Here is a 71,651-nt window from a genome sequence, read left to right on the forward strand (position 1 = left end):
TCATATCTGCTAATGACGGCTTCTTACCCAACAATCCCAGTGCCTTAGTTGTGGATGCCCACCTGGTTTCCATGCTGGCAATTGTCAGTCCCCTCTCAAATGAATCCTCTCGGGCCTCCTCCTCCTCCCTGCAGTAGTCCATCCAGGACATTCCCCGTTGGCCACTCTTCTTTTGGCAATCCCTGCTCCCAGACTCCCTAGAATTCTACCCCCATTCGAAATTCCTCCTACTGCCCACTGCTCTGATGCCCACTGGCTTTCTCAGTCACACGCTCCCCCCAGGAGATCTGCCTCTCCCAGCTTTGGCCTGGCCCATTGCCAAGCCATCGTTGGCACTGATAAGATCTCTAAGTGACCCACTGGCCTGGGGAGGGAAGTGCAGGGGGGATTGAAGCGTTGGGTTTTTCCCATACTGGCGTCAATCCTCTACTTCCTTCTGCATCCTCAGGTCTGCGCGGACCATAAGAAGAGATTCTATCAGAAGACGAAGGAATCATCCTATAAATCAGAATCATGGTGAGTTTTGAGATTGGGAAGGAAAGGTCTGTCGGGGCTGCCCCTTCCTCAACTAAGAGTAAGCAGTGTGGCTTAGTGGGAGGAACACTCTCATTAGAGTCAGGACTCTAATACGGAGTCCCAGCTCTAATGTTCACTGTGAGGCTCTGGACAAGTCACAAAGCTCTCTGAGCCTTGGTTTCATTGGCCATAAGATGGAGATGCTCATACACGTCCTGTCTTCCTTGAACTCACCTGGGGGCGAATTCATGGGCCATTGGAGAATACTCCCCCAGTGAAGGTATTTACGGCTGGCTTAATGCAGCTATTCCAAGTCCTCATGGATGGGGGTGTTTCCTACAGCTTCCTGTGGATTCTCTTCCATGTACCCCCAGGACAAGTTCACTGCAAGAGGGGTTCATCCAACACGTAATGGAGTTGAGTCTTCCTGGCTTCCCTCTTTATCCAAGATGCATCAGTGAAAATGTGACTTATCACTGAATAATCGAGGCAGAAAGGGCCTCAGTGGTCATTTAGTCTGGCCCATACGGGAAAGGAACTCTAGCATGCCCTGACAAATGGTCCTCCAGCCTTGACGAGAAGACCTCCAAGCCAGGGGTACCTCGCATGGCCCCCGGTCGCCCATTCCACTGTGGATGACTCTCAGCAGTAGGAAGTTGTTGCTTGACCTCTTGCCTCAATCTGCTGCTGGGCATCTTCCTTGGGGATCAAAGCCGTCAGGTCTAATCCCTTTCCCGTATGACAGCCCTGGAGCTACCCTCATGCATCCACCCCTAATCTTCGCTTTTAGTTTAAGCATCTCCATTTCCTTCAACCAATCCTCACATGCCATGGACTCTCGACTCTTTGTCATCCACTGGAACGTCTCATGTCCTTCCTAAACTAGAGTAGCTAGAATGGAACAGAGTCAGGGAGTCAGCCAATAAACACACATTAAGCCCCTACTATGGGCCAGGCACTGTGCTAAGGGCTGGACATAAAAATATGGAAAAGGAAGTCCCTGACCTCAAGGAGCTTCCAGTCTAATAGTGAAGAGGAACACACAGAAGCGCATGATGTGACTGGATCAGAGTACATAGAATGGAGTTCTTTCCCCCCTTATTCCTGGAAGATCTGCCTCTCCTAACGAAACCCAAGATACCATTCATATTTGTTGACGACCATAATACCTTGATGACTTGAAGCCTCTCTATCTTTTTTAGACAACCCACTATCCTTCTATAGTTTTTCAACTCTTAGGTTCTGTTTTTGAATTGATGCTAAGTATAGGTTCTAAGGCAGAAGAGAGGTAAGGGCTAGGCAATGGGAGTTAAGTGACTTGCCCAGGGTCACACAGAGAGGAAGCGTTTAAGGCCACATTTGAACTCAGGACCTCCCACATTCAGGCCTGGCTCTCTACCCACTGAGCCACCTAGCTGTCCCTCTCCATTTTTCTCTTGAAAAATAGATTGTACCTAAGTGCAAGACTTCTCATTTATCCCTGTGACTTTTTGCTTTACTTGCTTCAGCACCATGCTTGAGCCCGACAAAATCTTTTGCGGATGTTGATTCTGATATCTAGGGTGTTCCTCCTCCCAGTTCTGGGACTCTGTGATCTTGTCCTTGAGTTATCAGTCCTCCTTCTTGCTACTTCAGAGAAGCAAAAACTATGTCTATGAGATATTCTGTAACCTTAAAATGGTACGGGAATTGAATTATTATCATCCTTTTTTAAATGTGGATTTATGATTTCATCAATGGCCTAAGCAAGGGAAAGTCCCTCTGCCAACACAGGCTGCTCGACAATTGAGGAGCTTAGAGAGTTGTTGGATTTCTCAGATGTTAGATGATGTATGAATTAGACTCTGGAACCTTGGACTACATATTCCACAATCGGGATATGTGCAAGGGTTCAAGAGGCTAAATCATACAATGACTTGCACAAGGTCACACAGCCAGGATGCCTCTAAAGCAAGACTCAAACCTAGTATTCCTGACCCTGAGACCAGTTCTGTACCACCATATCAGCCTTCCTCTCAGACTCATTGCCATTGTTGATAAAGAGACACAGTTGCTAGTCTCTGTGACTACTGTCATATCTCAGATATGTTTCCTCCCTTCTCTACTAGCCTAGAACCGAGGACATGTGCCCAGTGGTCTTGCTCCCTGGGGTCTTCTCCCCCTTTAGCAATTTACATTTCACCTTGGAGAGAGAGAGACAGAGATAGTTCTGGTCCTTGAGGTTCAGAGAGGACTTCCTGTCTGGATTTCTCTCCCTCCAGGTGGAGAAGATATCGTGTATGAAAATCATCAGTGGCATCGAGGCATGACCCTAACAGCCCAGGTGAGAATACCCCTTCCCCATTCATAGCCCCAGGTCCCTGGCTGGGCTCAATTCTTCCTCTCCCTTCCTCTCTGGCATAGCTTCTCCAACTTAGGCCTCTTAGAGCAAAATGTCCTTATTGAAAAAAGATCCAAAGACTCTAAATCATGTTGGCAAACCTATGGCACGTGTGCCAGAGGGACTGATCCCTTCCCTCTCTCCACGTTTGTCTGAGGGCATTTCTCACATGACCTGTCCCTCTGCCCTGCGGTCCAATGGGAGTGCTTCCTCCCTCCCCTGTACATGCAGTGTGAGGTTTGTAGTTAGGGTATCTGGGTTCTAAAAGGTTCACCATTGCTGCTAGAATGTTGAGCTGGGAGGGTGCTCAGAGCATAACATTGTTGGAGCTGGATTTAAAATAGGAAAGAGCAGAGCTAGGAGGGATCTTAAAGAGAGAATAAAGGAGATAGGAAGGACCCTGGAACAGAGGTTTTCAGAGCTGAGACAGACCTTAGAATAGGGAATGTCAGGTGTGGGAGGGAGCTGGAAGTCATCTTATACAATCACCTTATTTTACCATTGAGAAAACTGAGGTCCAAAAATGTTTAAGTGACTTGCCCAAGGTCTCATGGGCAACAAGTAGGAAAGTCAGAGGTATTTTCCAACTGCCCCTCCTTACTTTTCCCTCAGATAAATTGGTGATGATTTATCCAAACAGAATAGCTCTACCCCTCTCTCCTGTCCCCCACTAGGAAATCACCCTCCTCACCCATGGAGCATCTGTATGTCACAGAGTCCCAAGCACATGAAAACTCTTTTGTACAAGCAACCAGACAGACCTACGAACTGTATACAGTATCTTCACTCATAGCCATAGCTTGGGGTGGGGTTCAATAATGCCCACTGCTTCTTCCAGAGCCAGGCAACCAATCAATAAACATTTAAGTGACTCCTCTCTTTCAGACACTGTGCTAGGGGCTGGGAATACAAGGACAAAATCAAAACAGTTCCCTCCTTCGAAGAACTTACATTCTAATGGCCTAAACATAAATCTATGCATATGCAATTATTTGTTACTGTTGTTGAGTAGTTTCAGTCGTGTCCAACTCTTTGTGGGTTTTCTTGGCAGAGATACTGGAGGCTCTTTTGACAGATGAAGAAACTGAGGCAAACTAGGTTAAGTGACTTGCCCAGAGTCACACAACTAGCAAGTGTTTGGGGCTAGATGATGATCTTCCTGACTCTATGCCCAGCACCCTATCCGATATGCTAATTTAGGGAGAATGACTATATGAACCCATTTAGAGGGGGTAAATATATTGTGTCAGAGCAGTTAGAAGGACCGGAGTCAGGAAAACCTGACTTCATATCTAGCCTCAGATACTTATGAGCTGTATGACCTGGGGTAAGTCACCTCACCTGGTTTGCCTCAGTTTCCCCATCTGTAAAATGAGCTGGAGACTGAAATGGCAAACCACTCCAGCGTTTCTGCCAAGAAAACCCCAAATGAAGTCCTGAAGAGTCAGACCCAACTGAAATGACTGAATGACAACAAATATATGCATATACAACATGTATACATTTAAAAGCCCACAACACGTACATATATCTCTACGTATATTTTATATATGCTTCTATGAGGGTGAATCACTGTACATGTATAAAATATTATATGTATGTGTTTGGGCGTGTATTTATGCATATATTAATGTTGTCTCTCCACTAACATGAAGGCATATTCTGATAGAAAGTCATTTCAGGAGGCCAGGGGAAAGGGAATAGGCTTTTATATAGCACCTACTAAGCGCCAGGCACTGTACTAAGTGAAAAGTTGAGCTTAAGCGGAGTCCTTTGAACAGCGCCCAGAGTTATAGGAAAGTCGAATCCCACCAGCCTCCTCCGCCACCCTTCTACAAGGAGGGAGCCGCCATCTTGCTTTCGCTAGCCCTTACATTGAATCCAGAGTTCAGAATTCATCCCAAGGGTTCTTAACCTGGGATCCATAAACTTCTTCTTGGAGAACTGTATTTTGATATCATTGATTTCCTTTGCAAGCTCATATATCTTCTTTTATAAATTTAAAAGTACAATTCTGGAAAGAGGGCTGCAGATTTCAATAGATTCAAAGGCATCCATGACACCAAAAGAGTCAAGCAATCCCCAAATTCTAGTTTGTCTCTGGCATTTTACATCTCAGGAAACTAAGGCCCAGAGAGATTGAGTGACTTGCCTAATACTACACAGGCAACAACAGAGGTGAGATTTGAACTCAGATTCTCTGACTAAAGAGCCAGTGCTCCTTCCACCATGCCACACTGTCTGTCCACTGTCACATTGGTGCTCCTTGGTGCTAACTTTTCCTTCTCCATTCCTGAAGCCTTGGTGAGATAAAGGGATGGAGGGAGGGCAGAACTACCCACATCTCTTCTTTTTTTTCACAGGGAGAAGGCTTGTCATCCATCTCCTCTCGAGGGATATTGGAGATCCCCGACCAGGTACCATGGGTGTGAGAAAGTCAAGGATCTTATAGTTCAACCCTAGCTTTTTACTTTGTCAGTCAACAAACATTTTTTAAAAAATCCAAACATCCTTACTTTCTGTTTTAGAATCAACACTAAACATCAGTTCCAAGGGAAAAGAATGGTAAGGGCTAAGCAATTGGAGTTAAGTTAAGTGACTTGATCAGGGTCATCCAGCTAGGAAGTATCTAAGGGCAGATTTGAACCCAGGACCTTCACATCCCCAGGCACGACTGTCTAGTGAGCCATCCAGATGCCCTTTTTCAAAGATTTCTGCTCAGATTTTAAGGCATCTACTCTATGCCTGGCACTGTGCCAGCTGGGATACACATATGAAAAATAAAAAGTCTGACCTCAGGGAGCTTAAAATCTAATGAGGGAAGACAACGCACTGGATTGGGGGAGAGAGTCATGATGAAGGGGAGTGGATTCAAGGAGTACAGTTGAATGGGAAATGAACAGATGGCTGGCCTGGGCTGCCTCCTTCTATGGAAGTTTGGGGAGGAGCTCACTGTTCTACCCTCTAACCAGAGAGGCAGAAGGTACTAGAGGAAACTGAGCTGGAGAGAGTTTACTGATTTGTCCATAGTTACAAAAGGAGTAATCAACACAACAGAGGCTCCAGCCTGGATCTTTCCGCTACCAGCCTCAGGTACCTCTCCTTCCTTCATAGGCATTGGACATCAACAAAATGGATGTTTATGATGAAGTCATGATCTGGCCAACAGTCCAGGCCTCTGAGAGAGAAGGGAACCCCCGGAGATGATGAGTCTGTCCTGTTTTTCCAGGGACGTTCCAAGGAGACAGCAAGCCCTCACCCTGTGGCAGACCAGAGCAATCACTCAGAAAACCTTGGGAGAGCCTCAACCTGATCCCCAAGGGGCACCTGCTCCCACTGTGGCAGGGGGATCCTGCCACAGCCTTGGGCTTCAGATTTAGAGGTCATTGTCCAGGGGCAACAGGGACTTTGTAGAATTAGGGCATCAGAGAAGGGGAGATATGGCATGGCAGGACTAGGAGGAGCCCCAGAAAAGAGAATGTGAAAGCTCCATGGGAACTATGATGTTCTAGGTTCTATAATGTTCTAGATTCAAAGGGCTGCCTACTCCCTCCCCAGCCCTGATAGTCTGGATTCTGAGGTCCCTGCCAGCTCTGGCATTCTAGAATCTAGGTTCCAAATATGATGTGATCTGTGTAGATGCTTATCTCTCTTTTTCTAGGCACCTTATTTTTTATTCATTCAGCCAAGGATGACATTAATTTTATTTCATTCAATAATCATTAAAGTACCTACTATGTGACAGATGCATGATAGGTACTTGGGTATTGGAGCTAAAGAGAAAAAAAAAAGAAGAGTCCCTGCCCTTAGGAAACTTACCTTTTCTTGAGTGAGTGGGAGGCACATAAAATGTACATATATAAGCAAAAATAAAATACAGTAAATACAAGGTAATGGGGGTGGGGGAGGGAGAAAATCCAGGCTAACTGAGGTTGGGGGAGGGGGGAAAGGAAGGGGGAAGTGAATCAGGAAATACCCCCTGAGCAGAGCCTGAAAAGGAACTTGGGATTCCGAGAGGAAGAGATGAGGAGGGGTGAGGTCAGGATCCAATGGGGGCAAAGATTGTTATGTCAGATCTTCTTCTTGTGCCTGAAAAAACTCACTCTGGTGGTTTCATATTGGCTGCCTGAACCCTTTTAAGTCTTTTTTCATATGACTTGCTGTTAATATAATGCTCTCCTACCTGTTATTTGTCTTGTTTATTTTCTTTTTAAGCCCAAGGACAGGACTTTACATTTCTACCTATTAAATTTCATCTTGTTAATTTCCGAATCCTTTGCAAAGATCTTTTTTTTACTTGCCTTACTTTAATGATGCCTATGATTTTTTTTAAACCCTGACCTTCTGTCTTAGAATCAATACTGTGGATTGGTTCCAGATGCTTACAATTTGTACACTGCATTTTTAGAAAGAAATCAAACATTTTTTGCATACCACTGGTAAACCCAGGGGGAATGATTCAGGTAAAATGGAGACATTTTAACAAGTGCAACAAGTAGTTTATAATTGTGGAACTGAATGTTCCTGTTAGCTAGTAGGGCTGAAGAATGGACTTTCTCAGTTCTTTAGTGGAATGTGGTGAAGTTAACATTGACAAGTAAGCTTTGCATGAGAAGAGGCATCCTGGTTGGTCTCCTGGAGTTTTAGAACTATGACCCTTGAGCCATTTCTCTAATCTAGTACCCAACTCATCAACTTATTTCTGTCATCTCATTTCTTATCTTCTGCCCTTGCCAATCCCAGAATTCCTTTCCCAATCCTACTTTGTTGTAATGTCATGACCAGATTTAAATGGAAAACTTCTTCGTACAAATACGAAAATTATTTTCACTAGGAACAAACTTTTTATTCTAATATTACTTTAGGATCATTTAAATTCATTTGAAAATACATCTACAACTTTTTTACTACATATCTCCATCTATAAAAATATCCCTACGGGGGGGCAGCTGGGTAGCACAGTGGATTGAGAACCAGTTCTAGAGACGGGAGGTCCTAGGTTCAAATCTGGTTTCAGCCACTTCCCAGCTGTGTGACCCTGGGCAAGTCACTTGACCCCCATTGCCTAGCCCTTACCACTCTTCTGCCTTGGAGCCAATACACAGTATTGACTCCAAGACGGAAGGTAAGGGTTTAAAAAAAAATATCCCTACCTTCCATATTAGAATCAACACTAAGTATCAGTTCTAAGGCAAAAAAACAATACGGGTTAGGCAACTGGTGGTAAGTGACTTGCCCAAGATCACACATCTGAAGTCATATTTGAACCCAGAACCTTCCATCTCTAGGCCTCCATCTTTATCCACTGTCACTGAGCTGTCCCTATCTTCAACTCTTTTTTAAGCACTTCTCTTTTGTCTTAGAATCAATATTATGTATTAGTTCTAAGGCAGAAGACCAGTAAGGACTAGGCAATGGGGGTTAAGTGACTTGCCCAGGGTCACACAGCTGAGAAGTGTCTGAGGTCAGATTTGAATCCAGGACCTGGGCCTTGCTCTCAATCCACTGAGTCACCCAGCTGCCCCACTATCTCCAAGTTTAAAAAAAAAATCCATTTAGTTGTTTTCCCCCTCTGGGGCTGAAAATACTGGGTATAAATGAGATAACTTTTTCTTCTTTTTGAGTTTTGTTCCCCTTTTTAATACCAAATAAATATTATCATTAGTTAATGAAACAGAAGTACAAAGAAATGTTTTCTTGCTTGTTGGGTCTATTTAATATTTTTAAAATACAGATGCATTTATTCTACAGTTTAATGTTTCAGTAAAGCATCCTTTGATACTCTCCCATTCCATCAGGTATTTCTCTCGATATATAATAGTAATCTCATTTGATAACACATATTACATCATATAATAAATTAACATGCGGTTTGCAAGAATCAACTTACTGGAAAAACTTATGACAATGCCGGTAAGTCCAAAGTTCCCACTTGAAAATCTTTATACATGAATTCTGTACATTGTAGAAGCATTTGAGTATATGCTGCAACTTCTGTATCATCATTTGACATTTTTGTTGTTATTAAGTCTAAGTTTTCAGTCTTGTCCGACTCTTCGTGACCCCATTTGGGGTTTTCTTGGCCAAGATCCTGGAGTGGTTGATCATCTCCTTCCTCCAGCTCATTTGACAGATGAGGAAACTGAGACAAATAGGGTGAAGTGATTTGAACCTAGGACCTCCCATCTCTAGACCTGGCTCTCAATCCCATGAGCCACCCAGCTGCCCCCAATATATTTTAAACCCTTCCGTTCTATCTTAGAGTCAATACTGTGAGGCAGAAGAGCAGTAAGGGCTAGGCAATGGGGGTTAAGTGACTTGCCCAGGATCACACAGCTGGGAAGTATCTGAGGTCATATTTGAACCCAAGACCTCCCATCTCTAGACCTGGCTCTCAATCCCATGAGCCACCCAGCTGCCCCCAATATATTTTAAACCCCTCCCTTCCATCTTAGAGTCAATCCTGTGAGGTAGAAGATTGGTAAAGGCCAGGCAATAGGGGTTAAGTGACTTGCCCAGGGTCACATAGCTGGGAAGTATCTGAGGCCACATTTGAATCCAGGACTCTAGGCTTGGTTCTCAATTCCCTGAGCCACCCAGCTGTCCCCAATATATTTCTAATAGCCCTTTTTGTGGTAGCAAAGAATTGGGAACAAATTAGATACCCCTTGACTGGGAAACAGCTGACCCAATTTAGGCACATGAATGGGCTGGAAAGTTAAGGGGCATCTTGTGGGTTTGAGCCTGGATGACTGGGAGGACCGTGGTACCTTCAGGAGCAGATGGGAGACAAAGATTCAGTGTGAAAGAGGGCATCCTGGTGGAGGTGCTGCTAATGAGGCCCCGGATGCTGAAACGAGGAGTCTCTGGCCTGATGAGAGTCAATGTGGAGGATGCTGGTGAGTTCAGCAAAGGCTATAAAAGAGAGAGAAGAGGAGGGGTCGGAGGAGAGCCCTGGAGGACAGACACACTCACTCAGGAGCCTCCAGGAAGACTGTGATGCATGATGGAGACCAGGGAAGAGCATTCATAAAGGTTGGAGAAGCAGGAGAGAACAGGACAGAGGCAAAGTGGGAATAGGGAGTGATGGATGGGCTTCAGGAAAGCTAGGGAAGACAAGGGCAGAGAAATATGCTGTCAGATTTAAGAGAGCATCAGTGTTAGGGACACTCAACTATCAGTGGATTGAGAGCCAGGCCTAGAGACCAGGAGTTCTGGGTTCAAATCTGACCTCAGATACTTCCTGGCTGTGTGACCCTGGGCAAGTCACTTAACCCCATTGCCCAGCCCTTTTCATGCTTCTGCCTTAGAACCAACACACAGTATTGATTCTAAGATGGAAGATAAGGAGTGAAAATATATCATGGGTGTTCTTGTAGAATGATGTCTTCAGAAGGGGCCAAGACTGGAGGGGGGATGTAGAAGTCGAGGGTGTAGAGTGAAAGTGACTTTCTAGGAAGTTAGCCAGGAAAGGGAGGAGAAAGGGGAGAAGTAGGGGGAGGGGAGGGGAGAAGAAGGGGAAGGCGAATGGGAAGGGAGGGGGACCCAAGGTCTTAAAGGATCAGGAAAACAGGTGTGGGAGGGACTGACGCTGTTCAGGGTGCAATCTCTGAATGAGCCACGAGGTGGCGCCCTCCGCCCGGAGCGACAAGCCTTCTCAGTGCCGGGTGGAGGTTTTCAGTGGACGGAATGTAAATTCCCAGCTTTATCCGAGCGATTCACGTCCCGGTTACCCAGGAGCTTCTCATCGCCTTCCCCCCGCCCTTTCCCTTCCCACAGCGCAGAGCGGAGCGTGGTTAGCGGATGGAATACAAGGGCCGAGTTGTTCGACGTTTGGGCTGTTGGGTTGCTCTTGGGAGAGCCCGAAATCCAGAGCTTCCAGCAGCTGAAGCCCCTCCTGGAACAGCCCCGGAACACCAGCTTTTACCGAAAGGGCAGGTGCCGCCCAGGGCTGCCTGTGGAGGGGGCTGTCAAGCGCTGACCTCTCCTTACATCAGCGGTAGAAGGCAGGAACGTCCTCGTCCCTGGGGGGCCAGAGAAGCCCTTCGCCCCTTCGCCTGCAGGGGGAGCAGTTGCCTTGAGGATCATCATCAGCCTTGCGATCCTTCCTGTCTCGGCTTTGGTGGAGCAGGCTTTTGAGCAGCTTGAAAAAACTTAGTCACATGGTTCTGTTTTGTCCGGTAATAAACTTTATACAAACAATACTTGAAGTTTTGAATATTAATTTAACTCCTACAGTGAGGAACACTGGATTTGGAGTCAGGAGACCTGGATTTGAATCCTTGTTCTATTCTGGCCCTGGGTAGCATATCTCCTCTCCGAACCTTTTTTAATAAGACAGAGTTGACATATAGAAGGCATAGAATTTCTATAATAACCTTTTATTATAAGATATAGTTGCTCCAGTCCTGTTCTCCCAGAAATAGGCAAGTTGCATCTCCATCTCTGGGTTTCCAGGTATCTTGAGGAGGTTGAGGAGTTCTTCCATCTGATACAGACTCAAGCTCTTACTAACTTCATTCTCCTAACTATTATTGGGTCAATAGCTAGCTTGGCATCATACCCACAATTGAACTCATGATCTTTCCCCCCAAATTGCTCCCTTTTCCTAACTGCTCCCTATTACTGTTGAGAGCACCAGCATCCTCCCAGTCACTCAGACTCACAACTAGGTGCCATCTTTGTCTCCTAGATTTCCTTGTTTATTTCAAGTTTCAGGGAAAGACTGACCCATATTCTCTAAGAAGCCTTTCCCAACAAAAAAACAACTGTAAGATTAAAAAGTAATATCCAACTACTTCAAGTATTATAATTTTATAAGATTTATTAATAATAACTGGAAGTAAAGTATAGTGATAGCCTTAGTAAGAAGGAGGATCCCAGCACCAAGGGAGAGAGAGTGAGAGGGCAGGGTTCACACATGGGGACCAAAAGAAGAAGGAATTTTTGGAAGAGAAAAAGAATTCTGGGGAACATAGTCTTGGGGCACAAAACTCCATTTACACATAACTCTTACCTTCTGTCTTAGAATTACTGCTAAGTATTGGTTCCGAGTCAGAAGAGCAGCAAGGGCTAGCCAATGGGGGCTAAGTGACTTGCCCAGGGTCTGAGGTTAGATTTGAACCCAGGACCTCTCATCTCTGGGCCTGGCTCTCAATCCACTGAGCCACCTAGCTGTCCCCAACAATGATCTCTTAATGACAAATTTTGTAATTAGAATTTTGTATACCAGAACTTCGTTTCCCAGAATCCCATTTTTGTCCTTATATTAGGTCTTTGTGTTTTGGAGATAAGGATTCTGTAACCCTGCCCTCTCTGTCTCTCTTCTCCTGCTATCTCCATCTGGTAAATGTTTTTATTCAGGCTTTATCTATTTCCTCTACTTCAAGTGATTATTAATAAATCTTATAAAATATAATGCTTGGAGTTATTGGATATTAATTTTAATCTTACAAAATCTAATAACTTTTATTCAACCCTCAACCTTTAAGACTTCTCTGTAGATTTTAACATTGTTAAATAGTCTCTCCTTCTGTCTCTTTTCTCTCTAGGTTTCTATATCATGTTCTCCTGGTTTTCCCCCTACCTATCACACCACTATTATCTCAGTCTCCTTTACTGTGTCATCATCCAAGTCATGGCAGTGCCCAATAAATGTAGGTATCCTGGGCTCTCTTCTTTTCTCCCTCTATACTATTTCACTTGGAAATCTCATCTGTTCTCATGAATCTATTATCCCTGTACAAATGATGTTCACATTTATGTACCTGGTCCTAATTTCTCTCCTAACCTCTAGACTCATCACCAGTTGTGTATTTGACATGTACAATAATGAACTTATTGTTACCCCCAGCCCCAGCAGCTCCAGTTCCTACCACTTCATCTCACATCTCTCTCTCTCTCTCTCTCTCTCTCTCTCTCTCTCTCTCTCTCTCTCTCTCTCTCTCTCTCTCTCTCTCTCTCTCTCTCTCTCTCTCCCTCTCTCCCTCCTCAACACTTCCCTTCCAGGGGTAGCTAGGTTGCTCAGTGGATTGAGAGAGTCAGGTCTAGAGACAGGAGGTCCTGGATTCAAATCTAGCCTCAGATACTTCCTAGCTGAGTAACCCTGGTCAAGTCACTTAAATCCCCATTTACTAGCTTTTCTGCCATGGAACCAATACATAGTATTGATTTTTAAGATAGAAGGCAAGTTTTTAAAAAAAAGAATGACTCATATCCAGAGTTGCCTAACAAGTGGACCGCTGAGTCCCTCCACAAAGGTCCTCAGTGTACAATACAGGTGTCAGATATGGGTCAGCTTTTTAGTTCATTCATGACCTTTATAGCCCAGAATGAGCAAGTTCCTAGTGCATATTATAGGTTTAATAAGCTCTTGTCGATTGATTGATTTCCTTCCTTCCCCATTGACCTTACATGAGATGCCAAGGATACACTGGTGAGCATGCACAAATACTCTAAACATAAAACATTCAGATTGCATTGGGTGAGAGCAGTTATCAGAGGAGCTGGGCAGGTGGTTGGCTACAGGGAACCAGAAAAAGGGAGGAGACTGTCATGTGGGAGCCTGGGAAGATGGTGGCCTCCTTGACAGAAAGAAGCAACTGGGGAAGAGGTCTAGGTTTAGTGGGGGAAGAGTTTCCTTGGCACTGAGTGCCCTGTTTCATTATGCAGCTAAATTATCATTCCTATCCAAAGTTCTCTATCCAGCTCTAGCCTTTCTCCTGAGCTGCAGCACAAACTAATTATTGAGGTCAGGCTAGGTATCACAGTGGATAGAGCACCAGACCCGGAGTCAAGAGGACCTGGGTTCAAATTTGAACTCAAATACTTCCTAACTCTGTGACCTTGGACAAGTCACTTAGTTCTGATTGCCTAGCCTTTGCAGCTCTTCTTAGAACTCATACTAAGACAGATGGTAAGGATTTAAAACAAAAACAACTTGTTTATTGAATATTCCAAAGCAGATATTCTGTAGACATCTCAGACTCAACACATCCTAAACATAACCCATTCTCTTTTCCCTAAACCCACCCCTGCTCCTACCTTCTCTCTTTCTGTTGGGGCCAGAGCATAAGGAAGGCTCCCCCAACCCCTCTTAATTCTAATGCCTTTCCTCTGTGGACTGTCTCCTATTTATCCAGTATATGGCTTCCTCTTAATATATCTATGTGTATATATATTTACATGTTCTCTCCCCAATTAGATTGTGACCCCCTTGAGTGCAGGGACTGTCTTTTGCCTCTATTTGGATCCCCAACACTTCACACAATGCCTGGCCCATAGTAGCTTAATAAATGTTTACTGATTGATTGGAAGCTATCATTTATTGAGTACATCAATAGTTATTATCACATTGGATCCTCCCCCAAACCTGGGAGGTAGATGTTATTACAACTCCCATTTTACAGAAGGGAAAATTGAGGCTGAGAGGGGTTAAGTGACTTGCCCAGGGTCACACGGTTAGGAAGGGTCCAAGGCTGAATTTGAAGTCAGGCTTTCTTCCCTCAAATTTAGTTCTCTACACTCTATACCACTTCAAACCTTTGAATCACCCAGATTTGTAGACTGAAAGTGATCTTCCCTTACCCTTACACATCCATCCATATCCAATATAGAATCAAAGTCTTGTCTATTTTATTTCCACAATAAATATCATATATATCTGCTTCTCTCTCCAGTGATACAACCATCTAGTCTAGGCTATTGTCATCTCTCTCTCTCTCTCTCTCTCTCTCTCTCTCTCTCTCTCTCTCTCTCTCTCTCTCTCTCTCTCTCTCTCTCTCTCTCTCTTTTTTAACACTTACCTTCCATCTCAGAATCAATACTGTGTCTTAGTTCCAATGCAGAAGAGTGGTAAGGGCTAGGCAGTGGGGGTTAAGTGACTTGCCCAGGGTCACACAGCTAACAAGTGTCTGAGGTCAAATTTGAATCCAGGACCTCTAGACCTGGCTCTATCATGATCTCTCACAAGAGCATCCCCCTTCTGCTCTAGGCTTTCCATTCTCAAACCTATCCTTCCCAAAAGTGGGATGAACAGGCTCTGCCTCCTCAGAGTGATATGGGGGTACAGGCTTCCTCTATCAACACCCCAGATTGTGGGCCAGGTCAGAAAGTACATAAAATACTCATTTTTCCTTGCATTCCTGCAGCGTTAAGGGAAGGTACCTCCTAGCTTGCTCCTGAAAAATATCCCAGATATCATATCATCCTCTAAACTGGACAGTTCACCCCCTTCTGACTTGGAGGCATAGGTCATAAACACATGACCTGTCTCGGGTTCCAGAGATCCAGTAACATGCCATCATCATCCTTTCTCTAGTCATGTAGGCCCTGTTGTCAAAAGGGTATCAAAGCCCCAAACCCCATCTCTTCAGGAAGGCAGTGGTCCACCTGCACCCCATCTCCTGGCCTTTCAACATGGCTTCCAAATGAACACATTTCTCTTTTTATTTTGAAGCTCAACTTTGGAGTCTTGCATTCTTGCAACGGGTAACCTGTCCCAAACTGGGGGGTTCACTCAAAGCCCTCCCACAACAAGAGATCTCGTAGCAGAGACAACTGGACAGACACAGGTGTCTGCTTGGTGTGGTTGTAAGGGACTTACTTTTTTGAGCATGGTTGAGACTAGATGGCTGCATGGTCCCTTGCAGGAGGTCAAAGGTCTGGCTCACTTTGGTCTCATCCCCAAGTACATCTCTACCTGGCTTCCATCAGCAGTTGCCGTGCTACTCAGAATGCTGTGGTCCTAGCCTGTGCCACTGGCGTGTGCTAGGCAAAAGGAGAGAATTACAGAAAAACAGCCACAACCATTTGGTAAAGCCGATCCTGGAACACTAGACCATCCCTGACCAGTTCATTTCTTCTCCAAGCTGGGATCTTCCAACAGTTCCCTACAGCAGATATAAGCACATCGTTTACCCACAGACAAGGTTCTCCTTTCTGAACTGACAGTGTGGGAGCAGAACTAAAGACTGGACCTGTCTGACTGGGCTATGGCTCCTGCCAGGCCCCCTCTCTCCTCCTCCCTTGAGCTCCCATGATCTGGGAGGACTGAATCAGTAGAGCTGGTTTATAAGCTCAAGCACCAGCCTATCTCTTTTCTTACCTCTTAAATATATAAGGAATATAGGTTGTCTAGTGGTTAGAGCACTGGACCAAATCAGAAAGACCCAAGTTTGAATGGTGCCTCTAACACCTACTAGCTGTGGGACCCTGTGTGTATTGGTATTATACTCTGAGAGTTAGACACAAATCTGACCAAAACAATTTTATTTCATCTAAGATCAGTCCCAAACTCCCAGGCCATTTCTGGTGGAGAGAGACAGAGACAGAGAGACAGAGAGACAGAGAGAGACAGAGAGACAGAGAGAAAGGGAGATGGGGAGAGCGAGAGGGAGAGGCGGAGAGACAGAGACAGACAGAGACAGAGAGACAGAGAGGCAGAGAGAGGCAGAGAGAGACAGAGACAGAGAGAGAAAGGGAGAGGGGGAGAGCGAGAGGGAGAGGCGGAGAGACAGAGACAGACAGAGACAGAGAGACAGAGAGGCAGGGAGAGGCAGAGAGAGACAGAGACAGAGAGACAGAGAGAGACAGAAAGAGAGAGAGAAAGGGAGAGAGAGAGAGAGAGAGAGAGAGAGAGAGAGAGAGAGAGAGAGAGAGAGAGAGAGAGAGAGAGAGAGATGTCCAAAGTGGCAACATTTCCCCATGCCTCCAAGATTCTCTGCCTCACGATAATTTAAGGAAACATTTATAGGAATATCAACCAAGGAAAAGATCTTATAAGGCAAAATATAGTTTGGGGGATTAACATTCCAGAGTAGTTGAGTAACAAAATTACCATCCAGTTCCTTCCTGCATCACTCCCCTCAAAGAATGAGGCTCTCAGAGGTCCCCACATCAAGGATTGCTTCTGAATAGGAGAGGCTAAATCTCTTCTGAATAAAAGAAAAAGCTTCTTCCCGGTGAAAGGAATGGAGGGACTTCCCCTGCATACGTCTTGGGCTAATCCCCCCCAGGGGGAGAAAAGAGAAGACTGCCCCTTACAGGAATCAATAGGCCAATCTCTTTGAGTGAGGAAGGCTCCATTCTAGCTCCTCTTTATTCATTCCCCAGGAAAAACCTTTTGTCCTAACCCATGTCCCAAAGGAAGAGCTTCCCCCCACGGAATATTTCCCACTTTTCCTGAATACGTCTTATTTGTACCCAGTTCACATGTTGTCTCCCCCTGGAATGCTCTCCCTCCACTCTCTGGCTTCCTTTTAGTCCCAGCTAAATTTCCATCTCCTACAGGGAGCCTTCCTTAATGCCAGTGCCTTCCCTTTTTAATTATTTCCTCCTCATGATGTATATAGTTTGCCTTGTAGGTATCTGTTGGCATGTTGTCTCTCCCATTAGACTGGAACTAGCCTGTACCATTTTTTTGAAACCCCAATTTTCCATCTTAGATTCAAAACCAAGTATCAGTTCCAAGGAAGAAGAGTGTTAAGGGTTAGGCAAGGGAGGTTAAGTGACCTGCCCAGGGTCACACGGCTAGGACGTGTCTGAAGTCAGAGTTGACAGCTGTCTCTGGGCTTGACTCTCAATTTACTGAGCTGCCCCCTTGATTGATTACTTATTAACTAAATGCTTATATAGTGGAAGGGTTTTAGATCAGAGAAAATATTGTTTTCTGATGCATAGTCTTTTTTAAAATCCTTAACATTCATTTTTAATTGGAAAATTTTAATTAATTAATTAATTTAGAAGATTTTCCCATGGTTCCATGATTCATGTTCTTTCCTGCCCCTCTCTCCATCCCCCTCCCCTAGCTGACACGAAATTCCACTGGGTTTTACATGTGTCGTTGATCAAGACCTATTTCCTTATTATTGATAATTACACCAGGATGATCATTTAGAGTCTACATCTCCAATCATATCCCCATCCACCCATAGGATCAAGCAGCTTAACATTCATTTTAAAAGTTCAGTTCCAAATTCTCTCCCTCCTTCTAGCATCCTCCCACTTTCCAGCAATGGGGCAGCTAGGCGACTCAGTGTATAGACAGCCAGGCTTAGAGATGGAAGGTCCTGGGTTCAAATTTGATCTCAGACACTGCAGAGCTGTTTGACCCTGGGCAAGTCACTTAACCCCAGTTACTTAGCCCTTACTACTCATCTGCTTTGGAAGGGATTATAAGATGGAAGGGAAAGCATTTTCTAAAAGAGCGTTTCAAGTGTACTCTCCCCCCCCCCCCAACCTGTCAATAAGCACTGACCAGCACACCGCTAACTCTAGTGTAAAGTTTATACTAGTCCACAGTCACACATTTAAAGTGTCCAAGGAATCCAGCTAATGGGAAAGGCAGGCAGGTGTAGACATAAGGGATGAAGCCCTGGCTAGGACACAGAAGAGAACAGCACAATGGGAGAAGGGTACACCCATTTCCTAAAGAAGTCTTGGGGAGGAGGAGGAGGATCCAAGTCTGTTCTCTGTTCTAGATTTCTCTTTGAAAGGAGTTTCAGTTAATAAAACCCCCTCAGGCACTGTCCTTTGTAGCCAGAGCAAATGCCATGAGTGTGGCCATGCTAGAGGGAAAGTGGAGAGAGGAAGATGACAAAGTCCATGGAGATAACGAGGGAAAATCTCTCTTCTTCTCATCGGTCCTGGATTCAAGTCCCCGTAATGAAGCTCTCTTTAAGACTTCTTTCTTCTCTTCTCTTCCTCTTTGAGAATGACGATGGCTGCTTGAGAAATGGAGAAGGAAGAAGAGAATAATTTCTGTTCCTTGTTTTTCCTGCCCGAGGCTGGTCTCACTGTTATGGAATCTTCGTCCCTAAATCATTAAGCCTTGCCTTCTCTTCCCTCCCATGGCTCTTGCATCCCTTGCTCATCAGCTGGATCACTAGCTGTGAGAGCTGATAGCTAAGTGATGGGAGAGAGCTGAGTGAAGGTGGTGATGTATTGGATTGTATTGGAGTCAAGCTCTCTTGGTAAAGGTGGGATGTGACCCATCTCCCCACTCTCTGATAGGTGGAATGCGACATCTTCCCCCCCCACTTCTGCCTGGTTGGTTGCATACTTCCATGGGTCACCCCATGGCTCCTTGGGGTTGAGCAGTGCCCGGTTCAGGAGACTACCAAACAACATTGTGTCCTGACGTAGGGTCTCCCAGGTCATCCCCGTTAATCCCAGGAGATGAGCCTGATCTTGTCCTCCTTCTCACCCTGGCTTTTGGCAAGTCTTGGCCCTTGATGTCTGTCCTTCCTGCTCATGTTTCAGGTCACTTCTCCTCTTGCCTGAAGCTCAGTGGAGACAGTTTATCTCCATTCTGAGAAAATTTCTTAATCCTTTACGTACAACAAGAAGGCAGGGAGGGTTAGGGCGAGGGAGGCAACGTGATGACCCGATGGCTTCCCCTTGTCCTTCCCTTCTCTAATTCTCTTCCTTGGTCTCTCCAATGTTCCAGAGACTGGAGCCTGCAGCTCCCACTCTGACTATGCCATGGTTGCTCTGCTTGGTGACTCTGAGATGGTTCCTGGCCCATTATGGGACTCAATTTCCTCCTTCTACAGAATGAAAGCAACAATCCCAATCTTCTTCTGATGTCAGAGTCAATCAACTAACCAAGCAGCCCTAGAAATGATGAAATCTCTTATCATTTCTCCCTCTATTTTAATCTGAGTGTTTTTACTTTGCCTGCTGAGGGGAATATGCTTCAGATTTATGGGCAAATATTTTGTTGTTTTTGTGGGTTTTTAAATTAATATACAATAGCTAAGTATTATACTTTATATAATATAATTATATATATAATATAATAAAATAACAATATAAGTATTATATATATACTTTATAAAGTTTTATTAACAATAACTAAAGTAAAAGAACTAACTGAACCCAGCCCAGTTGTGAGAGAGGAGCGTGGGAGGAGTCACAGCAAACTTAAATACAATCACATACACATGAGGGTACAGGAAGAGGGAAAAGGATTCTAGGTCATGCAGAAAGGAATTTTGGGTAATGTAGTGTTTAGGGGTTCAAGAATTTCCAACTATACACTTTGCTCTTTCATGAAATGCATTTGCTTCCCACTAAATGCGTCCTCTGACTGACTTTTCAAGATAAAGACATCAATGGGGGCTCATAAGCTATGATTTTAGAGGATCTGGACCCTTACGATACCCTTAATCTGGAGCAGCCTTCTCAGGGGTATTCCCCTTGAGTTAGGGAAAACCCAAGCACTTTATTTATGTAACCTGGGTGCTCAGATTAAGAAGCTTCAAGTCCATAAGGCCAATATATATCTCCTACTTCTCAGTTTTGTTGGGGACAAGGGGAGGAAGGAAGAAAGGAGTCTGAAATGCACCTTGGATGAGTATAGACTTTAAGCCCACCTGACTTGGGCATCTCTCTCTCTCACTGAAAAGCCCAGTCCTTCTGACACCCTTTGACCTATGACTCTAGGACTAAGACAGGACATTTCAGAAGGGGCCCTTTGCTGTCCTCTGAAAGGCAGCTAGTGGATAAAGTTCTGGAATTGGAGTCAGAAAGAACTGAGTTCAAATCTAGCTTCCATCACTTACTAGTTGTATGAGCTTGGATATGCCACTAAATCTCTACCAGCCTTAGTTTCCCCATCTGTAAAATAGGGACAAATGATAGCACTTAGCTATGGTGAGACGTAAATGAAGTGATATGTGTAAAGCTCTTTGCAAACCTTAAAGTGTTAAACAATTAAATATGAGTCATTATTATAATCTGAGGACGAAGGCTTCTTAGACCTCTGGGGGGATGTCAGTTCTCACTCCCACTTGTAAATGTTAAATTTAATGATTGGACTTAAATGATATGAAATAATCTGGTCAACAAAATTATTATATCTTAAGCCAGAAGGTTATTTAACAAAATAGAGGGGAAACAATAAAGTAGAGAAATGTAAAAGAAGTTAGAAAAAATACCTATACTAGTCCTCAGCCAGGACGGCCTGTAGTGAGTAACCACTTGCCTTCCTACAAGATGGAAGCTAGTCTCTTAGGAAACTAGGAAGAGAGTTAGCCTTTCACTTAAGGAAGTATTCCAGGAGTCAGAGTCTAAGTTAAAGCAGAGCTCCAACTCCATAATCCAAGCCACAGTCTCTAGTGAAGCTCCCTTGAAGACTCTCCCCAGTTAGAATACTATCTCCAGAAGATAATCTCTTCAGACTATCTCCTCCAAGACCATCTGCCAGATTGAGATTGAGGCTTGCTTTTATGGTGGCTTCTTGTCTCCTGCCCTTCTTCACAGGGGCTAATCACAGTTTCCAAAATTGTTACACCTCTCATCCTCTGAGGGTGACAACTCTTATCAAAGGCCTCTGAAGGTCAATTTCTCATCAAAAGGTTTACAGTTTCTGAGGGTGTGAACTCTTATGACTAAGTGAGTTTCTGAGGGTGTGACCTCTTAAAGGAATTCACAAGCTTCTGACTGAGTTAGAAAAAGGGGTGGAGTTCTTCCAAGTATCTTGCTGGCTTCTCACCTCTAAAGGTGTTAACTCTCCTCCTAGGAGTAAGAGTTTGTGGACTTCCCTTGCTGGGTTAAGTATGGATGTATTGCTTTTGTTTATTAATTCAAAAGTAGACAAAAGAGAGTTAATCCTGTCTTCAGTCTATTGAAGTACTAAATAAGAGTACTTAAGTTATTGTTATTCCAAAGTGTTAACTCCAACTAAGCAAAGAGAACAAAGGATTCCCTTTTCACAAGTGTAAACTCAGAATAGACAAATAGAACCAAGAATTTCCTTTCACACTCAGAGCCCTCCTTAATCACTTGATTCCCAGTAAGAATGGGATCCCTCAAGGTGCTATGGTGCAAGGGTACAGAGGCAACCAGGTGGCACAGTGGAGTCAAGAAGACCTGAGTTCAAATGTAGCCTCAGACTGGATCTGTGTAACCCCAGGCAAGTGGTTTAACCTTTGTTTCAGTTTCCTTTTCCGGAAAATGGGGATGATAAAAGCCTTGACCCTGAAAGGGTTGTAATAAGAATCAGGTAATATTTGTAAAACACCAAGTATTTCATAAATGCTTATTTCTTCCTTCCCTCCCTGTGGGACTGAGTTGTAAGGATGGACTGACGATTTGGCTTGTTTTTGCTTTTTGAAGAACATGACCAAAATACATGCATTCAAGGTTCATTAAGAGAAAATCTGGTATATTGATTAATTTTGTTGTTTTCTCCCTCTTCTTAAACAAATTATTTTTATAGGGGTAACTTGGTATCACAGTAGGTAGAGCAACCAAGGGGACCTGAGTTCAAATATGGTCTCAGATGCTTCCTAGCTGTGTGACCCTGGGCAAGTCACTCAATCCCCATTGCCTAACCTCTTTTCTGTCTTGGATCAATACACAGTATTGATTCTAAGACAGAAGGTAAGAGTTAAAAAAAAAAGGAAATGAGGGACTGAAGATCAGAAATACCTGAACTGCATCCTCCCCAAGTCTGGCAGGGAGCCAGAGCTCTGAGGCTCCAGGCTGCCTCATTGATACTGGGGCTCAGAGCCACGAACCACCAGACTGCATTGGCCTTAGTTTTCTCACCTGTAAAATGAGCTGAAGCAGGAAATAGCAAACCACTCCACTATCTTTGCCAAGAGAACTTCATGTAGGGTCATGAAGAGTCCAACACAAACAGCAATGTGGGGATTGATTTTGCTTGGCCATCCCTATTTTTTACAAGAGTTTCATTTGTCTTTTTCCAGAAGAGGTAGGGATGTGAGCTCAATAGATTGTGAGCTCCTTGAGGACAGGAACTATCTTTCTTTTCATTAATTGTACCTCCAGTACTTAGAATAATGCCTGGTATGTAGTAGGTATTTAATAAATGTTTATTAGATTGGATTGAATATAGGAGAGAAATAACTTTTTTTTGCTTATTGAAAAAATTAAATTAATTTTAAAAATAAATTCTTATTAGTAAAGGAAACAAATTAAATTGTGGGGAAAGAATTCAGCTGGGTAATCATAACTTTGCTGTAGCATCCCAAGCATATTCACATCTATGAAATATAGAGGACTGTATTACTACTGTGTCTCCAAGCATGAGGCTTTACCGATAAGGCTTGTGAAGGTAACCTTGACCTGATCACGAGACCTATTGCCCAACACAAGTCCATTAACATGTTCGGAGACTTGCCCGGGAAAACGCGGGAAAACGCAGTTACGTCCTACACGCCCAAAAAGGTGTTCCATCCATTGTACCACCCAATCATGATTGTCTAAGATATGTGATGTAATTGACTACGTGATTAGAGGCATCCCTCCGCCTCCTCATCAATAAAAGCAAGGCAACCCCTGGAATTTTCTCTTTTTAGGTAGGTTCTTTCACTAGATAGGATTACCCTTTCTCTCTCTCTTTCTCCTCCAAGTTCTTTCCTTCCCCGAGGCTGTAACCATCTCGGCCTGCATTCTCTATCTTAATCTCCTCAATCACATTGTATTCCATTATCCTCATTTTCCTCCTTAAGGAAAATCATAGGGGTTGCCTGCCCTATCCAATCACTGATTTGTCGGTGTCTTTCATTTCCACCCTGGTTCTCGGACCCTACCTCTCCTCGGGTCCCATCACAAAGGTGAGCCCCTTTCCTTTGTGGGACCCTGCTGGTCAGGGTAGTTCATTAGGAGCGAACCCACACTTTGCTTTGTGAAATTTCTTATCCTTGGGTATAATGGGCAAATGCAGAGACATTTTGGTTAATTACTTATAATAAGGGAATTTTCAGGAAATGGGAAGGGGGGAAGAGTAAACAAGGGCCTGAAGACAGGAGGTCCTATGTTCAAATCTGATCTCAGATACTTCTTAGCTTAGCTGTGTGACCCTGGGCAAGTCACTTAACCTCCATTGCCTAGCCCTTACCTCTCTTCTGCCTTGGATCAATACACAGTATTAATTATAAGACAAAAAAGTAAGAGTTTGTGTGTGCGTGTGTCTGTGTGTGTGTGTGTGTGTGTGTGTGTGTTTAAGGAAATGAAGGACTGAAGATCAGAAAGATCTGAATTGCATCCTCCCCAAGTCTGGCAGGGAGCCAAAGCTCTGTGGCTGAAGGCTGCTTCCTTGATATTGGGGCTCAGAGCTTGCTCATGTTTGTTGCATGATTAGCTCAGGTTTCAGCTCCTGCCCCTCAGCTGCTCCCAGTGACTTTGCCCTTCCCTCACCAGCTTCCCCCTCCCTGTTATGTGTGTTTCTGCCACCCCAGGGAGGGTGCAGCAGGGATTTCCAGCCACTGGGCAGTTTATTAACTTGGGGACTCATCCAGCCCAGGGCATCCCTAGGCAAAATTCCAAACCTCAGTTTACACTATGGAAACAAGCTTTTCTCATACTCTCTCTCTCTCTCTCTCTCTCTCTCTCTCTCTCTCTCTCTCTCTCTCTCTCTCTCTCTCTCTCTCTCTCTCTCTCTTTCTCTCTCCCCGTCAGAGTGGCAGAGTCAGGGTGGGCTGTGTGTGGGAAGAGCCAGTGGGAGGCAGGATTGGCAGAAGCAGGGCAGCACCCTGGCCAGCCCCAAATGAAGGAATCTGGATTTTTGGTGGCTTTAGGAGTTGTTCCATCCAGGGCAGCTGAGCCCAGTGCCCCTTCCCAAGTGTCCAAAGGCCATTTGTCCTCAGGCAGCAAATGCCAGGACCTCTTTTCCCCAACATTCTAGCCATCAAACATATGGCTGCAGGGCCAGGCTCATTTTGTTACCCACCGTCCCCTAGTTCCCTCACCCAGGCCATTGGAGCCAATAAGAACTACTACTGATTAGATAACTCTCCTCTCCCATCACCCTGTGTCCCCCATCCAAAGGCTCATGGGACACCAGAGATGGGCCAGACTGGAGGAATGGCCTCGGACTGGTTCAGGGGAGGGTCTGAGAGAGCTGAAAAGGAAGGATCACAGCTCTTGGAGAGATCATAAAATGGACTGGCAAGAGCTGGGTCAGTGTTGGGACTTTATGATTATTTTTTTATTTTTAAAGTGACCCTGGGCATGCCACTACACCTCTATCAGCATCAGTTTCCTCATCTGTAAAATGAGGAGGATGATAGCACTTATCTCATAGGGTTATAGTAAGGCTCAAATGAGATAAGTGGTTAAGGCTTAAAGTATTAGAAGTGAGTCCCTTTTCTTTTCTGATAAATCTCCCAGAGAGGATTTGATTGAAATCTGTCTTATGAGAACTGCTAGGTAGCACAGAGGCTAGAGAGCCAGGCTTGGAGACAGGAGGTCCTGGGTTCAAATTTGACCTCAAACACTTCCTAGCTGTGTGACCCTGGGCAAGTCACTTAACTCCCACTGCCTAGCCCTTAAGACTCTTCTACCCTAGAATCGATACACAGAATTGATTCTAAGACAGAAGGTCCAAGGGTTTAACAATAATCTAGGAAACCCAGAAAGTCAGTAGGTATAGTTGAAGGTATTCTTAGGATCAAATGTTTGACCTCTGGATGGACTTGGGCTCCTGTGGTTATCTGCCACAGACTTGGCTCAGTGGTAGAGCAGCCCCTAATTTCTCTGGCAGTCCACAGAGAAGTCCAAGGGATTAATGCTTCTGCTGTGGTCCTTGGGATGCCCTTCCAGAATGGTACCTGAGACCAGTCTCCCAGTAGAGGAAATGCATCCCTTCCCCTTTTGGGGGCTGGAGCTCTTCTTCAGTCCATCCACCTGGAGGAGTTTTCTTGGCTACCCTAAAGCAAGCCATTTCTGTAAGTCATTCAACAGACATATATTGAAGGCTTCCTATGGGTCAGATATAATGCTAACTGTTGGAGATACAATGAAGGGCAACTATAAGAATTTAAATTTTTGGTTTTATGCTAAGTATGAAAGTTCTAAAGTAATATTGTGGTCGCTGATTTATAAAATTAACTCTTAAGTCATGAGTCTGTTAGTCACTCTTAACAATTTAGTTTAATAGAGATATAGTAAGAGAGAGAAATGTAGGAGCTAAGTAGAAAGAATTGCCTAGCTATATACCCTATAAATTCTATCCGAAGAAGACCAGCTTACCACCCAGCAAGGGCTCTCAAGTACTAATCTCTCCATGTGGAGTCATGGTAGTCTCTTAAGCCAGGAGTCTCTGTGGTGTCTTCAGCAAGGGTTGCACCAACAAAGCCTCCTCCAGGAAAGGAAGGCCTCTCTGGAACCAATCTCTCCAGAAGCCAAGAAAGGAAAGATAGCTCCTCACCCAGCAAGCAACATAGGATCCAGGGAAAGAGTCTTCTCCTTCAATCCAGCTCACAGACACAGAGTTTCCAAAGATGAACTCCAAAGGAGAAGAAGCTCAAAGGAGAAGTCCCTTAGACAGGAAGTTCAGGACTTTTTATAGTTCTTTTTCCACATCACTTCCTGTCCCTTCCCCACTTTACCAGAACCAAGCACAGTCTTTCAATTTGCCTAGCACTACCCAGGGGCTCAGCAGTGGCCTCTGGAGTTGTCACCCACTTTAGCAAGTGACTTGTGAACTCTCTTACTTAGTGTCAAGTAGAGGTACTTCAAGTTCTTGATTTGATTAGCTAAAAATAGGCAAGGAGAGAGTTAATCCTATCTTCACACAACATGGTCCATAACTGGGCACACAGCAGCTGCTTAATAAATGTGTATTGATTGATTGTTAATGGGAACTGAGGGAGTGGAAGAGCATCATGAAAAAGAAATATACAGAAAAGATAACATACTTTTTTTGTAATTAGCCCAGTCGCTCTCAACCTTTTCTAGTCATGGACTCCTTGGGCAGCCAGGCTGGGAAAGCCACAGATCCTTTCTCAGAATTGTTTTTAAATGCTCAAAATAAATATATAGGATCAAACAAGAAATCAGTTACACTGAAATGCAGTTATAGGGGAAGATGGTTCAGTGGGAAGAAAGCCAGGACTGAAGTCCAGAAGTTCTGCATTCAAATCTGGCCTTAGACCCTTCCTAGCTGTGTGACCCTGGGCAAGTCACTTAACCCTGTGTGCTTAGAAGAGAGGGGGGAAAAAGAAATGCCTGATTAAGAGGGATACAGGGGCAAATGTAGCCCATGTAAAATAAAAGATATCAACAACATTAAAAAAATCCCAAGTATACTTTGGAAGTGGCCAGTAACTTCGGAGGGGTTGGAGGAACCAGGAAAGGTCTCCTGCAGAAGGCAAGAGCTGAGGAAATAATTAAGAGAGGAAAGGCACCAGAATTAAGAGGGGTTGGGGGAGTGAATAAGGAAGGGAGTATGGAAGGTCACTCCAGACCCTCAGTGATGAGGTTCCCCATTCCCAACCTCCCATAGGATCTGGCGCAGAAGCTAGCCTCTGAGCAATCTCCACTGGGAAGGTGATCTCTCGAAACGCCCAGATGCCCGCCATGTAGGACACTATTGTGCTGAGCACCAGGCATTCCTCCTCTGCCAACTCAAGCTTATGGCAGTTAAGTGCCCCTTTAGAGGCATGGGCCCTGGCATCAGAGGCAATGACCATGGCCAGCCCAACTGGGCAGAGGCTCCTGCAGAAATGGCCCTGTGGCTTGTTGGCCCATGGCTAGATCTTGGGAGTGTCTCTTCCTAGGAGGTGCCTTCTAGAAGACACAGATGAGAGGAGAGCTGGGTGGCTCAGTGGATTGAGAGCGAAACCTAGAGGATAAGAAGTCCTGGGTTCAAATCTGACCTTAGATACTTCCTGGCTATGTGACCTTGGGCAAGTCATTTGACCCCCATTACCCAGCCCTTATCATTCTTCTGCCAAGGAGCCAATATTGATTCTAAGATGTGTGTGTATTTTTTTAAAAGAAGACACATATGAGGGCTTATAGCGTCAGTCAGCTAGCTCTGCCCCCTGCCCCCACTGCCTTATCAACAGGTAACCCACCCAGCCCTAAAGTTGCATCAAAGGAGGAAGTGACTACTGATAACTGAACTTCATCTCTTCCAAGGGTAGACTTCATTCTTCCACATCAGCCTCCTCATTCAGAGGCCCCTGACTCTTTGCTGGCATCCACCAGAAGAGGAAAAGGCAGGGGACATTTTGGTCCTGTATACCCTACCCAGGACCATGTGGTGTTTCCTGGCTCTGCTGTTGGTAGGGGCCCCGAGCTGGACCGGTAAGTGGGAGGGGAGAGGGAGCCCAAGCTTCCAGAGATGGGCCTGGAGAGAGGGTGAGAATGAGGGATGTGGGATGGCAAACCAGCCCACTCCCCTGGCTAGATCGGACGCTTCTTGTCCATCTTGTCTTGGGCTCTCCCTTTCTAAAGCCTTGGGTCCTTCCTCAGAGCCATTAGCTCTGTTTCAGAGCCTCATTTTTCAGCCCCTGATTCCCCTCTAAGGTCACCTCCCAGGACAGAGAGCTCAATCCTTCCCCTTAAATTTACTGGATCCTCCTGGAAGCCAGTGATGAAGGATGCTCGGAATTGCCCCAATCAAACGCCTCTTGTCTCTCTAGGTGCCTTCATAGAACCTGAGGCAAAATCTTGGGTCACTCAGCCTCTGGAACTCTCAGGCCCCCTCCATGGCTCGGTGACCATCCCCTTTCGATTCTCCTTTCCCTGGGACTTGGACCAGAAACCCAACATGAGGATTTCCTGGACATCGCTACAAGAAGAGATCTACAATTCCAATTCCCCAGCCCACCCATACTACCAAGGCAGGATCTTCCTCCACTGGAAGTCTGGAGAGCAGAATGGCTCCCTTCTCATCCAGGACCTGAGGACGGGGGATGCCTCGACTTATTACTGCACAGTCTTGGCTGTCACAAAGCTCTATGGAGTGAGAAGCATTTCAAGTCTCCATGGGACCTGGCTCAAGGTGACTGAGGGTGAGTCTCCTCTTCTCCATGCTCTCCCCTTCTGGCAGTGACTAATCCATTCAATGCCCCCAAGACCAACCCAGAGTATAGAAAAAAGGCTCCTGGAAAGAGAGGGGATTAGAGACTTCCCCACTTCTGCTTTCTGGCCCAAGGAACCCTGGGAAAGAGATGAGGGAGGAGATGGTCCATGGGTGTGCTGCCAAATTTTCAGTGTGAGCATTTCCAGCTTGGAAATTTGGCAAACACTACAAATTTAGGATTTGATTAACTATTTTGTTGACTGTATAACTTTAAAAAGTGATAGAGAGAGGTTAGCTGGTGGTTCAGTGGATTGAGAGCCAACCCTAGAGGGCAAGAAGTCCTATGTTCAAATCTGGCCTCAGACACTTCCTAGCTATGTGACCCTGGACAAGTCACTTAACCCCCATTGCCTAGCTCTTACCACTCTTCTGCCTTGGAACCAATACATAATATTGATTCTAAGACAGAAGGTAAGGGTTTTTAAAAAGTGATGGAGAAAAACATGAATAATGCAAATTATTGGTGTTGTTAATTATTAATAATTAATTAATTAGTCATTATTTTGAATTACTTAATTATTAATAATGTAGCTTAAACTTGAAAATGTCATATGGACTTTTTTTCTGAGAGATGGTTGGTTTTATATAAAAAAAACTTTTAACACTCACTTTTTTAAATCAATTCAACAAATATTTATTAAGCATTTACTATTTGCAAAACACTGTGCTAGGCACTTGGGATATAATCTTTTTTACTCCACTCCCCTTTGTGACAAGGAAATCACTTTAAAAGACTGATATATATTAATTTAAGGTCGCCAAGGAATTCAGCTATGTAATTCCTTAATGAAAACTCAAGTCAGCAGTCAACCTTTTATGGAGTTTTTAATTACAAACAGGAGGAAGAAAGGTATTAGAGAGAGAGAGAGAGAGAGAGAGAGAGAGAGAGAGAGAGAGAGAGAGAGAGAGAGAGAGAGAGAGAAAGGGGAGAGAAGGGAATATGACTTAAATACCCCCTCTGTTTAGGCTGGGCCAAAAGGCCCAAGCCCTTAGATAGCTGAGGCAAAGAAAAGAGATCAGTCCCTATCACTCACATGACCAAAATGGAGAAACAGTCTCAGGGGCCTCCACCTCCAGCCTCCTTCAGAGCAAGCCCTCCTCTCAGACCTCTCCAGGAGCTCTCCCTCCAGGACCTTTCTCCTCTCAGACCCCTTCAGAGCCAAAACTTCTCAGAGCACAACCTCTCAGAGCAAAACCTCTCCCATCCCCCAGTCCTCAGACCCCACTATCTTTAAGGAAACCATCTAAGTTCCCTCCCCTCAGTTCTCACATCTACCAATCACTGTCCATGTCTTCCCTGTGCCAATGGTGGCTCTAGCTTAACCCAGGACCACCCAGAGGTCTGCCCCTTTGCACATGTCTGTTGAAGGTCATATTCTCAAATAATTAAATCTTGATCCTTGCTGCAGCCCTTCCTAAATCCTTTTACTCTGAGTAGGGTGGAGATTGTAGTTTCAAGACCTGGTTCTGTCATTCCAAGTATCTCTATTGTATCAATTCTAAAATCAATCATGACTCAAAGAACTTCCTGTTCTATGCTTAAGCATAGGTCAAAGCCCTTTCCATTGTTTAGCAAAAGGTTTCTGTCCTAAAGTAATCTTAAGTAGGGAGGAGAAGGACCCTCCCATGCCAAGGGTTTTCACATTCCAATAGAGTTCTTACTATCAGTAGGAAATTTTTTCCAAGTATGAAATTTCCCAATGGTGAAATTTCCAACATTCATAAGTCTAAGAAATTTTAAGGTTTACACCTCCCCACCCAAAAAATACTTCCTTCAGGAAGCTACCTACTATCCCACTCTGATTCCTACTTAATCAATCAACAGATATTTATCAGTTTTAATATTCACTTAATTTTTTTTTTTAGTTCCAAATGTCTACCTCCCTCCACCCCTACCCCACTCATGGAGGAAACAAGCAATATGATACCCATTATACATGTGAAATTATGTAAAAATTATTTCCATATTAGCCATGTTGGGGGGGAAAAGGCAAGAAAAATAAGGAAAGGGAAAGTCAATATTCTTCACTCTGCACTCAGAGTTGGTCAGTTCTCTCTCTGGATGTGGAGAGCATTTTTTAGCCTGAGTCCCTTGTGAAGTATATATCATTGTCTTGGTCAAGGTAGCCAAGTCATTCACAGTTGACCATTTTTATAATATTTCTGCTACTGTATACAGTGTTCTCCTGGTCCTGCTCACTTCACTTTGCATCAGTTCATATAAGTCTTCTGAGGTTTTCCTGAAACCATCATGCTTATTATTTCTTCCAGAACAATAGAATTCCATCACAATTATGTACCAGAATGTGTCCAGCCATTCTCTAATTGATGGGCATCTCCTCAATTTCCATTTCTTTATCACCATAAAAAGAGGTGTTATAATCTCTATTTTTTCCTTTGATCTCTTTGGGATATGGACTTAGTAGTGCTACTTCTGGGTCAAAGGGTTGGCATAGTTTTATAGCCTTTTGGGCATAGTTCCACATTGTTCTCTAGAATGAATGGACTGGTTCTGAGAGTCAGTTCTTAAACATTTACCAGCACACCCCAGGAAATAAGTGTCATGGAAAGGACCCTGGCCTAGGAATTATGAAAGTGGAATTTCTCTCCCAGCTTCATCTCTGCTCATAGGGAGCTCATGATCCAATGGAGACAACATGCAAACAGCTAGATACAAGTGAGCTATGTATGGGATGAATTTGAAATCATCAACAGAAGGAAAAGGCATTAGCATTAAGGGAGATTGAGAAAGGCTTCTTATAGAAAGTGGGATTCTAGCTGGGACTTGAAGGAACTAGGGAAGCCAGAAGACAGGACGAGTAGCCAAATCATTCTGGGCACAGTGAGCAGCCAGTGCAGATGCCCAGTGCCAGAGGTGGTGTCTTGTTTGTGGAACAGCAAGGAGGTTGTGGTCACTGGAATCAAGAATGTAGGGGAAGGGCAAGGGACATGAATAGGCACTTTTCAGTCAAAGAAATCAAAACTATTAATAAGCACATTAAAAAGTGTTCTAAATCTCTGATAATCAGAGAGATGCAAATCAAAACAACTCTGAGGTATCACCTCACACCTAGCAGATTGGCTGACATGACAGCAAAGGAAAGCAATGAATGCTGGAGGGGATGTGGCAAAGTAGGGACACTAATTCATTGCTAGTGGAGTTGTGAATTGATCCAACCATTCTGGAGGGCAATTTGGAACTATGACCAAAGGGCGACAAAAGAATGTCTACCCTTTGATCCAGCCATAGCACTGCTGGGTCTGTACCCCAAAGAGATAATAAGGAAAAAGACTTGTACAAGAATATTCATAGCTGCGCTCTTTGTGGTGGCCAAAAATTGGAAAATGAGGGGATGCCCTTCAATTGGGGAATGGCTGAACAAATTGTGGTATCTGTTGGTGATGGAATACTATTGTGCTGAAAGTAATAATGAACTGGAGGAATTTCATATGAACTTGAAAGACCTCTAGAAATTGATGCAGAGTGAGAGGAGCAGAACCAGGAGAACATTGTACATAGAGACTCATACACTGTGGCACAATCAAATGTAATGGACTTCTCTACTAGTAGCAATACAATGACCCAGGACAATTCTGAGGGACTTATGAGAAAGATGCTATCCACAGCCAGAGGAAGAACCATGGGAGTAGAAATGCAGAAGAAAAACATCTGCTTGGTCACATGGGTGGATAGGGATATGATTGGGGATGTAGACTCTAAATGATCACCCTAATGCAATTATCAATAATAGGGAGATAGGTCTTGATTAATGACACATGTAAAACCCAGTGGAATTGCTCATTGGCTATGGGGGGGAGGGAAAGAACATTAATTGTGTGACCATGGAAAAATATTCTAAATTAATTAAATAAAAATTTCAATTATAAAAAATTTTTTTAAATAATAAAGTTGCTATAATTTTGGAAACTAAAAAAAAGAATGTAGGGGAAGAAGACTTGAAAGGTAGAAAAGGCTCCAAGTGTCAAATGGATGATTTTATATTTGATCTTGTAGGCAACAGGGAGCCCTTGGGGTTGGTGAATGGGGTCAGGGAAGGTGTGGTCACATCTGGGCCTTAAGAAGATTCACTTGATGGCCCAATGGAGGCTAGATGGGAGTGAGAAGAGACTTGAGACAGGCAAAGCCATCAGCAGGTCACAGACCAGGAGTGAAGCAATGAGGGCAGTGTTAGAGGAGAGAAAGGAGTGTATGGGAGAGATGCTACGAAGGTCAGATTGGCTGGACTTGCCAGCATACTGGCTATGAGGGGAGTGGGAGGAAGAGAATCCAGGTTGACTCCAAGTTTAAGAACCTGGATGACCAGAAGAATGGTCAAGAAAATGAGAAGGGAATTGAAGGGAGTTCATCAGTTTAGTTTGGGCCATGTTGAGTTTGAGATATCTATGGGACATGCAGTTTGAAATAGCCAATAAGCAGTCAGGAATGATCTGATGGACCTCGAAAGAGGTAAAAGGGTGGGATGGGGGTGCAGCATTGGCATATTAAGAAGGTAGCCTCATGAGAAAAGAAGCCAAAAAAGGAGAAGCAGGCAGAAAATGATTGGATAAAGATAAAAAAAGGAGAAAGAAAAGTCGAAAGGCTGTATATGTGGACCAGGGGTTCATTTGTACAGAAATGATCATTTAGACCCACGGGAGCTAATGAGGCCACCAAAAAAGAACTTAGAGAGGGAAGAAATATGAACATTACCAAAGGTACTTCCTTCATAGCCAGGAATAAAATATCCAGGTGTGTTACTTCTTTGTATGTCCCTAGTCCCAGATCTGGGTGAGGTCCTGGGGCTCTCTGACCCTTTCTCTTGCCTCTGTCTTCACTGGGAATTCTGGGATTCCCAGTGGGATTCTCTTAGCATCCACAGCTAAGGAAGTCTTTGTTTTCTCCCCTGTGACTTCTCCTTGGAATGCCCTCTCAGTGAAATGGACCCCCAGCAACACTGGAGCTCCCCCTGGACCAGCCTCCAACTCCCTGACAAGTCTCATCGTGGTCCTCTGCTTTTGCCTCATCCATAAAATTGGAATCTGTGTAATTGTGGAAATGTTGGTGCTGCCTAAGGTATGATGAGCTCAGTGATTCCCTAATAATAAAAAAAACCCAGGGCTGGATGGATTCACAAGTGAATGCTAGTGACCATTTACCAACTACTAATTCCAATAACATAAACTATTGGGCAAAAATGGGGGAAGAAGGCATTCTTCCAAACTCCTTTCATGACACAAATCTAGGGTTGATACCTCAACAAGGAAGAGCAAAACCAGAAAGAAAACTCTAGACCAATCTATCCAATGATAGATTGTTATCCAATAGATGGATTGTTATCCAATAGATAGATAGATATCCAATTTATATATATATATAAACCCTTATCTTTTGTCTTGGAGCCAATGTATTGGCTCCAAGCCAGAAGAACAGTAAGGGCTAGGCAATGGGGGTCAAGTGACTTGCCCAGGGTCACACAGCTGGGAGTGTCTGAGGCCAGATTTGAATCTAGGACCTCCCATCTCTAGGCCTGACTCTCAATCCACTGAGCTACCCAGCTGCCCCCTCTCCAATGAATATTGATGCAAACACTTTAAATAAAATCCCAGCAAGGAGATTACAGCAATAGGTCCCAAGGATCATACACTATGACCAGTGGGCCCCATTCTAGGACTGCAGGGATGGTTCAATATGAGGAGAACTGCCAGCACAATTGCCCAGATCAGTACCAAACCCAACAGAAACCATATGATCATCTTAACAGTTGCAGGAAAGGCATTTGACAAAATACTAATGCCCATTCCTACTGAAAACACAAGTGAAAGTTGGGATGAATGAAGGTGTCCTTGAAATTATAAATAGTAGCTATCTAAAACCATCAGCAAGCATTATCTGCCTATGGCTGCCAATGCTTGCATCTCCCTCCTCTCTACCCTCTAAACCTGCTCCCCGGTCCCTCAAAATGGGGAGAAGGTGAGGATGGCCTCTCTGTGTTGGCCAGATCCTGTTACCAGTCAGTGTCTCCCTTCCAGCCCTTAACTGAAGAAGGGAAGTGAGAGGATTAAGAAGAAGGTACCTCCCAGGGGTGGAGGTGGGAGAGAGAGCAACCCTGGAGAGGGGAAAAGGGAATAGAGACTGCTGCACTCCCTCCCTGACATGCCTACAGCAAATAAACAGCCCTATGCCTAGTATGAGAAGTAGAGAATGAAGAGAAGAGCTTCAGGATTAGATGAGAGAAAAAGGAGAAAACGGAATAAAGAACCCCTGGGTCAAAGATGAAGAGAATCCTAGAGACATCTCATCTAAACTCTTCATTTTGCAAATGGGAAAACTGAGGCTCAGACTTGGGACCTGGCTTTCCCCATTTCTCACAGGGAGTTAAGGGTGGAACTGGGGTAGCCATCTAGATGATCTGGCTCCCTATTGAAGGTTCTTATCATGATCACATTTTGCCAGGAATGAGGTATGGTTCTAAGGGAGTGTATAAAACCTGGATTCAAATCATCCCTAGTTGTATCACCCTGGGCAAGTCACTTCATGGGGATGATAATAGCATTTCCAGTTTACAAAATACTTTATAAACCTTCAAGCATATGTATTTATTGTGTGTGTGTGTGTGTGTGTGTGTGTGTGTGTGTGTGTGTGTGTACCTAGGTGGTGCCTAGGCAGAGGCAAGGACAACAGATAGGGAGACAACACTTTAAGAAGTACTGATAGCTAGGGCTCCATCCCAGGCACTAACACCTCATGGGTGGAAGGATTCCATTTCCTCGGGCGGAGTGTGTGTGTGAAGGCAATTCCAGGAAGGAAAATGGAGCCATTGATGGTGGCAGAAATGGAGAAGGGGAGGACAGGGCTCCAATTAAACTGGGAACTCCCTAGAGAAGGAAACCTTGCCTGCTCTGCTCAGATTGGGAGCCTTCAGGCAGGGTTTTCTAGCCTTTCCCACATTTGATCTCCCCTGATTCCAGGGAACTGTCCCTGGTGTTGAAGCCAACATGATCCTGCAGATAACAGAGCAAGGAGGGATAGACTGAGAGGGGAGAAGCCTTTTGGGAGCATGTGTCCATCACATTGAGTTCTTCCTGCCCCTGGGCTCCTCTGAGAAGGGCAGGGGGCTGGTTCCTAGTGCCCATCATGTTCACCTGTCCATGGAGGGGAGCTTCCCTTTTTACCAGGGGCCTCTGTTAGAGGGCTAAAGGAAGACCCTGCTGCCCAAGACCTAGCTTCTCTGAGTCAGTGAATGAGGGGCTGGGTTCATCATTATGCCCCACATGGGCTCTTGGGCTGGGAGCCCATCCTCTGCACCCAGCACTCATGGGAAGCTGAAGCAGGGGGTGGGGAATCCATCAGATTCTCTCAGTGGATTCACTCCGAACCTCACTTCTAGGGCCAGAATTGAGCTGAGAGTGGGGAGCTGGGAGGTGGAAGCTTTTAGTTAGGGCTTGGATGAGGGATGGGGGCTCAGCCTCAAGCCCCTTGAGCTCTGCTGCATGGGTGTTTGTCACTATCGGATACTTGGTGGAAGCCCTGTGACCATATTGATTTTCATCTTTCTCCCTCAGCTCCTGCCATAAGCCCTCTGGGGTCCCAGGCCAGAACCAGTCATCCTTGGCACTCCTGGCATGTGAAAAAAAAATGCTACAGTGGAATATCTCATCACCGTTCCTTGGTATCCCGCAGTCATCAGACCGAAACTCTTTCCTAACTCCCTGGGGAAGAGGATATTATAAAGAACGATGATGGAGCAACCCAGGGTGGGGGCTGAGACTGAGCATGGAACTAAGAGACTTTGACAACAGTGTTGGGTTGTGCTGAGAAATCTAGAGAGACTTCAGACAGGTGATCATCCCAGAATAAGAGACCCCCAACTAACTCCCAAGTGGCTCTTGCAGGACAGAGGGGTAGGATAGCAGAGACTCCTATCCTAGGAGTACCCCTGCCTTCTAGGTCCTAGAACAGATGTTTTATATCCTTTGGGGTCATGGATTTCCTTTTGGTCAATCTGGGACTTTGGGTTAAATTAAGGTAATTGCCAATCTTAAAAAGGATCTTGATTAGGGTAAATGCCATTAGAATTCCCAGAGGAATTAAAAATGGCAACTTTTATGCCTGGTTCAGAAAAAAAATCTAAAGGGCAATGAGAGGGAGAAGAAAAAGGATACTCAGCCCAATTCAGTAGTCTCTTGAGTCTTGGTGAAGTCCTTCCCATTGGCTGTAAGATTCCTTGTACCTATGTATTCTATGCACTCCTCCTTCAGGTTCCAGGCTGGAAGGTAACCCTAGTCTAGGTTTTTGCTACCTAGGAAATGACTGAGTTAGTGGTTAGGGCTCTAGGGATTCTGAATGAATTCTCTGCAAAGAATTAAAAAAAAAAAGATCAAAAAGAAATCTAGAAAAATTAACCCTAATGGATTTTAACAACTTGGACCAAACTCCAGGACTGGGGTGGTAGGTGCAGGATATTGCTGGGGAACTCCCAGATGGGAAAATCCTTTCCAACCACAGCCTGTGAAGTAGCTTCATCTATCAGAGAAAATACCAAAAGGTAGAGGCTGAATAGAATCCATCTTCCACCTTAAGAGGAAGAGATCAAGGTAATCCACCACAAAAAGGCAGTCATCAGGGTTTCATAATCTTTAAAGAGAAGACAATTTTTCTATTCACTCTTAAACAGTGGCTTTCCCCTGGGATCCATTTAGGAATCTTCTGAGTCCCTGTGGCATTTCCCATTGTCTAAGCTTAAAAATTTTCCCAAAAGAAGAAAGAGAAAACAGAAAAAGCAATTGGGTTTTCTAATCCTACTGCGGGACTCACACTTTATAGTTCATGCTTTGAAACTTCACTTTTAATCTGATTCTAAAAATCTAAAATCTATCTTCAGCTTCCTTCTCAAGCAAATGCATGGTTGAATCACCCTAAGCAGTGGCTTGTTTAAATCCAAAAATGGCATCTGTCCACTCAATTCTTGATGATCCTGTTGTGGGAGAGCTTTGAGGTGAAACCCTGGTTCTTAAACTTGGGACTTTTCAAATCAGATGTTATTTTAATGCCATCATGTGACACACAAGAAGTTTTTAAAGTGGTTAATCTGTGCATGAGATTTAATAATACAAGTACTAAGAATTTGGGTTTTTTTTTACAAAAGAGGGAATTTTTAGACAATGTCTTTGATTAAGATTATATGAAGTGTTTAAAACTGTGCACAATGTATAGGAAGGAATTTGTAATCTAGAGATGAACATGTATTCAGATACAAATTACGTGTGCATTTGTTCTATAGATTTGTACCACCTAAAAAGGTTAAGGGCTTGTGAAATGCAAACTGTATGTCCTTAACAAGACAAATTTGACCAGCCCTGAAATCAAGAAGGGCTTGAATTCTAGTGTGAAATAGATACAACAAATTATAAATTGGAATAATGTTGATGGAATTTAATCAGGTATGTGGTAATGTTTTGACCTAAAAGAAAACTAAACTGGAGGTTCTATTCTACTTTAGACAGAGGTTTGAGGGGGGCCCAGGTAAATGCTTTGAACTTCAGTTTGGTTACACACTAAGAGATCACTAAAGGATTTAATCAAAGTTATTTGGAAGTTGTGGAGTTCAAACTATAATCCACTGAGAGTAAATTATTATGAAGGGGGTTTGATACATTCAAAATTTTAAATTGTGGTAAGCTAAGCTCACTTGTTAAAGGATGGGACAAGGTTAAAACCTAAATCGAGCCAAGCAGCCTTAGGATAATTGCTCACAAGCTATTAACCCCTTCCTTGCCCACAGGAAGGAGAAAGAAGTGCATCTCACAAGCTATTAACCCCTTCCTAGCACACAGGAAGGAGAAGGAAGTGCCTATGATTGTTCCACACTGATACTTAGGGACTGAAATAGAGACCTCACAGAGTTGACAGCCACTGTGTGATAGAACTTAAAGATGAGGAGGGAGGTGAAAGAGAACAGATAGATGTTCTAATCTTATAATTGGATCCCTGACCTAGGGATAATTGCTAAAATTAATGTATGTATTGTGGGAAAATCACACATGATTCTTTAATTTCTCTGGACAGTTGCCCTGAAGTGATTCCTGTATGGCCTTGTCTTAGTCTTTCAGATGGCCTAGGTCCAAGAGATGATACAGCTCCAATTTATATTACTATGGAGCTACTCAATTCAGCATTCATGTTCTTTATTGTGTGATATGTAAATTATTGCCAAAATACATAAGAATAATTGAGTGATCAGCCTTGTAGGGATATAAAAGGCTTGTTTGAGGGTATAGAAATTTGTTTCTGGACTGCTGGTAAGCAGAATTTCTCTGAGCTGTAATGGGCGAGATTGATCTTTTAAGGAAAATGAAGACTTTGGGGATCTAATGGTAACAAAGTACACAAAGGACAGAGAATGTCCTGGGATGGTTACAGAGGCATATTCTGGGCTCACTTGGGAAAGGACCTTTTCTGACCATCTAGGCTCTTAGTCCTTGAGTGATACAATGATGACATGAGCCAATGTTAGCTTTGGCCTGTACGTAAAGCCCTCACTATGAGACCTTTGGGACATGAGGAAATGTTTCCCCGTCGGACTTTTCCTTTGTGACAAAATTCCCATAATCAGCACAATGCAACTTGTAAAATTAAAGTTTCCAATTCCTCAAACAACTTATTAAGTTAATAATTGAAAATTCTTAAGTTGCTAGGGAACATACTTTGAGAAGTAGGTGAAGTTTATTAATAAATGGCTTGTATTTGTAACCTTAATTTACCACAGTTGAAGTTTGAATCTTGAGCTTCGAAATATAGCTCAAAGCTTTCTTGAATTTCCCCCAGAATTTGGGGTAAAGAAATACATCTGTAAGATATTGTTACTCAAGTGTTCATAGATGTTTATAGCTAATGTGTACTTTGCAAAAGGATATTCTTTAACAGAAACATCACATACCAACTCTGCAGACAACTCAGGAATCTGATTTCCTAAAGGGATTTATTCCTGTCAGAAGATGATTTCTGAAGATTGTAGCAGTTAAAATTAGTTTCTCTGCTAGAAGTATTATATTTTTATGAAGTTTTATTAAAGATTAAGGAATAAAGAAAATACAAAATAAAATAAGAAAAGCACGTGTCTAGGCCCAGAGAGCCCATTCACAATCACTCACTCTACATCCGGCCTGGTAGAGCCCAGACGCAGAAGCCAAGAGAGCGAGCAGTTGGTGAAGTCCCTTTAAGTAATAATTTGTGATCTCGCACTCAAGTGAGATTCAGGGAGATTAGAGGGCATCTTGGGAACTAGAGCAAGGACTTCTGGGGATTGAAGTCTGGGGTTCAAATCTCCATTTTTACAAGATGGAGTCTATTGGCTTCTCTGTTTCTATCTAGTGTTCTAGTTTTTGCCCCAGTCCTGGTTTCTACACTTCTATCTTAAGGGCTGACTCTCCATTTTGTGACTCTGCCAATGGGGGAAGCAGTTGCTGGACATCCTTCTGTAAAAAATAGACTAGAATACAGGACTACAATCCCCACGAGCCTTTGCTCCACTTCCCCAGAATGCCTTGTAATCTCACCTGGGCCGAAATCGAGAAGGTATTTAAGCTGATTCAAAGGCTTTTGAGGGGTCGCTCTCGGGCTCTTGAACTTCCTCTTTGGGGCAGGCGTGGCCTTTTTTCATAATGTAGGTGAGGTTGTGTCTAGGCCTCTCTATGGCCTGGCCACATGTCTCTTATCCTGTATTTTCTTTAATCCTTAATCTTCAATAAACCTTTAAAAAATATAATACTCCTTGCAGAGAGAAACTAATTTCTACCTGCCTCAGATGCCTCAGTCTCCCCATATTCCTAAATTTTAACTGTTAAACTTCAGATCTTCAAGCAGGTCACCACCTACCTAGGACCCAGGCATTCACTGAGGACACTCTCTTAAAAAGCCTGCATCCATAGCCTTTCCCTCCCTGTTCACGTTTTGGCTACTCCCCTGTGGGATATGTGGACCTTGCATTTGTAACTTTGTCACTTCTCTAGTTGCTTCTAGGGTAAAAGCACTCATGGAAGTCACCCAGATGCCACTGTAACCTCGGCAACCATTCCAGCCTGAATCCCTGGACATTGCCTACAGTCAATACCTCTCTCCTAACAATAGGCAGGGACAGTGCTACAACCATTCTCAGCTCTGAAGAAACTACAGAAGACTGAGACCATAGCTCATTTTCCCCTAGATATTTGGAGAGGGGGGAGATGACATGGGCATTGGACCACCAGAAACTCTGGCTGACTATTGACAAGGGAATTCTTCTGCTCCCTTGCATCCTCGTGACTCCTAGTGTAAGGATTCTTTGCTTTTATGCTGATCATCCGGGGATACTTCCATGCATTCTTAATCGCCTAGTAACCTTTGTCAAGGATCACATTAATACTGTCCAGCTATGGTCCTTCACCAGAAATATCAAACTCTGACTCCCACTGACTTATGAGGGTCGCATGAGGAAGATTCCTCATGTACAGTAGAAGAAGTGGGGAATGCAGGAGGTCAGAACAACCTCTGGGGGCCAGAAGTAAACTCTTATCCAAGTCAGTATAACCGTTCCAGCAGCTAAGCAGATACTCCCTGTATTGTGAACCCCTCAGCTAGCTGCAACTGCCAAATCACCACATCCTATTGTTCACACTAGCCCTCTATACTATAAAAAGTGTTCCCCCAGCCAAGCCAGGGTGGCTCCCCTTCTTGGGGTAGCCCTAGTGCACCAGTAATAAAGACTTCCCTTTGCCTGGATTGCATTGTCTCCATGTGCTCCTTGGGGTGGTCTTCCACTCGGACCCTAACAATAGTATTCTGACTGGGGAGAATCTTCGAGGGTGCTTCACTGGAGACTGGCTTGGATCCTGGACTTGGAGCTCTGCTTCAACTTGGGCTGTGACTCCTGGAATACTTCTTTGGGTGAGTGAAAAGGCTGACTCCCTTCCTAGTTTCCTAAGAGACTAGCTTCCATCTTGTAGGAGGCAGAGTGGTTACTCACTACAGGCCCTCCTGGCTGAGGACTAGTATAGGTATTTTCTCTAACCTCTCTCACATTCCTCTATTTTATTGTTTCCCCTCTATTTTGGTAAATAACCATCTGACTTGAGATATAATAATTTTGGTGATCATGTTGTTTCATATAATTTATTTAAGTCGAACCATTAAATTTAATCTTTACATTTCAAATGTGTCCTGGAACACTTCCTAGCCCTTCTGATCTTCTGGGAACCCAGACTCAGTCCTGACCCTGAGACAGAAGGGGAGGGCTAAACAAGGTTAATATGGCAGGGGGAGAGCTGGGAGAAGGCATGGGCTTGTGCTGAGGAGGAGGGGAAGACAGGAAGCCCCTGCTGGGGGCCCACCTGCTATTGGAGCCCTGGGCTAGAATTGGGAGTCTGAAGGCCAGAGAGGAAGCCAGAGGGAGAAAGGGTCATTCCAGAGGCCAAGGCCTTTCTGCTGGGGGAGGGCAGGGCCTGGGTGTGACTATAGAAAAGAGCTCCTCCTGAGCCCCTAGAGGAGGATGGGGAAGCCCCTGAGACTCAAGACAAAGAGGCAGAAATGGAGGCCAGGCCTCCTCTTGTTCAAAGTTACTTTATCTCCCAGCTAGGCCCTCCCGGATGCCTCCCCTGAAGGCAGGGTCAGGCAACTTCCCAAGGCCTTCCCCTTTGGGATTCTCTTTAGATCTCCCTCCCAGCTCAGCCTGGACAGGCCCAAAGCCTGGAAGAAGGAGACTCTGGAGTCCAGAGAAGGACCCTGGAGGCTCTGACATCCCCATTCCAGGTGGCAGCAGACCATCCCCAGGGCAGGCTTGTATAATCTCTCCTCCTGAGCACTTGGACCCAGAGATAGCAAAGAGGAATTTAGATCAGCAGCACTGGGGCCCTGAGGCCATTAAAGGAAGAATTGTCCAGGGAAAGATGCCCTTCCAGGGTCTTTAACTCCAAAGCCAGAGCCTGGAGGGCAGCTCCCGAGCAACCAGATTCCTCCAACTGGGGAGAGGGTTGGCCCCTCTTTTGGGAAGCCCCCCCCCGGGTCCCCTCAAAAACAGAAGGAACAGCAGGATGCTCACAAAAATCCCTGGAGGCAGGGAACCTGTGGGAGGGAGGCCTGGGCCTAGAGAGCTGCTGCCCTCTGCCTCAGTTTCCTTCTTTTTAAACAGGGGGGATCCTAGCCCCACCTCCCCAGGCCACGGGGGGGGGGGGGGGGGGGCACATGGATCCATTGAGTGATCAGCCCATCAATTAGACACCTGTGGCATGCCAGGCCGTATCCTGAGGAGGCTTCCGGCTAAAGATGGGACAGGGCGTGGCCGAAAGAGGAAATGGGGGTGAGGAGTTGAAGGCTGAAGCCCCGCACGTCCGTCCGAGGGACAATTAGTGTATAGCCCATCCCTCAACAGGGCTCTAAACACAGGGGCCCAGGGGCATGAGGACTCCATTTCCCAGAAGGCCTGTGACCTGACTTCATGCAGGCCTGGACCCTCCTTCCGTGGAGGACTACGTTTCCCAGAATTCTTGTTTTCTTATTTCTCCCTAGTCTTAGCTCCTCCCTCTCTAGTAGCCTCAAGACATGCTGGGACTCTCCTGTGGGCAGTCACAGTTCCCGGAGAGGCCACTTGCGTGGTGCTTGGACCTTTGCTGGGTGAGAGGAGGAGAGAAGGGAGTCAATGGGCAGAGGCGTCCCCAGGCTCCCTGCTCTGGAGCAGGAGACTTTCTGCTCCTTAACTCCTAGGGAGCAGGAAGACCCGGGTGGACCAGTTCCGGGTTATTGAGCCTGGGAGTGCGGGCTGAAGACTGTGCACATGTGCGACCGGAGAGGAGGGGCGGGGCGGGGCGGGACGGTGTAGTGTAGGAAAGGGATAAACACAGAAGTGGCCCTGTCAGGCCAGGGCGGCTCTCTATGAACCAGGAGCCGTGGTGGGGCTTTGCCCTCCCCCAGAGGAGAGGATAGGAGCCCCCCTCCAGCCAGGAGACTGCTGGGAGAGAGGGGTGCAGTCACGGGACGTAAGGGGGGAGGGGAGGGAGGAGCTGGGCCTGGCCCTTCCCCAAAGGAAACAGAAGGGGTCAGAATATGTCAAGGGGAGAAGCCGCCAATGTGAGCCTGGTTGGAGAGAGGGGGCATGCCTGTGCCCACATGCCTTGGGAAGGAGCTCTGTACTTGGGCACCGAAGAAATACCCACACGTCGTTCCTCCCAACCCCCATCAAATGGCCGTCTTCCCCCCTCCTCGATTCCCCAGGAACCACTCTTCCTAGGAGTCTCCCTCAACCCACCCTTTCCACCCAATGCAGTTTCTGAATTGAATGAAACCAACTATGGCTCCAGAGGGGGTGGGAAGCCGTCTTCCTGTCTAGTCTAAGTCCTTTCCAAGCCTGAGGCTCCCTGGTCCCTCCTGTTGGAGGACCCTGGGAGCTCCTCTGAGCCCTCCCCCTCTCTAATTCCCCACAGGTGTACAAAGAGGAAGTTTCCCCATCTTGGGGCTCCCACTCCCTGAAGGACCACAGTCTGACCCAAGCAGAGACCCCAGAACCAGAGGGAATGGCCCCCAGGACCCAGAGGCCCCCATCCCAGGTGAGTGCAGTCCATCCCCAGCCCTGACCAAGTTTCCCCAAGGTGGAATCCAGTAGAACTAAGACCTGTGTCTTTTCCAAGCCTCCAAGGGCACCATCACTGCTTGTCCTCAGTGTGAGCTCAAGAGTCAACCCTGGCTGCCCCCACATACACTGTGTTTCTGGAGTTTTCCAGGGCCTCAGTAGCCCCTGCTTGAATGAGCCAGGCCAGATTCTAGACTGGCACAAGTGCTGTCCTTTATTCATCTACTCTCATGTGTGACACCCTCATCAGAGGGAGATGGCCATGTGTCCCACAGTTCCAGAGAAGGGACAGTCTGTGCTACTGACCTCTAGGACCCAGGGTTTGGACAGGTCAGTCAGGCCTACCAAGGAGGCTTTGGAAGAAGTTTGAGATGAGATCAGGTTAGGGCACAGATAGGAAAAGGTGCATTTTTAGCAGAAGGAAAGGAATGGGAATTCCAAGACAAGACTAGAAGGTCTGCTGAGGTCTCCAGTAAAGCTCCTTCTTCTAGGCCAGAGGACATATTGCCTGTTTCCTTGGTCAGGGAGTGGGTCAACATTCAGGAGGCCCTTTGTTCTTTATTAGGAATAGTAAAAAAGAAGTGGGTGAGGGGTAGGGTAGGTGCTGCTGAGGACATCCTGCACCTTATTCTATCCTAACAGCCAAGGTAGAATCCAGGGCAGTCATTTATGTTCTTTTATATTTAATTGTGGTTGGACTGATAATATATTAATTAGGTGGTCACCAGGGATTTAATTTCTAAATCCCAAAATGAACTACTAAAGTAAATGTAATTTATGGTAGTTGATTTACAATATTTACAATAGAAGGAAGATATTAAGGAATGAGAGAGAGAGAGAAACTCTGGCTTTTTCTGATATCAGTTAGAATTTCTAAGCCCTAGCCAAGGGAAGAGAGTCTCAAGAAGATGGGCCTTACCTGGAGGCTTCATGCCTCCAGAAAGGCAGGGTCACTAAGTCAGTTAGAATTTCTAAGTCCCATCCCAGGGAAGAGAAAAGCAAGTCTACTAAGTCAGCCTTTCACTCACCAACGGTGACAGTCTAAAAAGAAGTCTGGGTGTCGGTCTTCCAGTCACTCTTCCATCCTTCACTCCAACCCCGGGTGACTGACTGTCTGTCCTTCAGTCTTTGGTTCCTCTATTCAAAGACCTTTTTCTTTTGTGTTGTAGCTTACAATTCTAGCTTAACTATAAAGGAAGAGCTAAGTACCTTCATTGTTATAATCAGGAGATAGCTAAATCCAATCTTCACAGTTCTCTCCACATTTCTTCTGATAGCCATTCCCTACTAGCTACAGGAGAGCCTCAGTGGTAGGTGCTGGGGAATGGGAGTGTGAAAGGTAGGATTGTGCTTCCCCAGCTCAAGGAGGAAAGGGGCTAGAAGGGGTTGGCATCAAGATGGACAGAGGGAGATGAGCTGGGCTGGCTTAGGAGGCCTGCCCCAGGTAAGAGAGCAGGCCCCCTGGATGGGAGCCAGTGAAGTGGGGGCCTGCAGGAAGAGCATCAAAGAGAACTTCTTGTTCTTGGAAGGTCAGTCAGGGATAGGGCAGCCATGTGACCTGTATGACTCCCTGGCTCTGCTCTACCTGTGAGACCCCCTGTATCTGCCCTGCCTGGTTGGTTCCTGCAGTTCATCAATGTTTATCTCCTTCATGGAAAATATTGAAGAAACAGAGAAATCTCTGGACCATCTTTCTGAGCTGAAGATCCAAACTTTAATTGTGGTAAATGAAAGCTGTAATAAATAATCACAGAGACATAGGGCTGGGTGTTTTATGGATGTTTGACAGATAATTAGCAAAGTCATTAACAGGCTGGAAGGTACAGAGGACATTAAGAAATGCACAGTGCCATTAGAACGTTTGGTCTCAAGTCCTTAGTTCAGTACAAGGTTAAGAGAAAAAAATGTACCAAATCCTCCAGAGCTCTCCAATTGCTTAGATCAGAGAAGCCTCTCTTGGCCACGATCCTCAGAGAACCTGGAGTTGGCATAAATCTTCACAGGCTCAAACAGTACCTGGATGAAGTTGTTTCCTTGGATCTCCTCAGGCCAATGATTCACTCACCATTCCCAGTGAGCCCGGCTCCTTCTGCAGGGCCTTTAGCCTCCAGAGAGGACTACATAGCTCTAGAGTTTTTATTTCTCCCACAGAAGTCTTAGATGTCATGATTTGTTTTAATATTCTGATACCCCAAACTCCATCGCTTCCAATACTGCAGCCCATGTTCTACTATTATAATGGATGTCTGCTACATGATGTAACAAAGTTAATGTCTTACATGGGCCTAACTCGTTCTAACAATTGTCATTGTGGTGACTTAGCTAAAGGATCGTATGTGATCTCATAGTTTGTGATCTGTGATATGATAGCAATGAACAATTCCCCCTTGGTCAGTACACTGTGAAGACATTCAGAGGTATGTTGATTAGAATTTCTTTATACAGAGGGTACTTTATAGAGTATGTGCAATCCAGGACAGGCATTCTCTGACCAGGATACAGAACACAGATCTATGTTCAGTAATAATCAGGTTACATTATTTTGAAGTCAGATCCACATTCTCTTCTATCAATGTCATGTTTTGATTCATGGCTTTGCCTTTGACTGATGCTTAAGTGTTTTGTAGAGAGTCTTAGCTTTCCTTTTAAAAATTTTCAAACTTTTAAAAGCATCAGATAAATACACCTGATTATGAGTTTTACATAAATGAATTTAACACTGGCAACCTTTTTTCCAGGGCACAGTGTGAACAATGTTAGGCTTCCTTTAAATGGGCATCAGCTGCTCTGAGATACCAACAGCCACTTAGAATGAGTTGACAGGGATGCTGTTGCTGTTGGTGGTCTGGAGTAGGCTGTAGAGGTTCAGGACTCAACCCCATTCCACTTACATCCTTAGATGGAATGACTTGCATTTATCTGGGAGCCCAGGTATAGAGAGCAAAGATTTCTTCTGAAAATGTCCAAAGTTATTAGAGCAGCAACCTTTACCATGGGCAGGATTGTAAAAGAGAAAACATGAGTTAAATCCTCTTGCCAGTGAAGAACTTACTCACTTGGAGCACACAAGTTGGGGTTCCTTTAACTGTCTTTAACCCAACAAAGCAGAAAGAAGAATATCTCTTTGCAGACTTGACAAAAACTTCAATTCCAACTTGGGAAGGTTCAGATTGTACAGTCACTCAAGGGGAAGTTGTTAGCAAGACAAAAGCAGGAGAAAGTTCCAAAAGAATCAAATGAAAGAGTACCAGATTTTTTTTTAATCATCACCAAAAGAAAAACCAGAAAGTTTCATCACACAAATTCCTTTTACTTAGAGAAATAAAGATAAAATATCAGGCCAGCTAAGGTGGGATTTGGCCTAAGGTATCACTATGATGTAAATCTCCTGTTTATTCTCTCAGCTTGTAAACACAAGAAATGAGTGTACAGAGAGAGTAATCCAGAAAGCAAAGGTCATACAATGGCAATTGACAACATTAATCAACATCAGCAATTTAGTAGTCCCTCCTCTGTCAAGAAACTCCATCTCAGATGTCCTAGGTCAGTGATGGTGAACCTATGGCACCAGTGCCAAAGATGGCATGCAGAGCACTCTCTGTGGGCACTTGGCCACCCCTGACCCCTTCACAGAGTTCATTACTAGAAAGGCAGAGGGAATCAGGTGGAGCTGCTCCCTTCTCCCCTGTGCCTGGCGACATTTTTTCCTATCACCCACCCAACAGCCCAGTGGGAGTGCACAGTGGGTAAGGTGGGTGGCTCACAGGTGGCAAAGCTGGAGGGGAGTGGAGTGCTCAGGCCACTCCCTTCCCCTTATCTACATTCCTCATTTCAGCTGCCCCTCTGCCCAGTAGCCCAGTGGGAATGCTTCCTCCCTCCCCTGTGTGGGATAAAAAGGTGGAGCATGACACTCCATCTCTAAAAGGTTTGTCATCACTGTCCCAGGTCCATGGTAGCAAAACTATGGCATATGTGCCAGAGAGGGTCCTTTCTGTGGGCACGTGCACCTGCCTTTGCCCCAGCACAGAGTTTGTTACTAATATAATGGAGTTGTGGGCCTTTAGCCATTCCTGGGAGGGCTTTTCAAAGAATTCTGCCTAGGATTTTAACTTATTACTGACTTAATCACTTTAAGTGAAGTATTTGACCAAAACACTTGTCTCCTGTCTCAAAACTTTTATTACAGGCTTCTCAGCTCAGTAGCCTAGATTTCTTTAAGGTTTCCTTCCTGTTCCATAAGACGCTTACTTAGAAATTTATATACAATATATTTCTAACAGTACTGTATCATAAAGCTAGCTTATCTTATTAAAAAATTTGAAAGCATTTAAATAAAATATGTGTGTGTGTGTGTGTGTGTGTGTAGCCAGTTGTTAAGGTAATTTGACTCTAATTTCTATATTATCAAAATCTAAATCCCTACACAAATTTTCTCTTCTGAGAAGGAATAGAAAGCACCTAGGTAGAGACAAAGCCCATCCAACTCTAGTGGAGACACAAGACCACCCCTTTGGGCCTCTTTCTATGACCCTGCACATGGCTCACTAGAAATTATAACAAACAGGTACTAACAACAATATACACTGACAAGACAAGATGACACAAAATAGCCCATGAGAAAAATCAACCCTTAAGAGATGACATACCTCAGCTCAAAGTGGGATCTTTAATGAGGATTTTAAAAAGTCTCCCCAAAAGGAAAGCTGCTGAGCATCCCCAGAACTTTTTTTTAAGGGATCTCAATTCTGAATCTTTTCTTTAATTCCCTCAAATTGACAAAACTATAAAAATAAGAAATGCCTGAGCCATAATTCTGAGCTCAAGTATAATAACCTTTTTAGGCCACAGTGTTTTATAGAGCTTATTATAGTTGGCACAAATCTTCAAAGGATCAAACGATACCTGAACATACCATGCTTGTTTTGATCTCTTCAGTCCAGCTGAAGACTCACCTTTTCTAATGAACCCAGAACTCCTGAATGGTTTTTAGCTTCACTAGGTAGCTATACAGACCTAAAGCTTTTATTTCAACAGAATTCTTCAATATCATTAATTGCTATAATATTCTGTTATACTTGATATCTTGTACACAATTAGTGGAATAACTGGGTCTAACTTTTTTTTTAAACCCTTACCTTCCATCTTAGAATTAATACTGTGTATTAGTTCTAAGGCAGAAGAGTGGTAAGGGCTAGGCAATGAGGGTTAAGTGACTTGCCCAGAGTCATACAGCTAGGAAGTGTCTGAGGCCAGATTTGAACCCAGGACCTCCCATCTCTGGGTCTAGCTCTCAATCCACTAAGCCACCCAGCTGCCCCCTTTTTGAATGTTATTTATTTTTTTTAATGGATCTAACTTTCAAAAATTATAATTGCAGTTACTTATCTAAAGGATTATACGTGATCACTTGTTTCATGATCAATAATATAAAGGCAATAAAACAATTTTTCTTTCAATATGTATAAGATAAATTGTAGTAAATCAAACACAGAAGGTGGGTCAGTAAAGATTTCTTGCAGAAAATGAGATTTTTGTCTATACCTGAAGGAATTCAGTACACTGAGAAGGCAGAGACTAGTTGGGATAGTAGTGAAGGCTGGGGAAGGAGGCAGAGGAGCCCTGGAAAATGCAAGGTCAGTAGATAGAGAGTTTCATCTGAGGAACAAGAGTCCAGTGTCACTATTCTTAAAGAGTATGGAAGGAAATAAAAAGAGTGGGAGAGAGAGTAGGGGTAACCTGGGTAACCAGCCTTTTAGGGGGCTGCCCAGGTGGAATATCAAGCCCTAGGATGATGTAGATGGCTGGTAGGTGTCTGGACTGAAGAGGGGTCATTCTGGTAGTAGTGGCATTCCAGATAATAGAGGGCAGAGTTTGGGATGGAGAGGCAGGCAGGGTCCTGAGGTCCTGACCTTGTGTGCCATTGGAGGACAGCTGTGATCTTGGGACTTCAGAGACAGGACTGGTGAGGCAGTGGGAATTACAAGGACCAACCCAGAGTAGATGAGTTCAAAACAAGAAGTTGTCTTTTTTCCTTTCAATTGATATCTCATCACATTCTTCCTTTTGAGCCCAGATTTCTCTGCTTTCCTTTGGGATTGAAATCTTTCTGCCTTCTGGTTCTAAATATATCTGAATGAGGACCTTTTTGTTGCCCCTGCTAGTGGTGGTGGCCGCTGTATCCACTGGGCTTCCTCTTTCCTGTCTAAACTCTTTGAATGCCCTTCAGATAGGTCAGGAGCAATTATCCCTCCAAGACCTGGCTCCAGGGGCTGCTCTCTGCCCCTGCTACTGTTGTGGAAGAATTTTATTGCATGAGAGAGAATGCTGGTTCAGGCCCGAAGAATTGCAGCTCAGACCCATTCCTCTCAAGACATGAAGGTGTCTACATAGTGTAGCCATAGGGTTGGAAAAAGCTATTGGCAAGGGAGTGGAATAGCCCCTGGATGGGTGCAGAGGATAGTGGAATGGCCCCTGTAGGGTTTCAGGTTTGTAAAAGATAATTTTAGCTTTGTGATTTGAAATCTAAATAATTGGTTGCCAGGGAAAATTCCCAAATAATAAAATACCCAAGTCAGCTGGGAATTATGGTGATTTTAATTAATATAGAGAGAAGGAGTTAAGGAAAAGAGAGAGAGAGAGAGAAAGAATTAAACTACTCTGGCTCAGGCTGAGCCAGGCAGTAGTTAAAGGCCTTGGCCAAAGTGGCCTCCCTGAGCCTAAGGGAAAGGGAGTCAGTCTTATCACTCGCCATGAGACCGTCTCTCCAGGAAGCTGTCTGAGGGGGATCCTCCAGGTTGAGTTCCAGTCCTGACGTTACTGAACTCCGAATCCAATTGCACTCCAAACTGAATTTAATTGCCTGGACTGACTTTTTTAGCCTCCTTTTAAAGAAATTTTCTCTTATGTCACCTCCCCTAAATTTTCACATCTACCAATCACAGTAGACGCTTTTTCCAAGACTGCCTATTCTTTAGTTCTCACCTTCTCTGGTTAGATTATATCTTCTGAGGTACTTCACACTTCTTTGTTAAGCTTACCATTTGTGAGTTACTTGACCTTTTTGTGATTAATTTAACCTTTATAGTTACTTAACACCTTTTTTGTATTAAGACACTAAAAATAGACTTAGCTTAAGTTTTAGCTTCTCTATAAGGTATGAGTTAAGTACCTTCATTGTTCAATCAGGAGTTTACAACTTTATCTTCCCCTAGAGTATGTCTAATTAGGGTGGAGTAATTTTAAAATTCACAAGTTTCTAGATTGAGGGTCTGGGGAATTGTGTCCTCCCATGCTTGAAAACTCTCAACCTTTCTACAGACCATTCTTCCCCTGGGTGTCCCAGGGACATTCCAGGCTGAAAAGCAGGGAATGGGTCAAGGAGTGAAATAGAAGAACATCTAATACCAGGTGTAGCCTGGGTTTTCCATGGAGCAATATGGAAAAGGAGAAGAGTTCTGCCAAGTAGCCTGTTAATGTTACATCCGGCCACTGACTTGTCAGTTATTACTCAGCCTGCCTCTTAACTTCTCCTTTTGACCCTTGTCCTCCAGGTTTCCATAGTTGCAGGACTAGGCTTAGATTTTTTGTTTTCCATAAAATGTTTTTGAAAATGTTGAATTGTATTATTTTTCTAGAATAAAATATCTCTTTAGCCTGACCAAAGTTAAAACAACAGATTTAGTGTCCCTTCCCCCCAATTTTATGAAACTAGAGGGCAACCTCCCTTTTTTTAAACTGAAAGAATTAAGGGTGATCCTTTTCTTATTTAGGATATTTTCCCATGGTTACATGATTCATGTTCTTTCCCTCCCCCCTCCCAGAGCTCACAAGCAATTCCACTGTGTTTTACATGTATCATTGTTCAAAACCTATTTTCATATTATTTTATAATATTTCATATTATTATTAATTATATTATTAATATTTGCAATAGAATGCAATAGAGTTACCTTTAAAGCCAAAACCCCAATCATATCCCCCAATCATGTGATCAATCATATGTTACAGTTCTTTCTCTGAATGTGGATAGTGTATTGCTGCTAGTAGAGAAGGCCATTACATTCGATTGTGCCACAGTGTATCAGTCTCTGATATTCTGGTTCTGCTCCTTTTGCTCTGCATCAATTCCTGGAGGTTTTTCGAGTTCACATGGAATTCCTCCAGTTCATCATTCCTTACAGCACAGTAGTATTCCTTCACCAAGACATGGTGATCCTTGACCCATTTTGAGAGTGTGCTAGGCCAGCCCACAAGGCTGGGGAAAGCATAGACTGATACATTACCTGTATAGACAAGGACCCACTTCTTCTGTGATGTAGTAATGTGGGAAGAGTTGAGGTCTCCTCAGTGCTTATTTCTGAATCTAAGATGTCAGAGGATGTCTAGGGAAGGGACTAAGTGGTGAGCTCACCAGGGAAATATAGATAAAGAAAGTGAGAGAGAGAGAGAGAGAGATAAGGACATTAGACAGAGAGAGAGAAACATACACAAAAGACCTCTGCTAGAGGAGAGAATTATCTTTCTTTTAAATTGTAGAGAGTCAACTGACCACATTATATTAACAGTCAAATAATAAGTTAATTTAACATGAAGAAATTCTTCCTCTCAAGCAATCCTGTTATTATACGGTCAATGTCTTAAGAATTAGCTCAATCCCCAACTCCAGTTAATAACATTTTATATTTTTTTAAAATGAACACCCCTTCCTTTCCTCATCATAATTATTCTTTGTTCTGTGTAACTAAGTATAAAATTTTTGAATATGTTCTAGTCACAAATGACATTCATCATATAGCAATGACAGGATGTTTTGATTACAGCACATCATACCCAATGTTTTGCCATATTCTCAATGTAACACCGAACTGCTCTTATTCACTTAGCTAGAATCAGTCTGATCCCATATGATTCTATGGAATGTTCTTTATGCTTTCATCTAAATAAGAGTATTTTAGCCTTTTAGGAAATTAAATGGAGAATTCCTTTTTCTGTTTTCTCCTCATTAATCACGGTAATATTTTTCTCTTCAAATACATGTGACGTGGTACCTTCTCAAAAACTTCAAAATATGTTTTTACCAGATCAATTCTGCCACTTGTGATGAGGAGGGATTTCAGATCACCTGCTCTCTTTCTCCTCCACAGAATCTCCTACCTCCCTCAGAGAGCACATACCCTCTTCTTGATTCCATAGGGAAAAGCATTTCAGAGTAAGACATTTTGCCATGTTTTTACTCTTCCAACATGATTCTCACTTCAGATACAAAATGCCTTTGAATATGTTCCATTAAGCTCTCTCTGAATGACTGGTCTCCGGTGCTGGCTCTGACACTTCAGGGTGAGGAGTTTGGGGTAAATCCCTTGTGCCTAGTTTCCTCCAGTCAGTTGATGGTGGAGATTCTAGATGAATTCTGAAGGTTCAGCTCTAAATCTTGTGACTGTTGTTGGTTTAGGGGTCAATAACATTCAAGGATGTGGCTGTGAACTTCACCCAAGAGGAGTGGTGCCTGTTGGATCATTCTCAGAAAGAACTGTATAGGGAGGTCATGCTGGAGAATGTGCAGAATCTACTCTCTATGGGTAAGAACCATTTCCTCTCTTAATTCTGAATCTATCATAAAGGGAGTGTCTTCATTCCATACCAAATGTATAAGATTTTAAGCCTTTGTTAGTGATTTAAAAAGCCAAAGTGCTGATCTCTACACAGGGTTCTCCTGTCTATTTTTCATTAAAAAGTCTTTGAATTCTGTGATGGGAAGCTGGGACTTTCCTTTCTTGGTCCTGAAATAGTCTCTCTTCTGTTTTAGGTAGGCTCAGGTGAAAACTTAAACCAGTGTTACAGATTTACATTCCTGTAGCTAATCTCAGAATTCATCTAGTTCAGCCTCTAATTAGACCTGAATTTTGTGTGTAAATTCTTTGTTAATACCCAGACAGATTTTCCTTGAAGGTAGTTATTGAAGGGAACCTTCTACCTGCCGAGGCAGCCCCTTCCCATTTGGAAGGATTTCTTGTTAAGAAGTATTAAATGGGGGAGGCGGAGTCAGGAAGGAGTCAGGAAGGCATAGCAGAATCAAAAGCTGGAACTGCTCTGAGAATTTCAAACAAACCTTTAAACAGTGCTTCCAAATGACTAGTGTCACAGAATGAACATGGGTTAGAGTGAGATGACTCTCCTGAGGAAAATAACTTGAAAGGTCAAACAGCGTCTCTTTCTGGGGATAAGGGAGAATTGGAAGTAAAACTAGCCCAGAGGAGTGTAGACAATCTACCCCACATACCTCCATCTACTGCACCAGGTCCTAAATCTAGGCAGAAGCCAATTTCAAGACCCAGGATACTTCATAAGTCTACATTAATGCATCCCATGCACAACCCTTGAAATCCAAATGCCTGGCACAAAGGCCCCAGTCACTTGACCAGTTCAAGCTTGTGGTGAATCCCCTAGCTTCAGGGCAAAGTAGCTCCCAGTTCTCTGAGCCCTGCAAGCCATTAGCAGTCCCTAGAGGAGACTAAACCAGTAGCTTTTGAAGCACGCAGCCCACAGACCATGATACCAACTTCTTAGCATAGTAGTTAGAAGTAGTATACATAGACAGAGGGTGTGGTACCAAACTTTTGGGGGGGGGGAGAGAGAGAGAGAGAGAGAGAGAGAGAGAGAGAGAGAGAGAGAGAGAGAGAGAGAGAGAGAGAGAGAGAGAGAGAGAGAGAGAGAGAGAGAGAGAGAGAGAGAGAGAGAGAGAGAGAGAGAGAGAGAGAGAGAGAGAGAATGAATTGTGAAGTGATCCATCTATTCTAGAGGGCAATTTGAAACTATGGCCAAAGCACAATGAAACAAAACATACCTTCACAAAACATACCTTTTGATCCAGTTACACCACTACTAGGTCTGTACCCCAAAGAGATCAGAAAGAGAGGGGAAAGGACTTACTTGTCGGAAAATGTAACTGCTCTTTTGGTGGTAGCAAAGAATTGGAAATTGAAGGGATGTCTATCAGCTGACTAATGGCTGAACAAATTATGATATATGATGGTGATGGAATATTATTGTGCTATAAGAAATGATGAACAAAATTATTTCAGAAAGAGCTGGGAAGACCTAAATGAACTGATACACATGAAATAAGCAGAACCAGGAGAACATTCTACATAGTAACAATAATATTGTAGAGTGATCAACTGTGATAGCAGTCTTAGCAATACAGTGATCCAGTACAATTCTGATGGATTTATGACCAAGAATGCTATCCACCCCCAGAGAAAGAACTGTTGGAATGCAGATGAAAGCAAACAATTTTTCACTTGTTTATTTGGGTTTTTGTTTTGAGGTTGTGGCTTTATATGATTATTCACTTACAAAAATAAACAATATGGAAATAAAATTTAAAAATAAGTATAAAACTAGCTCACAGCCCCTAATTATATCTAGTATAGCAAGTTTATCCTTATTCCTTCTTCTTTCTTCCCTCAAATTCCTGGCCAGATGATATGTAATGGAAAGGATTAAGCATAAGCATTTTCAAATAACTGCTCTATATCCTCTACTGGGTAAATAAGTTCATGATTATCTTTAATTTCACAACATCCTGTAATGGAGGAAATGGAAATACAAGATGGATCAGCAGAAAAAGCAAGAGGCTTGGAACTTTGGGAACTGCCAGTCAACTGAGATGGAGTCACAGTTCCATGGAATCTTGAAGGGAGCAGTTAAGCAGTTTGAGCTGTTTTGAACCTCACTTCTCTGGCTGTTTTTAAGGGAAGGTGGAAAACAAACTCTCTTTGGTCATTACATATTCATGAGACTGAGTGCTGAGAAGACTTTTGGGTTTAGCTCAAAAGAAACCTGTCAGCCTCTTTGCTGTCAATATCTCTCTTTAGGGAAACTAACTTTGTTTCTTAAATTCAAATTTATATCTCAAATCTTCAATCAACAGGGATAATTTATAAGATTAGGGGAATCTATTTTCCTCTCACTCCTTCCCCTCCTTACCTCCTCTACCTAAAAGAATAATATCCCTCTTAGTTAAAGATTTGATTGTGAGATTTAGTTATTAGGGGAAATCTTTAAGTTTACTGTTTCTGAGAAGAACACTGCAAGATCGTTGAAAAGGGAACAGGAAGTAGGGTAACGGGAGGTGCTCAAGATCCAGTCTTCCCTTAGTTTATTTTCTGGTTTTAAGGCTCTAACACTTCCCTGTTACCATAATTCCCCTAATAGTGGTATCTATTATAATCCCTATGAGTGTAATATTCTGTCCTCAATTCATAGTTGAGGCAACTGAGGCAAAGAGAGGATAAATAACTTTCTCAGATGCACCCACTTGCCATATCTCTGAGGCCAGATTAAATTTGTTTTTCTGACTCCAAGTTCTGACCTCTTACTCCTTCACCCTTTATTTTTTAGATAATGGAGGTTATGGAATGTGCCTATCTTTCTATTACAAGAGGTAAATAAAGATGGAATTTTCTGATCGCAAATGGGTTCCATGATCTCTGCCCTCCTGCAAATGCCCCAACAGTGAATACCACTGAAACCATTCTATAGGCCTTGTTTGCATGCCCCATTTCCATTAAGACCATATTTTTTTTTCTCTCCTGATTTCTTCCTTCTTTCTTATGCCCAGAGCTTCCAGTTCATAGAGAAGATTTTATCTCCTGTTTTCAGCAAAAGGAATCACTATGGCTACTAGAGCATAAAGGCCCAAAGAGCTCCTGTCCAGGTGAGTGAGATGAAAGCAGGTTTATAAGGTCTGTTATCCCAAAAGACTCTTATCTGTTATAGTAAAGGGAGTGCTAGACTTGAGGTCTGGCAGACCAATACAGAATCATGCTGTTTGTTTCCTGAGAGATGGATGATGGACTCGATATAGAGTATGAGATATAATGTGTGGTAGATCATAAGATAAGATGAATATTTAGTATATCTGCACTAAATGGCATAGTATCTTTGTATCTGTAGACAAAAGAAGAAAACATCTATTTCACTTTGAAAATAACTCTGAGACTTAAAAGAAGTGAAGTTTTTTCTCAGCTTAGCATATAAAATTTACCAAGAATGACCATGTGATAGTGCATCCAAGATGATGAGAACAGAATATCTGGAAAGTTACCTGAGGTCAACAAAATAAGAATAACCAACAAGTGACTTTTAAAGGAAAGATAGAAAGGGCAATGGAGAAAGTCTGTCCAATACTGTGGGCAAAGCGTGCTCAGGCATAGGGCTTGAGTTGTAGTCTAGCTGTAGGGAAGTTGTTCAGGTCACTTGTTCTTTCTTTACTCATGACATGAATTGCAAAGTATGATGAGAATCTTGGGCCTGTCTGTGTCACAGATCCATTGTGAAATTTCATTGTTATTGTATGTGAAAATATTTCTAAAATCATCCATCTTACAGTTATGACCAAATGGTGTATCCAAAGACTGGTCCTGCTTGTTTATGTTTGAAAACTCCTTTTGGCTTGGGTAAAAAGAATAAAAATCAGTTTACTATCTGCCATCAGAGAGAATTTATATTTTCCTGTGTGTGTCCTCCTTCCTTCTGTGTTTATAACATTATTTGTTTTCTTCAGAGGCAGAAGCTAATTTTGAAGTGAAGGAGATGTCTGCAAAGCTGAGCCTTTTTGTGGAAGGATTTGGCCCCCAAAGATACATGAATGAGGATCCCTGTTACTTTATTTTGAGAGAAATGTATGACTCTAATATCAAGGTAAATAAAAATCCAAAAAGTGACTGTGAATGCGAAGAACCTGCAGAGAAATTCAGCCAATATTCAGTCCTAAATCGGTATATAAAATTGAACTCAAGAAATGACTGTTGGCAGGATAGTGAATACAGCAAATGCTTTCCTGAAGAAGTAGGATTTATTCAGTCACCTAAGAAACCTGAAATGCCCACATATCAAGGTAACCCAGGGGGAATGGCCTTTGGTTGGAGTTTAGGCCTCATTAGATATCCAAAAAGTAAATGTGTAGAAGTGCTCTCTGTGAGTAATAAAGGTGGGAAACCTTTCAGTCAGAACTCTGAGCTTGGTTCACATCAAATAGTCCACACTGGAGAGAAACCTTATGAATGTAAACACTGTGGAAAGGCTTTCACAGTGATGGGCTCTCTTGCCAGACATCAAATAATCCACACTGGAGAGAAACCTTATGAATGTAAACACTGTGGAAAGGCTTTTATATGGAGGGGTGATCTTGATAAACATCAGAGAATCCACACTGGAGAGAAACCATATGAGTGTACACAATGTGGAAAGACTTTCACAGAGAGGAGCAATCTTGCTAAACATCAGAGATTCCATACTGGAAAGAAACCTTATGAATGTAAACACTGTGGAAAGGCTTTTATATGGAGGGGTGATCTTGATAAACATCAGAGAATCCACACTGGAGAGAAACCTTATGAATGTACACAATGTGGAAAGGCTTTCACAGAAAGGAGCAATCTTGCTAAACATCAAAGATTCCACACTGGAGAGAAACCTTATGAATGTAAACAGTGTGGAAAGGCTTTTACAGTGAAGAACAATCTTGCTGAACATCAGAGAATCCACACTGGAGAGAAACCTTATGAATGTACACAATGTGGAAAGGCTTTTACACGGAGGGGTGATCTTGCTTTACATCAGAGAATCCACACTGGTGAGAAACCTTATGAATGTAAACAGTGTGGAAAGACTTTCACACGGAGGGGCCCTCTTACTGAACATCAAAGAATCCACACTGGAGAGAAACCTTATGAATGTAAACAATGTGGAAAGGCTTTCATACGAAGGGGTAATCTTGATAAACATCAGACAATCCACAGTGGAGAGAAACCTTATGAATGTAAACAATGTGGAAAGGCTTTCACACGGAAGGACCATCTTGCTGTACATCAGAGAATCCACACTGGAGAGAAACCTTATGAATTTAAACAGTGTGGAAAGGCTTTCACACACAGGGACAATCTTGCTGTATATCAGACAATCCACACTGGAGAGAAACCTTATGAATGTAATCAGTGTAGATAGGCTTTCACATGGAGGGGCAATCTTAGAGCATCCACATTGGAGAGAAACTTTTATCAATGTAATCAATTTGGATAGGCTTTCACATAAAGTTCCACAGTTGCTTCATGTCAGAAAATTCCCACTGGAGAGAAACTTCATGAGTAAGACTGAATTTATTGTTGCCACTCTTAGCTTATTCAACATAAGAGGATCTACACTAGAAAGAAACTTTAGGAATATGGTCAATGTGGTAAGACCTTTAGGCAACAATCGTCTCTTATTCCCAAGCAAGAATTCCTTTTGGATAGAAGGCTTATTGCTATCATTTTAATAACTAAATTAAACTACAGTCCTTAATTTCCATAGAGTTTATTAGTATTTACTTGAATAAGGCAGGCAGATTGAGAAAAATCCTATTCTAAACTAGCCACAGGCTCCCTTAGCCACCTTCCTTTCACCACTTGCCCAAGAGAATATAGAGAGCCCCACTATCTGGAACCCCCTCTATTATTTTCTCCCTTTCTACCCGGATGGATTTCCCCCTCATTTCTGGATCAAGCTTCTAAGTCACTGTCCCATGACCCATGCTGAAATGCACTGACATGACATAGGGCTAGCAGTACTGGGACACAGGTCCAGCACATGATCCTGGGAGGGGGTTCCCTTAACATAATCTTACCTTTGATTCTTTGGGAGACCAGCATGTTAAAATCTCATTTGGGGTTTCTGGAAGATTAACATGTCAGGTCTCCCCAATGAATCATTCCATATTTGTAGCTTCTCTTACTAGAAGTATATAAAATATTGCACTTTACATAAAGGGAATTGCAACAATTTGGGGATAAAAAGGAAGGAAAAAGAAAAAGGAGGAAGCAAACAAAAAATAATTGATTGTATAATATATGACCAGAAAGGTCTCACACACACACACACACACACACACATACACACACACACACACACACACACATACACATTGGGGAACTGGAGAGAGGATGAGAGAACTGAAGAAATGGAGAGAGGGAAGAGATTGATCCTCCCCTTTCTTCCCCTTGGGGAAGATAGCACAATTTGTCTTCTAGAGGGACAGAATATGTCTCCTCAGAGATTGGGTTTGGGAGATAGAGGTTAAGGACTGGAGGAGAAAGTCTTAGAGAAATGACCCACTGCCTCCCTTCTTGATCTCAGCTGTTTGCTGAGAGGCAGGTAAATTTCCTGCCTCTAGATCCTCCCAGTATCCCAACTTCTCTCTTTCCCTTTGAGATTTAGTTCACTCCTCAGCCCTGGTCTAGAACTAGTTCTTCCTTTTGGGGAGCAGTATGATTCTCCCCAAATCTTCAGTCTCCTTTGATATCAGCAAGCAGGCAGACCTGACCTAAATAGCAACACTTTATTCTTGAGAACACACAGGGCAGGGAGAGTGAGGGTGTTGGATGAGGAAAGTGAGAGATAGGAATCCCTACAGATTAGCAACTGATCTGCCCCCCAAATCCTGAGGGGTTCAGGCTGTCTGCCTGACCCTCCTTTGGTCAGTGTTGGGTTTCTCTTTCCTCCTAAGGCAATATGACTATGAGTTGAAGTTCAGGACAATTTGGGGGAAGAGAGATCTCAGTAGATAGCTTCCTATAAAGTCTCAGTCTATTTTTGTCTTCAGCTTGAACCAGAGAGTTTTAGGGGTTCACTGGAAGGTAGTCAGTGTCCAGAAGGATCCTCCATCTCAGAGGTCCTCCTCTCGGACCATCGACTGGCAGAGTAAGTTGGCAGTTTTGAATTCTCCCCATTCATCTGTTCCTTCCTGGAATCTTGAATCTTCCTTGACCTTCCCTCACTTGAGCTGTTCCTTTGCATTGCTGGATATGATTTTTTTCTCTTTTTATAACTTTTCTCTTATAATTGGCACATTGACAAGCGAAAGAAAGGTGGCTGAGGGAGCCATGTAGAGAGCATTCACATAGCCAGTTAGAATTAGATTTCTTTTCTCTCTACTTCTCTTATTATTAAGAACCTGAGTTTAATTTAATTGCACATGAATGAAGAAAAGCATTAAAGTGGAGAGTCTAGAGCTTGTTCAGTACGAGAAAATGTCTTTTGAACAGACAAGTTCCAAACTGACTCCCTGTAGGAGAACTTTCAGCCAGAGATCATCTCTTATTTCATATCAGAGGCTTCATAGTGCAGAAAAACCTAACAAATGTGCTCAAGTTGTACATGTTTTCCTCAGGAGGAGGGTGATTATTATTTAGAGAAGTGCAAATTAAGTCTGAGGGACCACCACACTTCTATTAGATTGACTATTATGACAAAAGGAACATAACAAGAGTTAGAGGAGATGTGTGAAAAACGAGATACTAATGAACTGTTGGGGAAGTTGTGGAAATGATTCAACCATTCTAGAGAGCAGTTTTGAACTATGTCCAAAGGACATTAAACAGAAAGGAAAAGGATCTATCTATTAGTATTTTTTTAAAAATAAACCACTTAAAGCTGCTCTTTTTGGTGTGACAAAATAATTGGGAAGTAAGAGGAAACTCATAAATTGGGGAATGGCTGGGTAAATTATGGCACATGATTGTAATGGAATACTGTTGCTTTATAATGCATGAGGAGGAGGAGCTCAGAAAAACCTGGAAAGATGAGAACTGATGGAGACTGAAATTAGTGGAACCAGGAGAACATTGCACATTGCGACAGCAATATTGTATGCAGAAATGTGAATTGAGCTATTCTCAACAATACAGTGGGCCAAAATAATCACAAAAGACTCATAATAAAAAAGATTTCATCTGTTTTCAGAGAAAGAACCGATGGAGTCTGAATCCAGACCAAAGAAAAAAATTTTGACTTAAAAATTTTTTTGTTTTGTTTAAGTTCCACAGAAGGATCAATTTGGGATAATGTTTTATAGGATTGCACATGTAAATTTTATGTAAGATTGCTTAACATCTCAAGCATGGAGGGGAAAATCCAAGACTCAAAATTTTTAAAAAGTTTGGATATTGTTTTTACACATAATTGTCATCAAAAAATAAAATATGAAATGATGAAGAAGAGTTGTTTGATCAGTAGTGAACAATATTCTTTCAGGAATGAAGGGGTGTACAGGGAGTGATTATAGGAAGGGCTTCATCTTGAGTTCATATTTGACTATATATTGGACACGTTATGCTGGAGATAAGATTCAATATCTCCAATGTCTTTTTGCTATAGCCCAGACTTCATAGACCTGTGAAGACAAACCTATGGCATGTGTGCCAGAGTCAACACACAGAGACTTCTTTGTGGGCACTCATGCCAAGGACCCAGTGAGCTGTCCCTGCAGCACAGAGGGAAGTGCAGCTGGGCTGCTCCCCTACTGCCTCTCCACATTTGTCTGACCACATCACCCACTCCTCCTGCCCAGAAGTTCAATGGGAGTGCTTCCTCCCTCCCCTAGGTGGAGTAAGGTGGGCAGCTCACAATGCCCCAGAAGCATTGGGGTAGTTGGCAGCCTGTCTTGAGGCTGGAGAAGATCAGAATGCTCCTGCCACAGTGCAGGCTTGGCAGTACCTATATGTGCCACTGGCCCTGTCTTGTTGCCCACTGGAGGCTTATCTGTAAGAATGTCACAGAAAACTAATTTTTATATGACCTAAAAGGTAACCCACAGAATTGCTTCTATCCTATTGGAAAAGAAGTGCAGGCAGAATCTCCCATAGCTGTGAGTGTTCATGAAATACAGCATGATGCAGCCATCCCACTAGGATACTGCTGGCTTCATAAAAAAATAAATGCAATCTCGCTCAATATTAGTTATTGACAGTATTTATATTTCACTTTTCTAACCGCTCCCTGTCCCTAAGGGGCTCACAATGTAAAAAGAAGCAACAGAACACCAGCAGATGGCCAGCAGAAAAGACACTGAAGGGATGTGGAGGACCAGTGATTCTCCCCTACTCAGTAAATGAGGGACACCCACTTTCCTGTATTATAAGGAAGAGAGGATTTGAGCATATAAGGTGGATCTGCAGGGAGATGCAGATGCAGGGAAAAGATTCTAGAATTGGGGGTGGGGTGGGGAAAGAGTGTGAGACAGTTAACTGAGGTTGGAGCTGGGTCTTTCTCTGGTTTGACCTGGAGGGACTGATTGCTTTCCCTTGGTGGCTGTTTCTACCTTGTCTTTCTCATCCTATAGGCTTACCTGCTGGCTTATTGTCATCTACTGAGCTTCCTGATGTGATCCTGAATCATCTGGGCCATCTGTCTGTAAGATTAGGTCTGGGGTCCTTCTGGATCCAAGACCTCTCCCTGGGCCCTGTCCTGCCAAACTGTCAAAACTCACTACCTCTATTACCATCAAAAGGGGGGCTTTGGGGTTAGTGTAGGTTTATCTATATTAGGGACTGGGGTCTTTAGACAGATAGGTAAGGATTAGGTTAGCTCAAATCTGTAAAGACTCAGTGATGAGACATTTAGATCTGGGGGAGCTTTAGTTGTCGTTATTAGTTTAGAATTATCCAAATTCCCTTTTCACCTTCCTTGTCATAATAGATCCAATATCCATCCCTGTTATATAGTGGTCTGTGTTTGTTACCTCAAGACAGACTCTGCCTGGTTTGGATCTGTTAGTTTATCAACTCACTGGTTCTGTTGGCCTTCCCAAATCAGTTACATCTTCTGATACTGGCCCTATATGAGCCATCTAATCCCATCCCCAAATCATCCTCAATTACATCAAGCATGTCATTTTCCTGGGGAACTCACTGCTGGGGTTGGGTTATGGATCAGTTCTGTCATAGAGAGCTATGGCTGTCCATTGCATGAATGACATCCACACTTCTTGATGTCTGTCCTTCCTGTGTGTCCTGTACACATGTAAAAATTAAAAATAAATCTCAATAACAAAAATATTATATTTTTAAGAGATTTGTTAATGATCATTATAAATAAAGGAATAAAGGGATACAAAATAAAAAACAACGTGCCCATGGCTAATCAGCCAGTTAAAACCCCCCACACTTACCATTCTTGCCAGGAAGCCAAAAAAGGTCAGGACCCTCCACATCACTACCTGATATCCCCTGTCTACAGGAAGTACATAACGACAGGAAGTCAGTGGGCTCCTGGGAAATGTAGTTTTTTAGGGTAACAGACTTTCAATTACACACACAAAAGGTTACAGTGTCATTGCACAGCAGCAGGTTGTGTTTTCCTGACATCACATGACCTGTGCAATGCTCAGGGTGCTGGAATAGGTGGGTGTGTGGGGTTCAGCTCTCTGTGGCGTGTGTGTGTGCCCTAGGAGAGGACAGGACAGACATGGCACTCATCATACTGGGATTGTCAGGGGATCTTTGTATCGGCCACCATCCATAAGAATGGGCTCCTGCTTGTGGGAAAATGAGAGCTTGTATGAATGATGGAGATCTGCATGCCTTTTGTGTATAGGAAATGTGCCCTGTACCTCCACTTCATCTTATTGATGCGAATTCCCCAAGAAGTACGTCCAATGCACGTACAATGGAGGTGAAGCAAAGGTAGGAAATGCACTCAGATGCCTTTTTCAGAGCAGGTCAAAAGCTGGTGGTCAGTGGAGCATTGCCCCCTTCCCCTGGTGGTCAGCAAATTCCAAAGGATCCCCGGCTGAGAATCACTGCCGTAGATCGTTGATCCGGGGAATATCCATTTCTTTAGTGTTAGCTCTTTTCGGCATAGGGATAGAGTTATAATAGTGCTTCATTTTTTTTAATTTTGTGTTTTTTGTAGACTCCAAGACTTGAACACCCCAAAAATGATGACAGCAAAAAAAGCAAATGCAGATAGTGGAAGAGGCCTGGACAGAATCATTTGGAGCGATTGAACACGATGGAAAAGCATTATGTATTCTGGGTAATGATGTGCCCATCAGGTGTCAGACAGCTCTTTGACACCAACCACAAAAGGGTTGCCAAACTTAACGAAACTGAAAGCACAGATGCAATCACGTAAAGCTAGCGGTCATTTTGCATTACACTGTTGGTGACATCATGAGAGAAGAACTGGTGAAACGGCTGTCTTTGCCTGAAAGAACACGAGGGAGGGATGTCTACAATGCTGTGACGGAGGGTTTTTTGTCCCAAGACATAAGACCAGAAAAAGTGGTTTCAATGACTAGTGATGGGGCGCCTTCTATGATGGGGGCAACATCTGGTTTCATACAGTTCTTCGTTAAAGAATCAGAACATCAAGTCATTCAGTTCCATTGTATTATCCATCAAGAAGCATTTTGTGCCAGGGAAAGCAGCAAAAAATTGGACGACGTCCTCAAAGATATCACAAAAATAATGAATTACATCATGGCTCGTGCTCTGAATTTTCATCAGTTCAAGCACTTCTGGAGGCAGTTCAGGCACAGCAGAATTGTTTATTTGTGTACGATAATGTCCAGTGGCTGAGCAGAGGATGAACCGTGGAGAGATTTGTAGCCCGCTTGGATGAAATTAGTCTGTTTATGAATGAAAAAGGGCAGGAATATCTACAGCTCAATGATATGGCCTGGCTTCCCAACCTCGTGGTTTTTACAGTTTTTACACTACTACAAGATGTAAGCAAAACAGCAGAAAGGATGTTTTGGGATATCAAAACATTTGAGAGAAAAAACTGCAGATTCAAGGTCAAGAGGCCTTGAAAGTGGGCAGTTGAAATATTTTCCAAATCTAAAAATTCATTTAGAAAATTCTATCACACTTGCAGACAATCCTACAAGCCATCAGGAAATCTACATGGACTTTTCTAGCATTGTAGCTGCTGCAAAGGTGAATTTTAGTAACAGATTTTTACAGTTCTGTGAGAGGGAGACAACCCTGCAATTTCTTTCCTCGCCCAATAAAGCTAGATTTGAAGAACTTCATCTTTCCTACTTATACTGGTTCGATTTGGGAAATCTGGAAATGGAGCTATTGGAATTTCAAGAAAGTTCTATCTGGAAAAATAAGTTCTATGATGTGTGAAAGATAGAATGGATGACAAAGGACAGCACAGTTCTGAAAATGAAATCCTTAATGTATGGAATTCTCTGCCAAATAATTATTTTAAACCCTTACCTTCCGTCTTGGAGTCAATACTGAGTATTGGCTCCAAGGCAGAAGAGTGGTAAGGGCTAGGCAATGGGGGTCAAGTGACTTGCCCAAGGTCACACAGCTGGAAAGTGTCTGAACCCAGGACTTCCTGCCTCTAGGCCTGGTTCTCAATCCACTGAGCTACCCAGCTGTCCCCTCTGCCAAGTAATTTTAAGTCAATGAAAGCCCTTGGGGTTGCTTTCCTGCTTGTGAGCAGCTGTTTTCATCTTTGAATTTTATCAAATCAGATACCAGAAATAGACTAACAGATGACCTGAGTGCTGCATGTGTTGCTTTCAAACTTACAAAGTATGAGCCAAGGTTAGACAAATTATCAGAATGCATACAAAAGGAAAAGTCACATTAATTGTTCAAAAGCATGCCAAATGCAAACTTTTACCTTTCAATAAAAAGTTGTTTGTATCATTGAAAGTTCTGTTACTCTGTTTTTCTTTTAAGACAAAAGATGTTAATGTGTGAGTTGTTTTTTCTAAATGAAAACCTCAGTATTCAGGTTAAATTGCCATATTGGCACTTTGCAATAAATAAGTGGGTTTGGGGTTGCAGTTTGGGCACTTGTTCTCTAAAAGGTTTGCCTTCACTGGGCTATACCATAATGGTGATTCATCATCTGGCCTGAAGAACAAAAAGTCAGGATTTTCTGAAGAGGGCAAACTGGGTGAGGGAGATGACTGTGTGGGAGCAGGAAGCCTGGGGAGCCAGACATATTTTATAGATTCACTGACTCCCAGGATAACCCCAGGGAACAGTCCCCGTGCCTCAGTTATACTATCCGGACAAATTCCTTCCCCTTGATGCTATAACCCTCATACCTCAACATCGCTCACTTTGGCAAATTAGGGACAGGAACAGCAAGAATGAGAGGGGCCTTGTGGTCTATGCCTGGATGATCTAGGGGACCCATTTCCTTTGTCTCTGCTCTGATGTCCTTTGGGAAGTAGCATGAGGATGGAGATGACACAGATGTCTAGGGAGGGAAGGGGCAAGGAAATGGGGTGAGTGGCAGAGCCAGGATAAGGAAGAGATGAGAGCTGTGAGATCCAGACTTTCCCTTTGAACTTCCAGTCTGTTAGCCCAAAGGTATTTGGTCCCTTCCCATGGCCTGGGTTTGGATAGGCCCTCCCCCAGTTTAGACTAGCAGAGCTCTAGCCTGTCCTGACTCTCCCAAGATGGAGATGGAGTTGTCTTTTTTCTTGCCTCTCCCACTCTTGACCCTTTCTTGATAGGTCAAACCTCTCCTTCTACCTCACCTGCATCCTTTCGGTTGGGGTTTTAGCCCACATCCTCCCCTGCCTCTTACCCAAAGGGGACAAAGAGTTCATTTCTACTCCAGAAGATTTCTCAATCATTTGCTTTCTAGCAGGAGAGAACGAGATCAACTATAAGGAAGGACTTCCTCTCTGGGAAGGCAAAGGTGCTCTCCTGAGAAGGTGGAAGCGTCATACTCAAAGAGACAGGTGGAGGGTGTTCTTTCCTTCTCTGAATCTCTTGGCTTTCCCATGCTCTGCTGGATGGAGTCCCAAGTTTTCATTCCAGCCATGTCGTGGGGCAGCTGTGTGATCTGAAGAGAGCCTCTGGCCCTCCCTGTGACTCAGATCTGCAGCATGAAGGCAGTCCCTTCTTGATGTCACAGTCGGTGAACCAACCCGTTAATCAGTAATAATAGCTAATATTTCCATAGTGCTTTAAGACTGGCAGAGCATTTTACAATTATTATCTCATTCCATCATCACAACAACCCTGGCAGGGAGGAGCTGTTATTATCCCCATTTGACAAAAGAGGAAAACGAGGTTTAGAGAAATTAAGCAAGATGTCCACAGTCACATACTAGGCAGGATTCGAACTTGAGCCTTCCTGACTTTGAATCCATCACTTACCACCCACCTGCCTTAAAATTAGTCAAAAGGAACTGATGAAATATCCCCTGAGTGCCCAGCATTGAGCCAGACTCAACTTCTATGCCAATATGAAAGGACTTGAACCTAGTGTGAGACTTGAGGTTGCAGCGCTTGACATATGTTAAGATGCAGGACTCCTTGAACTCCACTCCTTATAAAATACTTTCTATGAAAGTATCTAACAATTGGCTATTCTGGCTCCCTTCTCTCTGAGTAATGATGAAATATCAGACCAGGAAATGACACTTCCTTTCTTTACACAAAAATCTTGTCTTATTTTTCTCTCTTAAGATATGGAAACAGCCTGTAGTCCTGACTTAAAATGGGTAAATACAACATTAATGCAATTTTCCCCCTACAGACTTGTAGGACATGAAAATTACTTTAATTGGACCCCAATAACAAGGGCCTTGAATTTATTTTTTAATTCAGAAATTTTATATACATAGCTTTTGATTTTTTTATTTTGAATTTTGAATTGTTTTTCTCTCAAAGTTTAATTTTTTTCTTCCATTTATTTATTTTTATTTAATATTTTTGGTTTTTTCTTTTGACAATTGACTCATACACCCCATAATTCAACCATTTTGAGTTAATCAGGTATTGGTGAACATCCTCTTCAGGGGGGGTTGTACTGTATTTTTAGAAAAAATCCAATATTTAAAATTTTGTTTGAGAAAGAATTTCAGCAAAAGAAGTCTTCTAACTTCTTGAATCCAGAAGAATGAACTCTTTGAAGAAAAATGCTTACAGAAACCTATACTCCATCAAGAAGATCCAGAATAAACTTTTGGGTGCAATCAATTGAACAAAAGGGGATTGAAATTTATTGTCAATATACACTTTTATGCCAAAGGGGATTGCCCCCAAATTTGGCTTTTTGTCAATGTGCCTAGCAAAACATTGGTTTTGCTTTGTCTCTTGTCTATTTCTCTCCAACTATTGTAATTTCCTCTTAGAAATTGAAATATTGTATATATCTGTAGTTAGAAGGTTTTAGGACTACAAGATGATTCTGTTAAATGATCAATGGGAAGACTAGTCTCCCAATGATCATCAGGGGGATTGTGAAGATTGGATTTAGCTATCTCCTGATTGTAACAATGAAGGTACTTGGGTCTTCTTTTAGTGAAACTAGAATTGTCAGCTACAATCTATTTTTAGATTTTTAACTACAAAAAAGTGTTAAGTAACTACAAAAGGTGAATTAATCACAAAAAGGTGTTAAGTAACCCAAAAAGATATAATCTAACCAGAGAAGGTGAGAACTAAAGAGTGGGCAGTCCTGAAGAAAAGTGTCTGCTATGATTGGTAGATGTGAAAAGAGAAAAAGATCTTTAAAAAGAGGACCAAAAGGCAGAAAGGGTGACATGGACATTCGGGTCATTCTATTCATTCGGATCCGGATCAATCATTTGGATTCAGATCATTCATTCAGATTCAGACATTTGGACAGTCATTCGGAGATTTGGGCACTTTATTATTATTTTTTATTTTAAACCCTTACCATCCACCTTGGAATCAATGCTGTGTAGTGGTTCCAAGGCAGAAGAGTGGTAAGGGCTAGGCAATGGGGGTTAAGTGACTTGACCAGGGTCACCCAACTAAGAAGTATCTGAGGCCAGATTTGAACCTATACACTCTAACTTTAGATGATCACAGAATGAGAGAACCTCGAGCTAGATGGGACTTTAGGATTAACTTGTATGACCATTCTCAAACATTTTGGTCTTCCATTCTTTTTTTTTTTAACCCTTACCTTCTGTCTTGGAGTCATTACTGTGTATTGGCTCCAAGGCAGAAGAGTGGTAAGGGCTAGGCAGTGGGGGTAAAGTGACTTGCCCAGGGTCACACAGCTGGGAAATGTCTGAGGCCAGATTTGAACCTAGAACCTCCTGGTCTTCCATTCTTAATCAATTACTGGGGGACCAGGGACAGTTAGGTAGCACAGTAGCTAGAAAGCCAGGCTTGGAGATGGGAGGTCCTGGGTTCAATCTGACCATAGATTACTTCCTGACTGTGTGACCCTGGGCAAGTCACTTAACCCCATTGTCCGACCCTTACAGTCCTTCTGCCTTGAAACCAGCACCTGATATCAATTCTAAGATAGAAGGTAAGGGTTTGTTTTTTTTAATTGTTGAGGGGTCCCTCTCATTCCAAAGACCTTTTGTTCTGTGGGTTATATCTATTGATATTTGCCATATTAAAAATGAAATGCTTACTATTATTATAAAAATAATTTTGACCTCATGGGCTCCCTGAAAGGGTTTTGGGGACACCCAAAGGGCCCAAGACCATACTTTGAGAACTGCTATTCTAGTCCAGCTGTCTCATTTCACAGATGAGGAAACAGATCTGGGGGAAAAGGATCTTGAATGCAGTCCCATCTTCACTTTCAATTCATTTTGTTTTTCCTCTTTCCCTTCCTATTGTGCAGTGATCACATCAGACAGTGTCCCTGGAATTCTGGGAATGGTTCCCATTTTTGGCTGACTTTTCCTAGAAGTAAATTCATAAATTGGAAACAACAATCCTTTTTCTCAGACCATGAGCTCTGTCCGATTTTGGTTCTGGACCAGAAGCAAATGAGTCATGTTCCATTTGGCTCTCTCCATGGTCTTTGGGTGGTCAAAGACTCTCAACTTCCTGGGCTTATTATCTTGGTGGAAACAGGGTCTTTCCAATCCCACCCCACAGTTCTAAGGTCTCAGAGCTATTGGGGGGGCTCTCCAGAGGGACCCAGAGGATGAATCAGGAAAGAGAAACCACATTGGCATGACTCGGAGAGGTATAGGAAGGAAACCTTATGAAGCCCTGGGAATACTGGTCCCACACTGAGCCCCAGGCAAGGATAATGGAGCAAATGGAGCAAAGAATTTCTGAGTTGGGAAGGACCTTCTCCTTCTCAGGATTCCTCCTTGCAGAATTCAGAAACAAGAGGAGCGATCAATCAATGATAAAGGAAACTTCCCAGGAGCTGAGCCCCAGCTCTTATGTCTAGTCAGGGGAAGGGTAGGAAAGGAGAGAAGGAAGAGATGTTGAAGAGAAAAATCTGTCTGGGGGATGGAACCTCCCCCTTGAGACAAGGGTCTCAGGACCTGGGGAGGGTCTTATCGGATGATAAGTTTCTGACATGGGGAGAGATCACCCTTTTAACACCCCCACACACACCCCTCATCCCTTCCCCTCCTAAGGTAGTTTAGTGAGGAAAAAAAATCATGGGGGAGAGAATGGACTCAGTTTCAGAGGACCTGGGTCCATTCACTGCTTTGCTCTGACACTTCCTCTCCTGACAAGTTACTATGTCTCCCTGGGCCTCTATTTCCCCACCTATA

General features: G+C 43.4%; 2 protein-coding genes across 4 annotated transcripts in view; both read left to right on the top strand.

Moving 5' to 3' along the window:
- LOC103097246 (carcinoembryonic antigen-related cell adhesion molecule 3) overlaps nt 1-7,168 on the top strand; it is a 16,738-nt gene extending 9,570 nt beyond the window's left edge. The window contains exons 4-7 of one of the 2 annotated variants that reach the window (XM_007506330.3): nt 449-516; nt 2,778-2,839; nt 5,260-5,313; nt 6,011-7,168. In XM_007506330.3, the coding sequence (XP_007506392.2) occupies nt 449-516; nt 2,778-2,839; nt 5,260-5,313; nt 6,011-6,103 (277 nt within the window). In that variant the 3' untranslated portion in view covers nt 6,104-7,168. The remainder of the gene's footprint in view (nt 1-448; nt 517-2,777; nt 2,840-5,259; nt 5,314-6,010) is intronic. The other variant, XM_007506331.3, reaches the window with a different exon arrangement.
- Nucleotides 7,169-43,290: 36,122 nt separating this feature from the next.
- LOC100617932 (zinc finger protein OZF-like) lies at nt 43,291-59,686 on the top strand. 2 transcript variants are annotated; one of them, XM_056797006.1, is made up of 5 exons: nt 43,291-43,383; nt 44,190-44,312; nt 53,787-53,913; nt 56,958-57,053; nt 57,903-59,686. In XM_056797006.1, the coding sequence occupies exons 1-5, from the start codon at nt 43,312-43,314 to the stop codon at nt 59,342-59,344; spliced, it is 1,860 nt and encodes a 619-aa protein (XP_056652984.1). In that variant the 5' UTR covers nt 43,291-43,311; the 3' UTR covers nt 59,345-59,686. The 2 variants fall into 2 exon arrangements, with proteins under 2 accessions (XP_056652984.1, XP_056652985.1); XM_056797007.1 differs by lacking the exon at nt 43,291-43,383 and adding an exon at nt 43,574-43,730.
- The last annotated feature ends 11,965 nt before the right edge of the window (nt 59,687-71,651 follow it).

Source organism: Monodelphis domestica, chromosome 4 (genome assembly GCF_027887165.1).
Source record: "Monodelphis domestica isolate mMonDom1 chromosome 4, mMonDom1.pri, whole genome shotgun sequence".
In the NCBI taxonomy this organism is placed as follows: Eukaryota; Metazoa; Chordata; class Mammalia; order Didelphimorphia; family Didelphidae; genus Monodelphis; species Monodelphis domestica.

Excerpts from the sequence above, each read along its gene's own strand:
- LOC100617932 (XM_056797006.1), top strand. The coding sequence starts at position 43,312 with ATGCTGGGACTCTCCTGTGGGCAGTCACAGTTCCCGGAGAGGCCACTT. Across the intron at positions 53,914-56,957 it reads GCAGAATCTACTCTCTATGG|AGCTTCCAGTTCATAGAGAA; the intron begins GTAAGAACCATT and ends TCTTATGCCCAG. Across the intron at positions 57,054-57,902 it reads CCCAAAGAGCTCCTGTCCAG|AGGCAGAAGCTAATTTTGAA; the intron begins GTGAGTGAGATG and ends TGTTTTCTTCAG.